Source organism: Salvia miltiorrhiza, chromosome 7 (genome assembly GCF_028751815.1).
Source record: "Salvia miltiorrhiza cultivar Shanhuang (shh) chromosome 7, IMPLAD_Smil_shh, whole genome shotgun sequence".
Lineage (NCBI taxonomy): Eukaryota > Viridiplantae > Streptophyta > Magnoliopsida > Lamiales > Lamiaceae > Salvia > Salvia miltiorrhiza.
Window position 1 is genome coordinate 21,566,194 of NC_080393.1, and position 71,833 is coordinate 21,638,026.

At 37.0% G+C, this 71,833-nt stretch overlaps 7 protein-coding genes and 3 non-coding genes across 10 annotated transcripts; 7 read left to right on the forward strand and 3 right to left on the reverse strand.

The window, feature by feature from the left end:
- Positions 1–10,719: 10,719 nt before the first annotated feature.
- Positions 10,720–13,261, reverse strand: LOC130993408 (ubiquitin-conjugating enzyme E2-17 kDa-like). The gene is made up of 5 exons (XM_057918286.1): positions 12,980–13,261; positions 12,768–12,847; positions 11,541–11,668; positions 11,267–11,371; positions 10,720–11,100 (listed from the first exon to the last, which is right to left on the reverse strand). The coding sequence occupies exons 2-5, from the start codon at positions 12,835–12,837 to the stop codon at positions 10,957–10,959; spliced, it is 447 nt and encodes a 148-aa protein (XP_057774269.1). The 5' UTR covers positions 12,838–12,847; positions 12,980–13,261; the 3' UTR covers positions 10,720–10,956.
- Positions 13,262–13,457: 196 nt separating this feature from the next.
- Positions 13,458–16,601, forward strand: LOC130993407 (uncharacterized). The gene is made up of 4 exons (XM_057918285.1): positions 13,458–14,173; positions 15,186–15,504; positions 16,095–16,153; positions 16,287–16,601. Exons 1-4 carry the CDS (start codon positions 13,918–13,920, stop codon positions 16,316–16,318), a joined length of 666 nt encoding a protein of 221 aa, XP_057774268.1. The 5' UTR covers positions 13,458–13,917; the 3' UTR covers positions 16,319–16,601.
- A 269-nt stretch (positions 16,602–16,870) lies between these two features.
- Positions 16,871–20,053, reverse strand: LOC130993404 (probable inactive receptor kinase At4g23740). The gene is made up of 3 exons (XM_057918283.1): positions 19,446–20,053; positions 17,827–19,092; positions 16,871–17,744 (listed from the first exon to the last, which is right to left on the reverse strand). The coding sequence occupies exons 2-3, from the start codon at positions 19,034–19,036 to the stop codon at positions 17,086–17,088; spliced, it is 1,869 nt and encodes a 622-aa protein (XP_057774266.1). The 5' UTR covers positions 19,037–19,092; positions 19,446–20,053; the 3' UTR covers positions 16,871–17,085.
- Positions 20,054–23,008: 2,955 nt separating this feature from the next.
- Positions 23,009–25,574, forward strand: LOC130993406 (putative pentatricopeptide repeat-containing protein At3g49142). Its single transcript, XM_057918284.1, has one exon. It carries the CDS (start codon positions 23,192–23,194, stop codon positions 25,178–25,180), a length of 1,989 nt encoding a protein of 662 aa, XP_057774267.1. The 5' UTR covers positions 23,009–23,191; the 3' UTR covers positions 25,181–25,574.
- Positions 25,575–29,315: 3,741 nt separating this feature from the next.
- Positions 29,316–30,667, forward strand: LOC130993409 (acidic endochitinase-like). Its single transcript, XM_057918288.1, has one exon. The coding sequence runs from the start codon at positions 29,346–29,348 to the stop codon at positions 30,216–30,218; it is 873 nt and encodes a 290-aa protein (XP_057774271.1). The 5' UTR covers positions 29,316–29,345; the 3' UTR covers positions 30,219–30,667.
- A 168-nt stretch (positions 30,668–30,835) lies between these two features.
- LOC130996445 (U2 spliceosomal RNA) lies at positions 30,836–31,035 on the forward strand. The gene has a single exon (XR_009092618.1). It is a non-coding gene; the product is annotated as a U2 spliceosomal RNA (small nuclear RNA).
- A 9,876-nt stretch (positions 31,036–40,911) lies between these two features.
- Positions 40,912–41,250, reverse strand: LOC130993955 (uncharacterized). Its single transcript, XM_057918995.1, has one exon. It carries the CDS (start codon positions 41,248–41,250, stop codon positions 40,912–40,914), a length of 339 nt encoding a protein of 112 aa, XP_057774978.1.
- A 4,685-nt stretch (positions 41,251–45,935) lies between these two features.
- Positions 45,936–46,042, forward strand: LOC130996478 (small nucleolar RNA R71). Its single transcript, XR_009092648.1, has one exon. It is a non-coding gene; the product is annotated as a small nucleolar RNA R71 (small nucleolar RNA).
- A 13,836-nt stretch (positions 46,043–59,878) lies between these two features.
- On the forward strand, positions 59,879–61,289 carry LOC130993410 (hevamine-A-like). Its single transcript, XM_057918289.1, has one exon. It carries the CDS (start codon positions 60,170–60,172, stop codon positions 61,118–61,120), a length of 951 nt encoding a protein of 316 aa, XP_057774272.1. The 5' UTR covers positions 59,879–60,169; the 3' UTR covers positions 61,121–61,289.
- A 7,886-nt stretch (positions 61,290–69,175) lies between these two features.
- Positions 69,176–69,282, forward strand: LOC130996307 (small nucleolar RNA R71). The gene has a single exon (XR_009092492.1). It is a non-coding gene; the product is annotated as a small nucleolar RNA R71 (small nucleolar RNA).
- The last annotated feature ends 2,551 nt before the right edge of the window (positions 69,283–71,833 follow it).

Sequence of the window (71,833 nt, forward strand, 5' to 3'; positions counted from 1 at the left end):
TTAAAGTACCTTACCTGCGCAGGATTGTACAGCCCAGGAATAAGACGAACATCCTGACCTCGGCTCCCGGCATAGGTGACTCAAGCCAAAGACCAAAGTTAATGTAATAAGGGGCTTAGGCCCAATTATCTAAAGGGTGGGCTTAAAGGCCTTAGGATTTACTCTCACCTGTAAATAGAAGCTTAGTAATGAGTTAGAAGGTTATCTTGTATTCCATTCACCACTTGTAAAATAAAAACACTCTCAAATCATAGTGAAAATACTTTAAGATCTTTCGTGAATGTAGGTCTTAATGACCGAACCACGTAAATCCTGTTGTCATTTATCGTTTTATATTTAGGCTGAAGATTTATGTTTTATCAGCATCTGTTTCTATTTGCTCCGATTTTCAACGTATCCATGAACATAATTTTATTGTCCATCACCTCATGTTTGATCCTATTCTTCTCCTTGTTGGCCTCGGCAATTGCGGCAAGATTGACTTGCGTCTCGCACATAAAGTTCAAGACCTCGGGAGAGGGTATTGAAACTTGTGATCCTTTACCCTTGCCTGTCGCCCTCGTTGTCGCTTTCGCCGCCTTGTTACCTATTGGCCGGGTAGAAGAAATTTCTTCGCCTAACGCCGATGTTATGAAATCGTCGTTCTTCGAATGTTTTGTCCTCTTTGACGAAAGAATGTCCCTCTCTAGATACAATGAGTATAACTTTCGATTTTATCAGAGAATTCTCCATGCATTCCACCACTTGAATGAAACGCCATTGTTTCTGGATGTGTACAAGGTTTGCGCCTTCTCCCGGATCATGTCGTCACTATTACCACTTGGCCACTTAGTATGAGCTTTAACTCATGTTGCCTCCCAAAGCTTCACGTCGGCGGCGACACACCCCTAATAACTCTAACTCTTCAACACCCTCGCCCAATAGGCATTGCCTTTTTGGTGGACACCATGATTGACATCGTTCGTCACCTCAATCCAAATACGGGCGAAGAGGTCGATTTCTTTGAGCATGTACGTATAACGCCCTTTTTTGGCCCCTTTCCCAACTGTTGCCTTTTTCCCCTTTCCCCTTTGCCGCCCTCACCTCCGCCGTTGATTGAGGCTCGGTCGAATTGACGCCCTCTTATGTATCCTCGCCTATATTGACTGCCTCGAGGTCCAATTGGTAATACATCCCTGATAGACTGCCGTACCAATTTGAAGAGAAAAAATGAAATTGTTAGGATCCATTTGAGAGAAATAAAGATTTTGAAAAGAAAAAAAAAATGAAAGAAATAATGATTTGAGAGTAAGAAAGAAAATGAGTGAAGTTGTGATGAAATAGTGAATGAGTGGGAGGATTTAATAAATGAAATAAGTGGGAAAAAAACAAATGAAAAAAAAAAAGCTATCATGCATATTGTTATGTTCTTTTCAGCAGGGGACCATTTCAAAAATTTCATATCTTTTTTAATTAGGCGTGTGTTCAACATGCGCCTTAAATTGTGGCTCTTACGCCCGACTCATCAGCATGCACCAGGACTCAAGCCACCCCCTCCTGGATCGGTTGGCTTTTCGCCAAGGCTGACTCAAACCGGTGGATGAGCCAGCCTGATGTGGGTGCTCTTAAATTGTGTGTCGTCTTCATAGCAATGGCAGAGCCCGAAAATATACTCAGAGGACCTAGTTTAGTACTCCATTTGTCCTTGAATATAGTCCATTTTTGTCATTTTGATATGTCCACAAAAAATAGTTCATTTCATTTATAGATACTACCCCCCAATATATTATCCTAATATATTAACTTATTTTCCTATCCTACCACGTAGGTCCCTTTCTACACTCACATATAAGTAATTAATCATTAACTCTAGTTCTAAAGTGAGATCATTTTCACTTACAATACACTCAACTATTTTTGCTAAAACTCGCGTCGTTCCCTTCAAGAACTATTTTTGATAATGAAGGGAGTACACTTTTACATAATTATAAATATATTTTTTTAAAAAAATACAAATGTAATACTTCCTCTGTCTACCAAAAAATTGTCACAATTACCTTTTCAGTTAGTCCACGAAAAAATCTCCACTTTAGTTTATAGTCGTAGGGTCCATACAACTTCATTCACATTTTATTAAAATTCTTGTCGTCCATAATGTGGCAAAGTTTTTACGGAAAATATTAATAAAGTATAATTAAACATGATTACATTATAATATATCTTTAACTTTTTTTATACTATTAAAATTTAATATAATAGTTTTATTAGCAATTATATAAGACTATAAATGTTTTGCAATCAACTCTTCATATTTGCAACTAACTTTCGTACTGAAAAAGAATTAAAACCATTTCCCTCGTATCCCTACATGTTCATATTCCATTTAATTAAATGCAATCGAACAATATAACATAATATCAAGATATTGAAACATACATCTTATATAAATAAAATAATTTAATTTGTTAACAATTATTTAAACAAGCAATCAATAATAATTACAAAATGAAAACAATTCAAGCTAAAAAGTAAATTGTTTATTTTATTTAAAGAATAAGAAAAGTTGATTCTTAATTGATTTTTTTATATACCCATTATAAATCCCGAGTGAACCTTAAATCAAAATTCAAACTTACAATAAAAAATAATTAATTAGGTACTCCTCTCGTCCATATCCCAATTTCTATAATGGAATGTCCCGTTACAAATGTTTTATTCCTTTTTTTATCAAATAATTAAGAAATTAATTAACTAATGGGCCCACCACCTACTCTCTCTTTATACCTATGTTACAAATCTTAATTTATTTCTCTATCTTTCTGCCACTTTATCTACTAATTACATATTCTTTAATGTCCCTGCCCAAAAATAATGAGACGGAGAAAGTAAAAATACTATATCGTAATAATTTTATTCTAGTTATTAAATAATATTACTAGTAAAAGAAAAAATCAGTGGGGCCATAGTCCCCCAATGTGGCTTTGAGTAGAATGGAAAAATGTAGAGACATGTGGGAGAGGAGAAGAATAATTAATTATGTTTTGTATAGAATACAAGAGACTCTCACATATATATATATAGAGAACTAGGGTTACAAGATAAATAAGGAAACAAAAGTACCAAATACTAAATATTCTACATCATTCTCCTTAAGCTAGAGCATATATATTGATCATGTCTAGCTTGGTGCAAAGTTTTGAGAAACATTTTTCGCCAACGGTTTAGTGAAAATATCTGCAATCTGGTTAGACGAAAAAGTGATAGGAATAGCAATAGTCTGACTCAAGACACACTCACGAATGAAATGACAATCAACCTCAATATGTTTAGTCATTTCATAAAACATTAGGTTGTTGGCAATGTACCCGCTTGGTTATCATAATGCATAGGTAAAGGTTCATTAAAAGTGAACCTCAATTCCTCAAGTGGATTCTTCACTCCAATCATCTCAGTAGCAATGTGATAAAACAAGAATCGACAAATTATAGAAAAACGATAAAGAACACCAAAAATTATGAGGTTCGATCATGAAGATCTACATCCAGGGGGGTTGTCGAGGTTTTTCATTATATTTGGGGCGTGGTTACATTTTACATGGGGTGAAGTGAATAGAGAATTATCTAAAAAATACTTATAAGAGCACTATTTATATGCTATGAAATAAATTTGGACCTAAAGCTCATAAACTCGAGTAATTGGGCCTAAGCCCTTATTACAATAGTCTTTATTAAATCGGACCTTAAGATATGTGCATAATATTGTCCTCATCAGCTACTTCCCATAGTCTGGTGGATAGGGCTGGTAATCGGTCCGGTTCGGTTATAACCGAACCGATTTTTTGGTTAACCAAAACCGATTAACAGCCAAAATGATAACCGAAAACCAAATCGATTTTTAGTTCGGTTAATCGATTAACCGGACCGGTTAATCAGTTAACCGAATTAAGTGATTAATTCGACTATATTCTAAATCGCTCAGAAAATAACCAAGATGGACCACCATTCCAATTCTCACTCCTGTTTTAATAATGGCTATAACAACACACCCCCCACCCCTCGCAATTATATGAGAAAATAGTACAGCAAACCTATAAACTGGACAAGCATCAATTGTTCATCTAGTGGACACGTATTGCTGTGTATTTCAACAAAATGGTCAAGTTACCTTGCAATTCTCACATTTCCTCACAAGGAGTGGCGTCGTCACAGATTGAAATAGTGCAGCAAACCTATTATTTGAAATTATGCCTATTTCTTGTAGGGGAGGCGTCGTCACAGATTGAGTGTTGACAGAGGCGTCGTAGCCCTATTTCTTTCTTCTATTTTTTGTTAATTTATGAAATAAAATCATGAAATTAAAAATTTCAATTACAAACCGGTTAATTCGGTTTAACCAGTCGGTTACCGGTTAAACCGATTTAACCGGTATATTTGAAAGTTGATAATCGATAATCGAACCGATAAAAACCGATTATCGGTTAACCGATTAACCATTTTTTCGGTTCGGTTACGGTTATAACAGATTAATCGGAACCGAATTACCAGCCCTACTGGTAGATATACGGAACATGTGATCGTATGTGTAGCGGACTAAAACTAGTCTCCGAACCTGCAAAAATGCAACTTGAAACTAAGCACCAGATTAGAAATCAATGTTCATCACTAATTCACATAAGCAATAAATCAGCACAGATAAAAAATTTAAGCCATGTAAGTCAACAAAGATAAGATTTTTTCCTTGATTTTAGAGTCATGGTCGCAAACTTGATTTTCCTTTTGATTCTTGAACATCATCAAAGCTGATCAACTTTCATTTCTTTGGATACATAAGAATATCAGCGCTTGAGAATATCCCATAATAAATGTCTTTGCAGAGGTGAGCAATATATAAATACTTTATGTTGGGCGAATAAGAAGGCCATCACAAGAAGATTCCAATATAATATGTAATCTTGTCAAGGTTGAGAGACATAATATTTTGATCACGTGAGAAGGCCCAACGTAGATATTTGTCAAGTCTGAACGATATACTCTGTTATTGGGCGCGTGAGAAGACCAATACATAGTTGTCACCGTTGGGTGATTTAGAGAATAACACAATGAGAAGTGGCTTGAAATTAACCGTAGCTGAGAAGCGATTTAGAGAATAGCACACTGAGAAGTGATCCTTAAAGTAACTGTCACCCTTGTGTGATTTAGAGAATAACACACTGAGAAATGACTTAAAGTAGTCGTCACCGTTGGGTGATTTAGAGAACAACACACTCCGAAGTAACCTGGTCATCCTCATCGCTGAAAAGCGATTCATAGTTCAGCACACTAAGGAATGTCTTGATCATCGCCATCATTGAAAAGTGATTTTGAGACTAGCATACTAAGGGGTGGCTTGATCATCGCCATCGCTGAGAAGTGATTTTGAGACCAGCATACTAAGGAGTGACTTAATGTAACCGTCGCTGATAAGCGATTTAGAGAATGGCACACTGAGAAGTGTCTTAAGAGTAGTTGTTGCTCACATTGTCCTCATCACAATGTGAGCCATAACTTTGTATATTTAGCCTCAACAGAAGATCTAGTAACAATGTGTTGTTTCTTATTTCGCCAAATTACCAAATTTTCTACCAAATAAATGCAGTATTCAGAAGTGGACTTTTTGTCAGTTTTTCATAGGATATGCTTAATGTAGATGGTACAATAAATATGTTAATTAAATTATTAAAAGTTAATCAATATTCGATTGATTGAATTGGGGTTACCGATATAAAAAAAAATGGTCGAAATCACTTCAATTTATCATTTATTTTGATAATATTAATTAATAATTTCAAATTAATCTACTATTCAATTGGAACATTTTATCAATATACTCTATTATTTAAAATAAATGCCATTTAAATCAATGGTTCATAATATTCAATGCCTCGTGAGCATGCCATGCTGACACCAACTAGCATGGCCAAGCAATCAAACCGTTACTTGTGAAAATATTAGTCTGCCACTTTCAGTCATTTGAATTAAACTACAATAGGCACCGCACCATAATGGAAACACAATTAGTGTCTTTTTTTTATAAGTAAAATTCTTTATTATGCCTTTTATTTGTCTCATTTTCTAATAATGGAATGGAATTGGGGTGTGTAAAATACTAAAATTGAATCGAAATTGAAAAATCAAAATAGTTGTTTTGTTATGTTATTATTTTATACTACTCCCTCCGTCCCAACTATCTTGATATCTTTTTTTTTAGCATGAGAATTAAGAAAATAGTATTTTTTGTGTAGGTGAAAATGTGACTAAAAGATAATATTTTATCAAATAAGAAAAGTGTCTTAAAATAGATGGAATGCCTAAAAAGGAAAATATCTTAAAATAGGTGAGACGATGGGAGTATTTTGATTTTCATTTGTTTAAAAGAGTTTTATAGCCCACGTTTGGTTGAATGTTTTTAGAGGTTAGAAAGAGAATCAAGTAATTGAATCCATTACTTGTTGTTTGGTTTGGGTAATGAGATAATCATTACCCTTACTTGAGGGTAACCCAATCACCCAATTTGTTACCCCTCAAAATAGAGGGGAAACAAAAGAAAGGAAATCCCTTACTATTGATTCATTTCCATTGTTAAACCAAACACTCAATAAAAGTAATGATTATTGTTACCATTCCACTCCTTTATTTGATTCCATTCCTTTTCCATTCCTCTATTTGAACCAAACGAGCACTTAAACCGATTAGTAGGCACACTCCAAATGAATTACTAGCAATCGACAAAAGAGCGTGATGGCTCAAAAGTTGTTGTTTCTTTTTCCAATTAATATTAGTAGTCTTAAACTGATGAGGATGCATGCTGATGCTGATAATTGTACAGGATATTCTTTCGTAAGATAAAATGTAGTAATTGAATTCGTCTACATCACTCATCATTTTTCAGTCTTTACGGCGCCGTTTTATTCTAATATATATGTTGTCGCCACAGAAGACGATTCACGTTTTTTCAAATGAACAAGACAGTAGTGGGAATCAAACGGAAAATCGTGTTCTTTGCTGGCTAACAAAGTTGATTTTCTTATCTCTTTAAAAATAAAATACCAATTCAAATTTGTGGTGTGCCCCAAAAAGCATAGAAATTAAAAAATTAAAGAAATTTGGGATGCCACTCTTATTCAATATTGCAATGCACACTCAACAATCTATGCCACTTAACTCTGCTAGTCCGCTTATACTTGATACTCACATTTTGGCACATTGTTTGACACATTTTACATTAGTATCTCGCTTTTTAATTCGTAATAAATTGGTACACAATGCATAATTATTTTTTACTAACGTCATGAGAAAAGAAAAAATCCAGTATTAGTAAATTCATGTGGCACGTCAGATCTAACATAATAATACAGGCAGGGGTGCCATGTGGATTTTCAAAGGTTGAAATTTGGATTTTGTCACATTATTGAAAAGATATTAAGACCCTGTATACCAATTTGCTGGAAATTAGAAACATGACATTCTTGAAAAGATATTAAGACCCCTAATTTTTACAAACTTTCTCTCATTTTTTAATTTTAACACCATGTTTAAACCTTTATAATAAATACCAATTCTTATAAATTTTTGCAATTAGGACTTCCCCAAATTTTTGCACCTTTTGAATTACGACATTGACGACACGAGAGAAGCAAGTGAACCTATTGTATGCGGAGATATATACTAATAAATAAATTATAATAATAATATATAACACAACTAATTACAAGAAAAAAGGAGAAGAAAAAGAAACTGTAAATTGGAATGAGAAGCCCCGATTGTAAAAACTTAAAAGAATTTGTACTTATTTGTAAATGTTTAAAAATGATGTTAAAATTGAAAAATGAGTCAAAGTTGTGACTTATTTTGCAATTTGCTCTAAATATATTCAATTTCTATTACTAGTTGTTTAATATGTATGGTTTAAGTTAGGATTATGAGGCGGTCTCCTGTACACCCAGGTTGTACCCGACCCAAATCCTAATCCAGTTGGACTATCCTGACCCATTTTTTCTTGAAATCATGACACTAACGCTAACATGATTTTAGAATGACACTAACCCTATTTTGTTTTACAAATGACACTATTTCGAAAATAACACTAACACTATTATATTTTACAAATGACACTATTTCGAAAATGACACTAACACTACATGTAAATGACACTAACACTTGACATTCAGATAGGATAGTTCAGTTGGATTAGATCCAGGTCGAGTACGATCCGAATGTACCGTACACCCGCGTGTACAGGAGATTTTCTGTTGGATTATTGCATGCCTCCACATGTTCTCAAGCCGAAATATGGAAAGCCCAGTGTATAATGGGCCTTTACAAAATTGGGCCTCCAAAATTATCAATACAACCCTTCGTTAAAAAATACAACTAGATATACATTTTTACCCCTACACCTTTAAATTTAAACTTTAATACTAATTAATCTCAAAAAATGTTATGTAAACATAACACAAAGTATACTCCCATGGCCTTTTTCACTTGCCTTGGATTTCTCTGGACGACCTTGTTTCCTTCTGCTGTTCTCCACAAGAAAAAAGAAGAAATATATTAATTGAGTTCGAAGTCAATTTATTTCTCTTAAATGTTTTTGTCTAATATGGTTTAATTATTAGTGTGCATTAATTAGGCAAAATTCAAGTCGGATGATTATGATAATATTTTCTCGGTGACGAAACCAATAGGGCTCGGCGAAGGGATTGACAGCCTCATCGCTCTAATTGTTGAAGGGATTTTAAATTCTGCGTAAGCTTGAATACTGGTTTACATGGCGTTAGTGGATCTAGTAGTAGCAATTATATATTGATAATTCAATTTTTGTCAAATATAAGAAATAAGAACTGCAATATTTCACCTTTTGAGCTCCGGCGATGCCTCCACCTATCCTTTTTGCTTATTTTTTCCCTTCAAATTTGAGAGTGATACAATATTCTTTTTGGGGAAACATGGCTATACATTTTTTATGGTAAATTACCTTTTGGCCCATCATTTGAGCATTTTATCAAAAATATCTCACTCTAAGGGTAATTACAAAACAATACTCGTCGTTCCATTATTTTTTTAATTGTGGCCCGCAAAAATAATCCGACGACTGAAAAATGAAGTGTTCCGACGAGTAGCCATGTATCAATACACGTAGAATTAAAAAAAGAAAAGAAAAGTCGCATGCACAAATTCTCATCTCCTACGGCCAACAATGACAGCATCAACTGCCATGTTCCCGTCGTAAACCTCCTCCACCGCCTTTTCTCCTCCGATCTCAATTTGGTGGTATCGATTTGGTGATTACTAACACCAATGAGCAACACCGCAGCCGCAACGCCCACACGCAGAATTCGAGCTTTCTAACGCCCGTCTTTAGATTCCGACGCCGTCGTTGATACCATCTAGTCCTTCTTCTCCATTGGCAGCGCTTCAGTCGAGGCGAGCTTCACTACGATGTAGTTTTATAGCTTGCCAGCTCCCGATTTGGTGTCAAGAAACGGTGGTAACAGCAGTTAGGATTTGAGGCTCTCGATCGCAGTGCCGGCGCACGTTCAATAAGTATCCCAATAATGCTTAGACACCTCCCCGGAGTTAAGATCAAATCAGCGAGATCGACAACTCAATTTTGCTCTTCACAAGAGTCGATCGATGACCTAAATATGTTATTGTACGACACACTGATCAAAGCCTATGCACACAACCACGTGCACATCACCTTGTACCAGGCGATGCTTAGACACCTCGAAATTTCTCCTGATAGCTTCACGTGCCCATTCGTAATTAAGTCAATCAGAGATATTCCAGATGTTTATTTGGGGAAACATATTCACGGGCACGCGCACCAAATTCAGGTTGATCGACAATAATATAGTGAAAAAATCAATCTTGGATATATATGTGAAGTGTGATGCAATGGCGAAGGTGCACAGAGTGTTCGACAAAATGTTTGAGAGAGGTGTGGTTTCTTGGAACTGCCTCATCTATAGTTATATGAGGCTGGGCCAAGTTAGGAAGTCTCGAGCCATATTTGATGAAATGTAGTGCAAGAGCATTGTCTCTTGGACTGCGATGATATCGTGCTACATAAGAAACGGGCATTTTTGGGAGGCGTTGGCGGTGTTTCGAGCAATGGAGGTGGCCGGGGTGCAGCCGAATTGGGTGAGCTTGGTCGTGTCCTTGACCGCTTGCGCGCTGGGAGAAAGATCCATTTTTACGCAGAGATGGAAGGGTTCTTGAACCATATCATGATTTGTGTGTGATGGGGCAAAAAGTAACATTTACCCTTTTTCTTATGAAATATTTTCTGAAGCGTGCATAAAATTTTAAATTTGGGAATTATAAGGATAAAAATGTATATTTATTAATATTTTATTTTTTATTTTTTAATAAGGGACTAAAAAAAAAAAAAAAAGTTTAGGGGCTATGTTTAGAATCACCCATCTTTTAATCTTTTCTTTTGTTGCACAATATCCGTTTTTTATCTTTAACTTAAATTAAAATCCATATTTCTCACGAGCGTAAATGTCCAAATATTCTTGTGGTTTTCTGGTACTCATATTTTAATCCATGCTCCTAACTATAGGGATATTTATATTTTTGTTAGTATTTGATTGTGTTTGGATTCGAGTATGAATAATATCTGAGCCTTGAAAAGGTGAAACACAACATAGCCATTTCCCCTCAATAACATTTGAACATAGTGATAGTAGGCAAGGCAAGAAGAAATTGGGACAACACCCACGAGATACTATTAGATGTAAATGTTTTTCAAGTTCAATAAATATACAACACTTTGAAAGCAACATGTGTCTTCCCTTTCTCCGACTACGTCCAAATTTAGGACTTGAAAGACCGATTAGACTATTTCACACTTACAATTATAAATTTTTTGAGAAAGGAAAAGAAAAACATAGTTAAATAAATGTAAGACCATAATGATACCAAAACAGCAGCATCATCCCATGGCGTATTTCTGGGTCCAGCTCCTTGCAGTGGTCTCATACTTGGTCCTGTCCGTTTTGTACATATGGGCAATCTCAGGCACCAACGGGTCATCAGGGTTTGGGTCCGTCAACAAAGAACAAATCGAGAGCAACACCTGGAAACACGGATTGCTTTTTAAAATAAAATTTGACTCCTTCAGCAAGTATAATTTAAAATAACAACCAACTGATGTGAGAGGATCCATTCAATCAGACGTTTTCTGGTAAAAGTTAAACTCAATACATTGCAGAGCTTAGCCATGATGACTGATGAGAACGAACCTTGGAAATGGTTAGTGCAGGGCTCCACTGCTCCTTCAATATATCTAGGCATATGCTCCCGTTGCTGTTAATATTTGGGTGGAAAACTTTTGTCCTGAAAGCTACCTGTAGAATTGGTGAAATGTGATTGCATAAAAAAAAAATATTTTGATTGACAGAAACTAAGTACGTATGGCTGCTGAAAGCACCAATATGAAGAATACACTAGTGATATTTGCATTCTTCGGAAAGAAAGAAAGAAAGTAAGAGAGAACAAATACGTTAACTCATGCACCTTAGGAGGCTTGAAAGGATAATCTGGAGGAAAATGAATGGTAACTAGGAAAACACCGCCTGCATATGGACTATCTGGAGGACCCATAATGGTAGCTTGCCAATGAAACATGTCCTCAGCAACAGGACCTGAAATATGCAGAGTATACATAAGTCATTAGGAAGACAACTCGGGATTACAGATCTGAAACGCAGAACATCCCATTGACATGATCAGAGCATAAATCAGATAGGGGGCAGGTAGCAACGTATATCCAGAACTGATAACTAAAGGTTAACTGACAAGAAAAGCATGCGCGTGGACAAGTATATACACACAGTATATAAAATTTGAATAAAGTAAATTATTATGAAGTACTCATTCAACAGAAATAAAAAAATCAGTAAGTTTAATGCGAATGTTGTTTTTAAATTCTCAAGACAATGAATTGCATTTTGAGTTTAAAGGGTGACTCAGGATTAACAAAACTGGGCATTACGCAAAATTGTGCATGATGACACTTCATTTTACCTACAAAAATAGATGCCACTGCCAGAGAAGTATAAGTCGCATTCAAGGTGGATTCATCTTCAGAGAATCATTTACTACATTTCTACATTTCCTTTCATTCTTCGGAAAGATTGCAAGAAAGGGTCTACTTCTAAGTTCTAACTATGCCAAATCAAAATTAGGCGTAATTCTAAGATAACCACTGACAAGATACAACAAAACTTGTTAAATTGCAGCAATGATATACTTGAAATTGTAGAAAGAGAATACATAAAATGCTGTAAATTAGGAGTATATTTTTAGTTAATAAACCTTTTCTATAATAAAAACTGGATGGCTATTTCTTTTCTGAATTTTTCCACCTGAAGGAACCCTCTCCCAAAACAGAAAAAGGCCAATTTCGCTGCCGTCAACGGAAGAAGACAATTAAAAAAGAAAAAAGGACTTGTAAAGCCGCAAAAGCCCAAACGAAACATCAAGCCCTGCATACAAGAATGAGCTTTCCATGCCAAAACCACCTAGGAACGACCTAAGAACTATGAACCGGCAACGAAACAACAAACTAAAATTATCTCGCAAAGATCTAGTAAAAACAAGTTATTCAAACCAATAAATTTATCAGAAAACAATGAAAGAAAACGCAGATTCCCCACCAAACAAATGGGAACTGTGCGTTTTTCTCCGTTTCTTCTGAGCTCCAAACAATATCATTTTCGTTAAAGAGAAATAGAAACATACCAGCGCTGCAAGAGGTAGGAGGATCCTTCTGAAGATCCTTGAGCTCCTTCAAGATCCTCTTGGATGCCATGAGCCTTTTACTACGATCCAACAAAACAAACTCCACAGATCACTCATGTTCAAATAAAATTACACAAATTATCTCGGAAAAATAAAAAACACAGATTAATCATAAAATAAGATTAACAGAGTCGACAAGTTGGACGTAATACCTGAGAGAAACAACGGCTTCCCCCGCCGGATTTACAAAAATTAACGCTAAGCAAAAGAAGGAGAAATGGTGATATTTTTGCAGAGGATTGTTTGTGTGACCTGAGAAAAAATGAGTTTTATATGAGGGTACCGCACTGGTTGATGGATAATTAAATTCTTTTTCCCTAAAAAGTTATTGGAGAATAATTTTCTCTTTGTTTTTTGGGGATATTCATTATGTCGACATTCACCCTCTCATTGGTTCGTGTGGGCTCCATAGTCCATACACTAATCCCACTATCGGTGAAAGCAACAAAGTTTGCTTCATTTTATGTTTAGATTTTTTTATTTGTTTAGGAACGACGATTTTTCTCTTCAGATTTTGAGTTCAAAGATAATGTTTGTTAGTAAATTTCACAAGGAAGAAAAACCACAATATATAGAAGATCCATATATAAAAATGGTGGATAATAAATCTCATGAATAGTATGTCCTTTCGGCACTTGAGATCAAATGTAGTATTGAATTTGGTATTTCAAATTCACTTGAGATAATATTAAATTAAGAATATCCTTTTCTTTTCTTTGATCAAATAAATTAAGAATATCTTAAATTCACTAAACATGAAATTAGGAATTAAGAATTGGTGGGACTTTATCGTCACAAATAATATAATTAATTTTAATTATTAACACTATTTTGATGGTGATATCCTTTCTCTGCTCGTCGTAGAATTATTTTTAAAGTATAGAGAGAGTGTATAGATTTTATTTACCACGTCTACTTTAAATTCACTAGTCAATAGTTATTATTGGAGTTGGGTTTGTTATTTGTTGTTGTTCTCCTGTCATATCGGCGTTTACGGCCACCGACAGAAGGAGGTTCAGCTCACCGCCGCCTAGTGGTTGTGCATTTCATATTTAGAATATTTTATGTTCATTCTCAGAGAATTTTGCAAATGTCGCGATTGAACTCGAGCCGTCAGATCCAAATCGATACCTCAGAGCCTCGGTACGATGACGGCGACGACGAAACCCTAGACGAAAGCAACGACGGCTTGAAATTTCAGCCGTCGAACAGCAATTTGACGGAGGATCTAGAGCCCTTTATGGGAGTCAAAGTTAGACGGAAAGCCTCTCGCCTTCGTGATTATCAGGGTGATTATATCGATGTTCAGTCCAGACCTCATCTTATGAAGATTCTCGAGAAACAAGGTTTGATTTCTCCAGTGATTTTGTGGATCTCTGTTTTGGTCGATTGTCTGATTGGTCTTTCGTGGGTGCTTGGTTTAATGTCAATTTGTTAGTTTGAGAAACTGACCATTTCGAATTCTCCATTATTAGAATTTACAAGGGTATAATTTTGCGGTTTTTCGAGGTAGGTAGATACCGGAGATTGAATCTGTTATGGTGTGAGAAGAGATTTTTCTCGACATTAATCCAGAGTTAAACTTAGTATCATAAATCAGATTATATCTGGATGCCAAAGTTACTGATTCGCGGAAATGGATATGGCTTAATGTTGATTTTGGAAGCTTTTAATGTGCAACTGTTGTGCATCTGTGAATAAGAACAATACAAAGCGTTGGTACGACTTTAGAGGCTCTTCTCGGCATGGAATGATTTTCAGTACGTAATATATGTTTAGTTGTTTATACATACATGGAACTCACATTTTTAGCAGCCTCTTGACTCAGGCATTCATTTTTTGATTTGCTTTCCCCTTATAGTGCACTCAGTTTGTTCATAGTGGACATTAGATGATGTTTTTTTTTCTTTTTCTTTTTCTTTTACTATTTACTAATTAGGTGCTTGAATCTGGGTTTTTGGTTCATATTTTCCAAGTTTGGGACAAATGTCAAGAAATGCTCTCGGCCCTAGTCATGTTCTCGGACAACTGTAGCAGTGGTAGAACACAGGGAAAAAAGGATTTCATGGATACAGATTAAGAAATTAGACGTAAACATGCTGGTGCTTGTTACAATATTGGTGCCCTTTTGAGTTGCTGCTGATTACATATAGGGCTGCTGAGTAATAGGCTTTCTTTTCATAGTTGCTAGGAGTTATGCGGCAACCAAAAGATGTGTTGTATATTAGGCTACCCAGCCAGTTAAAGCTTCATTTTTTTTCCACTTTGTTTCTGACATGTATGTAAGTGTAGATTATATGTCTATGTGCCTTGGTAGTTAAGTTTACCTCAAGTGTGCCCTATTGAATCATCTTGCAGGTGACAGAAAAGTCCTGTTTGCTGATAAAGTTATTAAGTTCACTGGCTCGGGCAAGATGAAACGCCGTATACTTCTCATAACTGATTTTGCCATCTACATTGCGGATCCGGATACTGATGCACTAAAAAGAAGGATAGCCCTTGCTGCTGTTGAGAAACTGTGCTTAAGTGAACTAAGCGACAATTTCTTTGCCATTATTATTCCCACAGAATATGACCTACTCATGGCTAGTACTAGAAAGACAGAAATAGTGACTGTCTTAGTGGATGCTACAAAGAGTGCCTCGGACTATGAACTCGAGGTTGCCTTATCTAACAGGTAAACTGATTGATTTATCTTCATTTATCTGCTCTGATTGTTCAGGTAGCTCTTTTTATGTTATCAACATAATAGAACCAGATTAGATCTCTTACACACTTGGAATAGTACTCTTGTAAGGTGTTGGAGACTCCCTACTACTTATACTCTTCTGTTTTGCTTCTCCAACACTGAGGAAAATCATCATACTTTTGACTGAGAAGTACTTGCCACTGCTCCATTTTGCTTCTTCTTTTTTGGTACTCTTGGACTTTGGTAATGAGTTGACAAACCATAACATCTGTGGGTTATGTGTGCTATGAGTTATAAACTTTGGAATATGGGTTTTCTTGTATTGCACTAGTGCCATGGAACATGAAAGCAAACTTGTATGCTCCCTAGAGTAAGACACATTGCTCGAGTTTAGTCATTGTTAGATTGAGGTTCTCTGTTATCTTTGTTTCCAGGACCGTAGAAGATTGGTTATGTGCTCTAAACCAGATATATATAAAAGTTAAACTCCCTGTGCACTATAAAATAAAGAACAAATAATAGAGCTTCTAGTGGCTCTTGATCTTCTTCTAACTGCAAGTTTATTTCAATGCCTGCAGATTTGAGTACAATGCAGCTGCAGAAGTAGTGAAGACAGTCCAATTTGAGGAAGTAGAAGGTTTGTTTAAAATTTACTTGTCTTCAATTTAATGCAGTAGACTTTATGTGGTATATGCTTTGGTTCTGCTTAGTAGTTGGTGAAACCAACCAATCTTTTCTTAGATTTTGATATTTTCCTTGCACTATCTTAGGTGGTGTTAAAACAAGAATTCTTCAGAAATGAGTTGCCCATTCGATGTGGATGTCTTATACTTGTAGGAAGTATGTTTGTTGCCGCAGAGTCGTAAAAATTGTGATCACCCAATCACGATCATTGGCCTTATTGAATTGTTTCATGTATCTTGTTTGTTTTTGACAAGCAAGAAATGCAGAACTTGTGTGGTATATAGTAGATCAACATAGAAAAGAAGATGCTCAATTTATTATTTGTTGTACCTAAAGTAAATTCGATTGATTATTGAATTTCCCCCCTTGTGTGCATTGCACACAATTTTTCTCTTTTGAAATTTGTTGTTTTGTGATTGCAAGATTACTATTTCTTAACCATATTTTGTTGATTTAACATCTGCAAGTTGAATATAAATTAAAGTGTATATTTAGCTTGTAGAACTAATCTTGAACTAAACATGGCGCAAGTAAGATGGTTTCAACTTGGTTATCAGCATAGATTAAACCAATTTCATGTTGACATTTATTGGTCAAAATAAAATTTTCATTTTCTCCCATTCCCGAGTAAAATCAAAAAGTACGAGCTGCACAGTGAGATGGCATAACATTGAAAATCAATGAACTTGTAATATATAAATGAACCTTTTGCAATTTTGCACTGAATCAGGGTTTATGAACAAGCGAATTGTCAAAGAAAATCAAGAATACGAACTAAGCCATGACCAGTAACTTAGCGCAAGAACTGGTGAAATTGTAAGTTAAGAATTAAAGAAGAATAGTAGTAAAAGAAAAAAAAGGTTAACAAAGCTTAGAAGCAAGAATCTAATCACGATTGGAAGGTGATCCCACGCCCGTGAGAGGAGGCGTCGGAGCCGGAGTTGAAGCTGGAGATCTGGTTCCAGCAGATTGACTGCTTCCTCTAATGTCCTCCAGCAACCTCACCACGTCTCCGATTTTCGGCCTCTGTGCTGCCACTCTGGCCACGCAGCTGATGGCTATTTGCAGCATCGCCACCATCTCTTCCTCTATATTAGGATACCTCAGCAGCTCCACGTCGAACACCTCACCTGTCCATTCCTCCCGAACCACAGATTGAACCCATCTGACGAGGTGGACAGCCTCCTCACCACTGGACCCAGAAACCGGAGATTTCCCAGTCAGAAGCTCGAGCAGTACAACTCCAAAGCTGTAGACATCAGACGCCTGTGACGCCTTCCTAGTGTCCGTGACCTCTGGTGCACGGTAGCCAGCACTCCGCGTCACTGGCGCTGCTGCAACCGGGCTCATCACCGTCGCTAACCCAAGATCAGACACACAGCCAAAATGCTTGGAGTTGAGAAAAATGTTGGAGGCCTTCACATTTCCATGGACAAGCTTCCCTCCACTCTGTGAGTGGATGCACACGATACCCCTCGCTGCACCCGTTGCAATCCTGAGGCGCGTATCCCAGTCTAAAGGAAGGCGGTTGCCACCTCTCTTGGCTGCACGAGCGATCATCAAGATTAATAATCCATTCACATTACCAATACCTACATATGTATATCCAAGTATATGTTTACATACCGTGTAGCAAGGAGGAGGCGCTGCCTTGATTGTAATAGTCATAAACCATAAGCTTTTCATCCTTTGAATAGTAGTAAGCTCTCAATGTAGCCACGTTCTCATGCTTGATGCTTCCGGCCACCTCCATCTGCTGCTCGAACTCCTTTCTGCCAACGCCCACCTCCTTCAACCTCTTCACCGCAACAATGGTGGCATCCTCCAATGCTGCCTTATATGTCGTCCCAAACGTGCCCTTCCCAAGCACCTCCGCAGAGGCCCTCAGCAAATCCTCGAGGTCAAATGCAAGATTACTACCTTCAAAAAATACAAGCTTGCTATTCCCATCTTTGTGCTCGGGAGCCACCGGTTTTTCTTTCTTTGCAGTGGCTAAGATCTCACCATCCTCATCCCCCTTTCTGTTTGTGACAATCAACAGAAGGGCAATCGACACAAACGCCACCACACAGCTACCAATGATGATTCCCAGGACGGCAGATTCACTGAATTTCGATGAATGCTTCATCCGTGGCTGAGGAGTCGGAGACGGAGACGGAGACGAGAAGTTGTTGCCGGAGAAACATGAGCTCGGGAATCTGGAGAGCGAATGAGGCAGGAGTCCGGTGAGATTGTTGTTGGACAAGTCGAGAAACTGGAGGCTGGGGAGATTGATATCAGGAAGGTCTCCAGAGAGAGAGTTATTGGCGAGATTCAAGAGAGTGAGATGAGTCAAATTCGCAAGTGAAGACGGAATGCTCCCATTGAAATCATTCTCCGACAAGTTGAGCGCCGTGAGATTCTTCCAGAGAGAGAAATCCGAGGGCAGCGGACCCTGAAAGCTGTTGCTCTGGAGATGAAGACCGATCAAATCGCGAAGCTGCAGAAGATCAGCAGGGAAGGAGCCAGTGAGGGCGTTGGATCTGAGGCTCAGGGTTTGAAGATGAGACAAACGGCTGAGCGTGTTGGAAGGGATGGAGCCTGCGAGTCCCACGCCGGGCAACCGGACTGCTACGACGCTTGAATTATCAGAGCTGCACGCGATGCCAGTCCACCTGCTGCACGCAGAAGTCGTCTCGTTCCAATTCAGCTTCCGTGAGTGGTGAATGTTGTCCAAGAAATCCAGCAGAGCCCGTTTATCTTCAACGGGCTCCGTTCTTGCAGGCGATAACATAACAGCACACACCAGAATTGCTGAGAAGATCAAATTCACGCCCATTCTTTCCGCCTTACACATGATGATATATATGAAAGAAGCTCAAATACTAGTGTGGATCTCATTCTCTGTCATGGCTGTAAGATTTACGATAAAAAAGAAGAAGAATTAAAGATAGAAACGGAATTGAGACACAGTAGTCATCATTCAATTTACCACATGAATGTGTTAGCCGTTATTTTGAATATTCTAAGCAACGTTAGGTCAACCAACCAAATCCAAAAGTTAGGTTTCATTAGAGACAAAAAGGCAGAGAAAAAAAGCATAGAGTGTGTGTATTTCTCTCTATTTTATCTTCAACTTCCTGGGGATCTTCTTATCTTGTTTTTCGAAATTTTAACCAATACTATCTCAAATCATGCATAGAATTGAAGAAAAGTGCAGCAGCGGCTCATAAAAGTTGAGTAGAGAGAGAAATAAACATAATTACCTGTAAGTGTAACGCAGACAGCAGAGAACTTTATTGAGATCACAGACAAACGCAACGACCAAGAATTCAGAATGTAATGAAAGCGGCCGTTGCAGTTAGTCTACAAAATAATTAAAAAAAAAAAAAACAGAGAGATGAAATGAAGATGGGAGAGAGATTAAGGATAGAAGAATGAAGAGTAGTTGGTTGAGGGTAGGAGGTGAAGAAATGATTGGAGGGGGGACCGAGCAATAAATGAAGGAAAGGAATTGTGGGTAAATTGTTTATAGAAGAGTGCAGTTGTGGTGCTGTAATGGCGCGCCAAGAGTGGGAGTGCACGTGCTGGTACTTCCACCACCACCGAAGAAGAACACACCCAAAATATTCTCGACTGCCGGAAAACTGGACATCTTCTTCGTCTTTACGCGGTGGCCGCCGGAGATGAATTATAATGATTTTTTTTTATAGAAAAAGCTGGTCAACAATATGCAAGAGTGGGTTACTCCTAAAAAGCTGCTAATCTAACAATGTGCTTAATGTTGCTCATATTCATTTCAAAATAGCCCAATTTACAAGTTAAGGGGATTTTTTTTCTCGTCTTTCGTAGGCAATACAATATCATTAATTCATTATTACTACGTGGTTTACTTTTCTACCTATTATTAATTAAAAATGGTTGTTAATATCACGTAAGATCGATAATTGTATCTGAGTATTTTGTTTGGGTGACCCAAGCACGCACATGTACACATGGACATATGTACGAAGGTGATCGAATTATGCCAAGTTGTCTCTTCTAGAAGTCTCATATCAATATTTAGTTGTATTCACTTCATTTCTTTTAAAATACTTCAATTTCTCCTTTTCAAGATTAGTACTTCAATTTCTGCTATTCATTTTTTGTTTTGTTTTTGATGTATTTATGTAAACCCACAACAACTTTCTTTTTTGAGATAACATAAACCACATGCCACAATAACTGATTTCGATACACTAGTTTGTTTTTGAAGAAGATACGCACTAGTTATTAGCTTTTACTTTCAGAACTCTTTTCATAGCTAAAACTAATCACAAACACCACCTGACGTAGCTAGAGGGGCGGCAGTGGGGGCACTGGGCCCCACTGAAAATTTTAAAAACATTAAGGATATTTTAGTAATTTTATATTTAATATTAAATAATAAATACATAAATATTAGTATTATTTTTAGTAATAATTCTAATTTCTCTCTACTCAATCGTATATGAGATACGCTATCGAATGATTGTCTAATATCTTACATCATAAATGATGAATTTGTAAATATGTACTAATGAAACGATTATGTAGCGATTTCAAAACATGAAAATTAAATAGAAGAGAAATTTTATGATGGTAGAATATTTATTTTTATTTTTGTAATATTATGGTGCAACTAATGTAGCATTATGATTTTATTGAAATTGCTATATATTCGGAGTCTTTTATAATATTATGATTATTACTTTTTTCGTCTCAGCTAAGTTGATTTTCGACAGAAAATTTAAGAACTTAGTATTTTAAGTGTCTTTGATAATAAAGTGAATAAGTGATTTTTTTTTGCTTATATATATTTATTCCATATAAGAAAATTGATCATCTTAATTCTTAATTGAGACGGTAAAAAAAAAATATTTACGAAGTTAGTTGGAACCAAGAGAGTATTTGGGCCCCCCTGACTGAAAAGTCTGGCTACGTCAACTGCTGCATGCCGTGGGACGTGGGTCCCATCACACCTTCATTAAAAATTTAAATATATTTGAAGTTGTTGAAATTTACATGAAAAACGTATTCTATCTCTCACAATAATATCTCAAATTTCATCTTTAAGCGACTTATTTATAATGTTCCGATCCAAAAAAAAAAAAAAATTATTTGTCTATTTTTTTTTATTTCTCTCCTCATTTATTTTATCCTTTTTTTTACTTTTTCTTTATTTATTTTATCTATATTTTCTCAGTTTGCATGTCTCATTTTTTTTAGATGCGATTATTAGGGCAGAAGAAATATTATATAATTAAAGGGGTTATTGCCAGAAAATACATATACTTTGTCAATTTTCTGATTTATATCATGACCTTATAATTTGGCCAGAAAATATATCAATTTTCAATTTAATAGCAATTATAACATGACTTTATAGTTTGGCCAAAAATACACCAAGTTTCAATTTATTCTCAATTATAACATGACCTTGTAATTAATTTAGTATAATAATATCAAGTTTAATACATTAAATATTTTTAATTTTCTTTTCATCTCACAATATACTATATATAAATACATATATATTTGATAAATATACATCTATATGTAAATAATATATAATATTATTAACTTTTTAACACAGTTTCTATTATATATGTACGTATTTTTTTTAATTGGTCCTAATATTTTATAATTTCACAATTTAAATAAATAAATACTTATTATATATATATATATATATAATATTAATAGAATATTAAAATCAAATATATATATATATATATATATATATATATATATATATATATATATATATATATATATAACAAGATATTATATTGATGGCTTAAAAATACATACATATATATATAGGAAGAGGTTCTAATAAAAACCTCTGTTAAAATGAGAACTAGGAACCTAATCTTGACCTTTTAAATATTAGATCTAATGGTTAGGATTTAGTCAATAAAAGAAACTGTGCATCTATTATATTTTACTGTGCACTTAAAAAATATGCAATCTATGCATTTGAAACCAACAATGCAAAATACTCAAGCAAATCGAAATTGTGCATCTATGCAATTGAAACTGCGCATCTATGCAATCGAAATTGTGCATCTGTAGTTTAATCCCAGCCCTCTATTTTATTTAAATCAATGACTTTAAATTGGTTCCTAGTTTTCATCTTAAGAGGGGTTTTTATATTAACCCTACCCTATATATTATGAAATAATTAATCATCTAACTTAATTTTTATAAAAATTAATCAATCAATTAAAAATATTTTATACATAAAAATTTAATATAAATACAATAAATATTAATACATCTATGATGAAAAATAATCTAAATAAGGTCATGTTATAATTGATAATAAATTGAAATTTTGTGTATTTTCTGACCAGACTATAAAGTCATGTTATAATTGCAATTAAATTGAAAATTGATGTATTTTCAGGCCAAATTATAAAGTCATGATATAAACAAAAAAATTGACAAAGTATATGTATTTTCTGGCAATAATCCCATAATTAAATGATAACATGTCGATTTTTTTTAAGGGAACCTTTACATACAAACAACTAACAAGTATACAAACAAGTAGGACTCTAAAAAAAGTGTACAAACAATTATGTTTGACTTTTCTGGTGATAAACTATTTTAAATGTTATTACGCCATGAAATTAATGAAGAAATTGGGATGTACGTCCATGAGTGAGTATGATCACCCTGTTTTGTGGGATAATAATATTATCCAGCACACTAATAAATAATTGTACTAATTTAAGTAATAAACTTTTTCTCGAAAAAAAGAAAGTAAAGTAGCACGTTGGGATGAATAAATTAAGATGCACTTCAAATTCAATAACCAAACCACTCCCCTTAAATGAAAAAATTATAGCTGTACAAAAAGAAACGAGAAACTCCGGGAAAATTTTCATTAGGAAGTCGGTTTTAGCGAAACAATTTGAATTACATTAATATATAGTTTGTAATTTGTATTTAAGAAGTCAGTTTTAGGAAAGCAGTTATTTGCTGAATGAAAACCGTTAAACACCGTAGCATACTTTCACGCCATGTTTTAAATAGCACTTCAAACGCAGATACTTCCATCATCCATTCACTAGACAAGTACCCAGACATCAAAACCCTACAAAAAATCCATGGTCGGATCATTTCCGACCCCAAATTGTGCTCGGACACGTCCCTGGCCATCAAGCTCATGCGAGCTTACGCTGCGTGCTGCAAACCCGATGTCACCCGCATGGTGTTCGACAGAATTCCCGAGAGAAACAGTGTCATTTGTAATGTCATGATTAGAAGTTATGTGAATAATCATTTGTATGAAGATGCGATTCTGATGTATAAGAGCATCCTTTCTTCGGGTGTTGCCCCCGATCATTACACGTTTCCTTGTGTTCTGAAAGCCTGCTCGGCCTCGGATAATATCAGGTTTGGGGTGCAGATGCATTCTCCGGCTGTAAAGAAAGGTCTTGATCTGACTCTGTTTACTGGTAATGGTCTGGTTGCGATGTACGGGAAATGTGGGAATTTGGTGGAGGCTAGGCGGGTTTTTGATGGAATGCCGTTTAGGGATAGTGTGTCTTGGAACTCTTTGGTGGCGGGCTATGCGCAGAATGGGCGGTTTGATGAAGCATTGGAGGTGTGTGAAGAAATGGAGTTGTTAGGTGTGCAGCATGATTCTGGCACAATGGCTAGCCTCTCTCCGGCTGTGACTTATACTAGTGTCGGAAATGTCATGTTTGTGAAGAAAATCTTCTCGAATATGGTGAGGAAGGAATTAGTGGCATGGAATGTAGTGATAGCAATGTATACAAATAATTCTATGCCTGCTGAAGCAGTTGGCCTCTACTTAGAGATGGGAGCTCAAGGGATAGAAGCTGATTCGATTACTGTAGCTAGTGTTCTTCCGGCTTGTGGTGATCTTTCTGCTCTATCACTAGGAAAGAGAATCCACGAGTATGTTGAGTTGAAGAGGCTGCGACCTAATTTGTCTGTGGAGAATGCCTTGATTGATATGTATGCTAAGTGTGGGTGCTTATTAGAAGCTAGGAAAGTATTTGAAGAGATGAAGATCAAGGATGTTGTTTCTTGGACTTCGATGATGTCTGCCTATGGTAGGAGTGGGAAAGGTCACGAAGCTGTTGAGTTATTCTCCCAAATGCAGGACTTAGGTATTGTCCCGGATTCTATAGCATTTGTCTCCATTCTTTCAGCTTGCAGCCACGCGGGGTTATTGGCAGAAGGGCGTGAGTATTACAGAATGATGACAGAAAGATATGAGATAGTTCCAAGAGTTGAACACTTTACTTGCATGGTTGATCTACTTGGCCGTGCTGGTCGGGTTGATGAGGCCTATGCTCATATTAAGCAGATGCCGGTGGAGCCCAATGATAGAGTGTGGGGAGCTCTGTTGAATGCTTGCCATGTGTATAATAACATGGATATCGGGGTCGTAGCAGCTGATCATCTATTTGAATTGGCTCCAAACCAATCTGGTTACTATGTTCTGTTATCGAACATCTATGCTAAGGCTGGGAGATGGAGGGATGTATCTTTGGTTCGATCAATCATGAAGGATAGAGGAATAAAGAAAATACCAGGTGTGAGCAATGTTGAGCTCCGTGATCAAGTCCACACTTTTCTTGCTGGTGATAGATCACACCAGCAATCGAAAGAGATATATGAAGAGTTGGATATCTTGGTGGGAAAAATAAAAGAAGCTGGTTACGTTCCTAAAACAGACACTGCCCTGCATGATGTGGAGGAGGAGGAAAAAGAGAACCACTTAGCAGTCCACAGTGAGAAGTTGGCCATTGTCTTTGCACTCATCAATAGCAGCCCACACACGCCAATCAGGGTTACTAAGAATCTGCGTGTCTGTGAGGATTGCCATGTTGCTATCAAGTTCATCTCCAAGATTGCTGACCGTCAGATCACAGTGAGGGATACGAACCGCTATCACCATTTTGAAAATGGCATTTGCTCATGTGGTGATTACTGGTGAATATATATCCCTTGTCCTATTATTGGGGAAGTTTTGATCACAGAAACCATGATGATCTACTGTCATTCCTGGATTTCGGGTGCATGCATCAACTTTTACTTCTTATTTCCAACTACGGATTCTTTTGGTATATAGGTTTATCCCATGGTTCTTGGGCTACCTTTCTTCGGATGTTGATTGCATTCTCTAAAAATTTAATTAAAATTTGGCAAAAAAATAAACCTTGAAGGTGCTCTCTGTTTACATATATAGTTGATCATTTACCTTTATTGACTTATTTTCTGGTAGATTCATGGTGGTTTTCCAGTTGGATATTGTCAAGCTGTGGTTGATTTTCCTGTTTCCGTGATTAAAGCAAAAGATTTAATGTGTTATGTAAATTTTTGATTGTGTATATTTTCTGGTACTAGTCCTTAGATTTTTTTCGGTATCAATGTTTATCAGCTTTTCTTATAACATTCTGTTAAGTGAGGGGTGGGAGATATGATATTTTAATCACTGAAAAATATTCAATCATTTAAAGAAATATAAGTGATGGTAGCACCGATTTTGAGATGCTTCCTCTTTCCCAATTATGTTCCTTCTCGGTTAGAAAGAGCTATCTAGGAGAGGGTGGTTTGAATGTATAAAATTACTTTTTAAATACATTGACTGTCTCATGGTGGATTTGATCTCTTACTTGAGATAACTATGTGCCTTGATGTAAGTTGACATTATTTGTATGTCCAAGTTTGTGTTATGAGCTTGTGGCCTGAGTTGAAGTCTTATATCGTAAGGTCTCATAAGATTGTTTTACTTTATTCGAGTCAATTGTAAGCTGATTGGCATGTAAGGAAAATCATATCATATGATTGTGGTGTATTTATATAAATTCATCTGGTTGAGTTTTAATTAGTTAATAGAGGATGAGACTTGCATCTCCTGTGTGTAAATGCTTTTCAATTGTTGGAGCTTGTGACGTGATACTTAGTTCTTAAATGGATGGACAGGACAAGACACAAGAGGTTTTGTCAGTGGTGATTGCTCATCACATATATAGTCTATTTACTAACACGACTATTTATGAAACTCTAATTCTGTTGGATGATACTACTAATTTCAAGTTGAAAGATGGATATTTTCCACCAAATTCATGTACCACTCTATAAGCTTGGGGGAAGAAATGAAAGAGGAGTTTCCCATAAGATGAGGAGGCCTTCAAATCAATATGTGTTTCCCTTGGCCAAGGGATTATATGTCTTCCAATCAGCAAAGCAACACAAAACCTATGTGAAAAGATGCAGCTCTGGCCTAGTGGCCTTTGCTTTGGAAATCTAAAGGTGCACTGGGGTATGTTTGGTTTTAGATAATAATAATAATAATAATAAGTGATGGTAGCACCGATTTTGAGATGCTTCCTCTTTCCCAATTATGTTCCTTGTCGGTGAGAAAGAGCTATCTAGGAGAGGGTGGTTTGAATGTATAAAATTACTTTTTAAATACATTGATTGTCTCATGGTGGATTTGATCTCTTACTTGAGATAACTATGTGTCTTGATGTAAGTTGACATTATTTGTATGTCCAAGTTTGTGTTATGAGCTTGTGGCCTGAGTTGAAGTCTTATAAGTAAGGTCTCATAAGATTGTTTTACTATATTCGAGTCAATTGTAAGCTGATTGGCATGTGAGGAAAATCATATCATATGATTGTGGTGTATTTATATAAATTCATCTGGTTGAGTTTTAATTAGTTAATAGAGGATGAGACTTGCATATCCTGTGTGTAAATGCTTTTCAATTGTTGGAGCTTGTGACGTGATACTTAGTTCTTAAATGGATGGACAGGACATGACACAAGAGGTTTTGTCAGTGGTGATTGCTCATCACATATATAGTCTATTTACTAACACGACTATTTATGAAACTCTAATTCTGTTGGATGATACTACTAATTTGAAGTTGAAAGATGGATATTTTCCACCAAATTCATGTACCACTCTATAAGCTTGGGGGAAGAAATGGAAGAGAAGTTTCCCATAAGATGAGGAGGCCTTCAAATCAATATGTGTTTCCCTTGGCCAAGGGATTATATGTCTTCCAATCAGCAAAGCAACACAAAACCTGTGTGAAAAGATGCAGCTCTGGCCTAGTGGCCTTTGCTTTGGAAATCTAAAGGTGCACTGGGGTATGTTTGGTTTTAGATAATAATAATAATAATAAGTGATGGTAGCCCCGATTTTGAGATGCTTCCTCTTTCCCAATTATGTTCCTTGTCGGTGAGAAAGAGCTATCTAGGAGAGGGTGGTTTGAATGTATAAATTACTTTTTAAATACATTGATTGTCTCATGGTGGATTTGATCTCTTACTTGAGATAACTATGTGCCTTGATGTAAGTTGACATTATTTGTATGTCCAAGTTTGTGTTACGAGCTTGTGGCCTGAGTTGAAGTCTTATATCGTAAGGTCTCATAAGATTGTTTTACTTTATTCGAGTCAAGTGGTAGGATCAGTAGACGAGTCAATTGTAAGCTGATTGGCATGTGAGGAAAATCATATCATATGATTGTGGTGTATTTATATAAATTCATATGGTTGAGTTTTAATTAGTTAATAGAGGATGAGACTTGCATCTCCTGTGTGTAAATGCTTTTCAATTGTTGGAGCTTGTGACGTGATACTTAGTTCTTAAATGGATGGACAGGACAGGACACAAGAGGTTTTGTCAGTGGTGATTGCTCATCACATATATAGTCTATTTACTAACACGACTATTTATGAAACTCTAATTCTGTTGGATGATACTACTAATTTCAAGTTGAAAGATGGATATTTTCCACCAAATTCATGTACCACTCTATAAGCTTGGGGGAAGAAATGGAAGAGGAGTTTCCCATAAGATGAGGAGGCCTTCAAATCAATATGTGTTTCCCTTGGCCAAGGGATTATATGTCTTCCAATCAGCAAAGCAACACAAAACCTGTGTGAAAAGATGCAGCTCTGGCCTAGTGGCCTTTGCTTTGGAAATCTAAAGGTGCACTGGGGAACAAGGTTCACGTTATGTTTGGTTTTACATAATAATAATAATAATAATAATAATAATAATAATAATAATAATAATAATAATAATAATAATAATAATAAATGAGGCGAGTGCATTGCATGCACGCGCCCCACATAGAAGCTCTACTCACCCGGCTCTTCCCAAAATGCTGCTTCGATCTGCTCTAGGCGCGAAGGGGGCTCATAGAACCCAGATCAATCCGACTCTAAGAGCTTCCACTGGAAGTGCACTTATAAGCTCAGCCAAATACCTTCTAAGTCGTTATTTATGCTTGTAAGATGCGTTTATATTTTAGAATTAGACTAAATAAAAAAAATAGTACATGATAATTCAATATTAAGATGGATTAAAATTTTGAAATATATATCTTAATATCGTTGATAGTATTATTTAAGTTGATTTTATTTAATTCATATCTTATATAGCATTAGATTGAAAAAATAATGGAGAAAGGAAAGGGACAAGGGCGGTCTTGCTTGGCGCGAAGGCTGCTGTTTCGGGGGTAGAGTACAGTACTAAAGGTCCTCGGACTTCCAGGCGGTTTTTCTTTTGGGCAGCTGTTCACCGTTGGATCTCGCCAATACAGCCCCCTATAGTTTTCGTTACCGAGATATCTTTTTTTTTTTCATTGTTCCCAGGGATTTTTTGGGTAATCTGCTCCCATGCTGCAAACAGTCAAATCTGAACTGAACCTTAATAATGAAAATACAAATATTTAATTGTGAATCTTAACAATTAAAAGGAGTAAATCCGAGTAAAATATGTATTTGAAGGATAAGATAACATCTCATGTTGCACTTATAAATAAATCAAGACAATGAGATTTGACAGAAATAATAAATTTTTGAATTTGATTAACACGTATCCGCATACTTTTCTTAACACCATTATTGCCGCCTATATCCTTAATTCATGACATCAAATTTCTAGTTAAATGAATAAACGAAGAAGTAATGAAGTCCACAAACAACAATTGACGGCGTCAATATTTTTGGTCTTGCGATGGCTTGACTTTACATTATTTGGCGTAAAGAGTATCTACGTATATTTTCCACAACTCCAAGCTTCGTTCCTAGCTCTATAAAAACTCAAACTAACTCTCTTCAGCAACAACTAAACTGGAAATGGCATCCTATTCCTATTCCCTCCTCCTTCTCTTTATCCTCACCACCTTCACCTCCTCCGAAGCCGCCGGAATCGCCACCTACTGGGGCCAGAACGGCAACGAGGGCACCCTCGCCGATGCATGCAACTCCGGCAACTACCAATACGTCAACATTGCATTCCTAAACGTCTTCGGCAACGGCCAAACCCCCTCCCTCAACCTCGCCGGCCACTGCAACCCCGCCGCCGGCACCTGCACTGGCATCAGCGACGACATCCGGACCTGCCAGTCCCTCGGCATCAAGGTGCTCCTCTCCCTCGGCGGCCAAATCGGCACCTACTCCCTCGCTTCCGCCGACGACGCCTCCCAGGTCGCCGATTACCTCTGGAACTCCTACCTCGGCGGCAGCTCCGGCACCAGGCCTCTTGGCGACGCCGTCCTCGACGGCATCGACTTCGACATCGAGATGGGCGCGGGGCAGCCATGGGACGAGCTGGCCCGGGCCCTCTCGGGGTACAACGCGCAGCGAAAGGTGTACCTATCGGCGGCGCCGCAGTGCCCCATCCCGGATGCTGTCTTGGACGCGGCCATCCAAACCGGGCTTTTTGATTATATCTGGGTCCAGTTTTACAACAATCAGCAGTGTGATTACAGCGGCGGCATCGACGGTGTTCTGGCCAGGTGGAACCAGTGGGCGGCGGTGCCCGGCGGCCAGGTGTTCATGGGAGTGCCGGCCTCCACGGCGGCGGCGGGCACAGGATACATCCCCCCAGATGTGCTCAACTCGCAGGTGCTGCCGGTCATCAAGGCTTCGCAAAAGTATGGAGGGGTGATGGTGTGGAATAGGTTCTTCGATCAGAGCTATAGTGCGGCCATTCTGCCCAATATCTGAAAACTTCGTTCTTACTAATTTACTCCCTCCGTCCCGCGAGTCTTGACACGTTTGGGTTCGGCACGGGAATTAAGGAGTTATAAATTAGTGTTTTAAGTGTGTAATTAATAAAGTATAAAATTGATAAAGTAGGAGAGAGAAGGTAATAAAAGTGATAAAGTAGGAAAGAGAATATAATAAAGGTGATAAAATAGGAGAGAGAAGATAATAATTATTGCCAAAAAAGGAAACGTGTCAAGATTCGTGAGACGGTTCAAAAAGAAAAACGTGTCAAGATTCGTGGGACGGAGAGAGTACTATGTTTTCGAATAATAAACATCTTTTTTTTTTAATAAACATCTTTTATGGTAGGCTGTTGAGGGTTTTACTAATACTATGTTGGAGAATCATATATATTGGCACAAAAATAAGGGATTAATAGTAATTTATCACTTCAAAGTTTGGCTATTTTTTTATTTGTTATCTCAATTTAATTTATCTTTTGAATATTTTATCCAAGTAAGGTGAGAAAAGAATGAAGCTAGGATTCGAGAAAGTTTATCCCACACCAGTCTCATTGTGTAAGACAAGAAGAAAATTAATGATGTAAACATGAGGTCCAAGGAAGCCCATTGCCCATACCTTTCTTGGCCTTTAGGCTAAGGTTAAGTGTAATATACTATATGCTCTTATCAATTTAATGTCTTATATATGGGCTATTGGCCCACACGAGATCAAATTCATATTTTTCGAGAAAGGCCCATTTATGTTAGCTTGCTAAATGGGCTTTCAAGCGTCGACTATGCGTTGCACTGTTGTAAGGCCTAGTGCATCCCCCAATTCTTAGTAGGGGCGTCCATCAGTCGGTTTATCCGACCGACCAATCAATTTTTCTCAAATTGATCGATCGATCGGTTCATTAAAAAATAAATCAATCGATTGATACTTAGATTTTGAATCGAGCGAAAATCGAACTAGCTAATTTTCGGTTTTCGATTGACTGAATCAACCCGATTGAATTCTGATTAACTACAAAGAGAAACCTAAAACTAGCAACATGCTCAACCTAGGCTATTACGAAACAAAGTTATTTCCGCTGCGTATGTTATCAGTCTGACTGATCTATCCTCTGATAGTCAGGAAGACTTGTAACATCTCTGTCTTAGCAAACTTGACTGAAGCCTTAACGTGCATCAGTTAAGTTCCAGTGACTTAACTGATAACTCCTTACTGAAGAGTATTTCAGTATCAGTCGTCAAGCATGTTTGGTCAAAACTCCTTTCTGTTAACAGGTGTCTTAGTTTGCTTGTAAAGTTTCGTTTTGATCTCTATCTTGAGATCCCTCTGTTTTAGAGGAGAAAAATAGTCCATAGGTGTATTCCCCCCCTCATACACCTATTCGAGACCATCCGGACCTAACACCTAGGCTCATTAACTTTCTACCAACTTAACACATCAAAGTTCATCACATTAGACATCTTTCTTTCTTTCTCATTCAAGTAAACATCCAAATTATTAGCCTCATCATCTCCTTCAAACATTACTTGCTTTTCATACTTATCCACCAATAAATTAGGAGTGTCATGCTCTTGATGTGAATAAGATTTATCAAATTCCATGGAATGAACACTTGAGTTGATACAAGGATTTGTAATCATCATACAAAGAATATAAATCATCATTCACACTAGTAGCCATAGCTGTGTCAATTTCATTTCCATATGGTTCTTTAAGCATAAACTTTAAAAATTTAAACTTATATCTTGTGTTGGGAACTTAATGAAATATCATAGCCCTAGTTTTGATAATACCAAAACTCTTAGGTATTCTTTTTATAGACTAGAACTTTTCGAGCTAAAGTGTTAGAGTTCATGTTCTCTAGTTAGACTGTAGTCCTGAAGACTGAAGGCCAGATGACTGAAGACTGAAGACTGAAGATCTCTCGACTGAAGACAGCATGTGAAAAGATCAAAGTCAAATGCTGATGTATTAAATGGACGAAGATCTCACTGGAGAATCAGTTATGACTGATTAGCTAATGCTGGCCACGTGGAATTAGCGGACTGATACTCAAGTCAAGTATCAGTTGACATTCTTCCTCGGACTGGAGTTCTTAAGTTAAAAGGAAGCCATGTACACACAAAGTATAGCCACATTAAATGCAGAGATATTGAAGATCGTCCTTTCCTGTAGAGCATTTCTTTTTGGTGCAAACTTTTCAGAGGCACCATGCTCCTGCACCTAGAGACGTCGTTCCTCACCAAATTAGGAACCTCGAAGATTGAAGCCTCAGCCAAATTCAAATCTCTCTCATAACGGATGAATTCTTGAAGACCATCTTGCCAACGAATCTATTCAAGACTTCGCATATAAATAGAGCTCGAGGAACATCTGCAATCGACACCGATTCAAACACTCAAGCTGAACCTCTGCCAAAATCGCAACTCGATCTTTTCACTGCCTTCAAAGTTTGAATCGAAGAACAGAATACTCAAAGCTAGGGGTGTAAAATAGGGTTGCGGGTATCGGGTATACCCTCACCCGCCCCGCATACCCGCAAATTAAATTTTCAGTTTAATAATTTTTATACTTATGAATTAATTTAATTTTACGACCTACACTACAGGAAAGGAAAATAGCCATGAATTCACAATTTCACCCCAAGACCACCTCAATATTATATATGCATTTAATAGACTGTGAGTATGGTTTCAAAAATATATATATATAGACTGTGAGTACAAAAATGTGAGAATATTTCAAACATACGTTTGGATGCATTTACTATGCATTCCAATATTTCAAACATACGTTTGGGGCTTTAATTGATTAGGTAGATTTTAATAATTAATTTCAGTTCAGTTCTTCGTACTGTCACAATTCTATATTTATCTATACTATATTAAAAATGTAACTTTTATTTTAAAATTGAGTTCAAATTGATTTGAATGGTAATTAATTTATAGAAAAATTCCTGCGGGTAAATAGGGTACCCGCACATTGCAGGACAAGAAATACCCTCCAGCGGAACAAAATACCCGCACAATTAAAACCAATTAAGAACTTGCGGGAAATTGAGGGTACCCTCATACCCGCAGCGGGTATTCGGGTACCCGCGGCATGCAGGCGGGTCGGGTGAGGGTGGGGGTTTCGGGCGATTTTGTCCCGCTGATACCCGCATTTTGCGGGTAGGGTACCCGCGGGTACCCGATTTTATACCCCTACTCAAAGCTAAAATTAGTTCACTGATTACTTACATTCTCTTATTCCTTAGGCAAATCCTTGTATTATTCAAAGTCTAAGTTCCCGATTACAGAGAGCCTGTTTGTTCTCTGTAATCTAGTTGATAATTCGAACCCTTTACAACTGAGCGAAGAGAGAGTTTAAGAGAGAGAGAGTTCGAGACAGTGGTCTGAATTCAAGAGTTCTTAGCCTCCGCAAGCAAGACAAGTGTAGTCTTTGCAACTGCGAGTTAAGAAGGAGATAAGAAGTCCAATCCAGTGTATTGACACTGAAACTTTGTTTCAGTTGAAGGTTTGTTGTGCACCCGTAAGCACAAGCCCAGAGTGATTGTCGGTGTGTTTAACTGACCGTGGACGTAGGAACTTGTTCCGACCCACGTAAAAATCATTTGTTGTTTATTTCTTTCAGTTTTATCTTCCTTATCAGTGAGCAAACATTTTACAGAACTGAAACTGATAAATCACAAAGTGAAACTTTAATTTGACAACGTGTTAATCACAAAGGCTATTTCTTAAGTTTAATTTTCCGATGCAGGTGTTATTAGTCTAACTGATAAATCTTTAGATAATTAGTAAGATTCATAACACTTCTCTGTTTTCAAAATCTAAACTGAAGCCTTACGTGGATTATCAGTTAAAGCTTTAAGCCCAACTGAAATCAAAATACTGAAATTACTTCAGTATCAGTCTACATCCTTGTTTCAACTAAAAATTTCTTTAACTGTTGACTTCAATCAAACTCTTTAGTATCAGTCGATACTTCTTCAGTCATAACAAAAGAATTTTACGAAAAATAGCCTACTGGTGTATTCCCCCCTTCCCATACACCAGTTACCATCCAGGACCCAACAATTGGTATCAGAGCAGGTTGTTCGCAAGAACAAACTGCTTTGACCTGGTTCTACCGAACTAGATCATTTTCTAAAAGAGGGTTTTAAAACCTTAAGTCTCCTACGTGCTAAGTGCGTTATATATCTGTTGTTTATTTCTCCTTTCTACCATAGATACTAACTTTAGCAGGTCTACATCACTACCGACGTTCAGTATAGAGAACTACGACATATAGAAGTTTCGGATCAAGAGCTACCTCACTGCTCAACATTGTCGAATGTGGGAAGTCATCACCAACGGCCCAATCATTATCAAAGAAACAGTCAAGAAAGTACCTCTCGACACAACTAATGATCCCTATGACAAGGTACAAATCAAAAGCAAGGCCGACTTCACCACATAAGAAAGAAAGCAAGTGAGTTGGATAATCTTACCAAAAATATCATCTCCGGAATAGTCCTTGATAAGCATGTCACCAAAATCATGAACTACAAAACTGCCAAGGAGATGTGGGACATCCTCGAAAGGCTATGCACCGGATAAGAGAAAATTAAGAAAAACAAGCTATCCATAGCTTGTCAGAAATTTGACAATTTTCTGATGCCCAAGAACGAATCAATCGAAGAGATGGAGTATAGGTTCAATCAAATACTGAACGAGGTTCAGTCCATCTCGAAAGACAAGCATACTCAACGAGAAATCAACTTAAAGATTCTACGTGCGCTTCCACGAGGCGATTGGCAGATCTATTCAGTCGCTCATCAGACCAAGCCCGGATTCAACATAATGGTGACTGATAAACTATTTTCCGACCTCAAAGCCAATGAGTTTGACATCCGAAGAAATCTGGAAACTAAGAAGGTCGGTGGATCAGATGAAGACGCTCCATCAGGATCGAAGGGAACTGCACTGAAGGTTTCATCAAAAGAAAGCAAGAAGTAGTCGAAGGAATCGACTGAACTGAAGCCAGATGAATTTTTCAGTCAATACGCACTGTTGACTGAAAGATTCAACAAGATGGAATTAAAGTTACGCAGGTACAAGAAGTTCCACAAAAGGAACTACAAAGGAAATGAGGAGCATAAGCCCAGACACTCCACAGACAAGAGTGAAGAGAAGAAAACATCCACCACTAATCTTAAGGATGTGGAATGTTTTGTATGCGGAAAGAAATGACATTACAGAACAGATTGCCTTGAACTATCACACGCAGAACACAAAGAACTTCGTGCCAAAAGGGATCGCAAGTACGCAAAGAAGAAAGCAATGGTGGCTGGAGATGCTGAAGACTCTGGATCAACAACTGTATCTTCAACTAACAACTCCACCAGCTTAGACAACGAGAGGCAAGCCCTCATGGCCAAAGATGCCGAAAGTGTGGCTGATAAATCATGCAACAGCTTCGACAACGGAATGAATGGGCTTGAGATAAACTCTCACTCTAGAACTCTTAATATTGATAACTCTTTTTTTTATTACAGGAGATAACTCAGAATCAAGAGGCACTTCAAACGACGAAGTTGATGAGTATGATCAGCTCATGACTGATCATCAAACTCTAAGATCAATGTTCGAGAATCTCCTGCAACTAGGGATGGCAGTGGATCCTGGACCCGGTCCAGATCCGATTTTACAGATCTGGATCTCAATTTTTTAGATCCGCGGATCTGGATCTCATTTTTAAAAACGGATCTGGATCTGAATCTTGAAATTTGAGATCCGGATCCGACCTGAGAACCCAATTTTATTTATTATATATTATTTATTTTTTATGTTTATTTTATTAATAATATTAGATATATTAAAAATTAAAAATAATAAAAAAATTAGAATAACTTTGAAACCCTAGTTTCCAATTCTATTTTCTCCTCTGACCTTTCTCGATTCATTTCCCGCCGCCTCCTCAGTCACTCTCATCTCCCTCTCGGCCTCTCCATTTCGCCACCCGCCACCTCACTCCCATCTCCGGTCTCCCTCTCCAGTTCGCCTGCCCGCCGCCAGCGAAGGCGGGGACATCAACAGCTGCAGCACACGGTCTTCCTCTCCAGTTTGTGCGACTCTGCGTGCTGCTCATCTCCATCTTCGGTCTCCCTCTCCAGTTCACCCGCCCGCCACCGACGAAGGTGGGGACAGTAGCAGCTGCAGCACATCGTCTCCCTCTCCAGTTCGTGTGACTCTGCATGCCCATCTGCATCTCCGGTCATCGCCTACGATTCTGCGTGCAATATCATGCTAAGAATAGCTAGGATTTCCAAAAGAAGATGTCATTCGTTTGATGAGAAATAAAAAGGAATATCGAAAATTCGAGTGGCTGAAGCTGAAGAAGCTACTTTCGAAGTAACAGAAAGAAAAGCAACAACTGGAGTGGGAGTCAGAGTCGAAAAGAGGATTCCTCACTTCTTTCTCTCATTCAAAACCGTGCATGAGATGAAACTACCCTCCCTACGCCACCGTCTGGTCGCCGCCAGACTCCACCGCCGCCGTCGTTCAACCATGTCAATGACTACCACAGGATGCTCTGAATCAAAGGTTAGAAATTAAAAAAATGTTCATTTTGATTTGATTCTGATTCCGATTCACAAAGTTTTCGATTGAATGCTCTGAAATTTAAAAAATGCTCTGAATCAATGTCTCCTTTGAATGCATGAAAAGGAAAATATGTTGCCGATTCACATTCACACAGTTTAAAAGCATGTAATATGAAATACAATTTTTAGTTATCAATTCATTTTACCAAGAAAAAGGAATTCGAATAAGATGTTCTGAATCAATAATATGTGAGCACCTTTGGTAAAAAGTGTAGAAAAAAGAAAAAGAAAAGTTGTTAGTCTTGTGAGGCAACTTGATTTTGTGAGATTGTTATGAATATTAATGATAGTTTGGGTCTTTCTAAAGAAAAAAAATGATTTTGGTTATGAATAACATAAGATATACTCCATATATAATCTTGTGGCCATGGATGAGTGGAGCCGTCTTCTTTTCCCCCAACTCATGAACTTGCTCATTTCTTTTCTCTATCTTTCATCTCTTGACACCAAAATATCAATATCGTCTATGGAAAAAAAATCTTAGATATATTGTATTCATAGAATATATAGTTCATGTTGAAATATAAAATAGAACATGCAACATAATTTCCAAATATGTGCTTAATTTAAAATTCTATTATTAAGCTTAAACTTGAGATATATGTTGATGACACTAATGTATATATATTCTTTTATTTTTGTAGGAGAATGAAAATAAGTTGGCAGAAGAAGGCTTTGTTGAACAACTTGTGAATGTGATTGTACTTGAAGATGATTCCACAAATGCTAAAGTCGTTGGGACCACGAAAGTGAAAGTAGAAGATGGTAAAACGGCCAAGAAACTTACTTCTAAAGCTTGGGATCATTTCAAGATAATAATGGTGAATGGTGTTCAAAAGGCAAAATGCAACTACTGCACGGCTACATTGTCTTACAATGGTGCATCTGGAACTTCTCATCTACTTAAGCATGTAAATCTCGTATGTTCAAAGCAGCACTTACGGCATGAATTAGGTCAAACAAAGTTGAATGTTAAGACTGAAGTTGATGGGACCACCGTATTGGAATTGAAGGATAGGGAAAAGCCTGTCAAGTTTGATCAAGAGACTTCAAGTAGGGACTTGGTTAGTATGGTGATCATACATGAGTACCCTTTATCGATAGTGGATCATGTGGGCTTTAGAAATTTTGTGAAGGGGCTTAATTCATCTTTCAAAATGATATCGAGGAATACACTTAAGAGCGATATTATGAAGATATATGATGATGCCAAGAGTTCCTTGAAAGCTCTGTTCGATTCCACGGATGGGAGAGTTACACTAACCACCGACATGTGGACTGCTTCCAATAAGAAAAAGGGATACATGGCTATCACCTCACACTTTATTGATCAACAATGGAGCTTATGTAATCGAACTTTGAGGTAATGAGCTTTACTTTTAATTACTAGTGTTGATTTACTTGCTACTTGTTGCTATGTGTTTATTTGAGTTTTAAATATTTATTAATAATTATAAATTGTGTGTTAATATAGGTTTTGTTTTGTGCCTTCTTGATCACTATTCTATTAGCAACAAATTACCGCAACTAACACGGTGTAATTGTAGCACAAATAATCAATAACCGAGTATCGTATCCACAGGGACTATTATAACGAATCACTCCAAATAATCCTAATTAAACTCTAGTAATATTCAGGCAACGAAAGTAGAGATTGATTTAAACTAAAACGCAAATAACGATAAATCTAAACACGTAGGAAATATCAAATATTAAAAGACAACTGATCCTAGGGTAGTAAATTCATTAACTAAATCTATGCAATAAATCTATTAATCCTATGTACCAGTTTAATCCAGCTATGATGAGAGATCACTTAATTAATCAATTACTCTCGCTAGAGCAGCAATGATCGTAGATTAGTAAATTATCTATCTCCACTAGGTCTCAAGAAAATCTACTAACTCCCAATAGCTCCTAAGAATAGCTCCCTATGATCCACCTATCTCCGCTAGGTCTCAAGGTTAAAATCATATCATACATTCCTGAATCCGCTAAACAGTTATCTCCGCTAGGTCTCAAACCGAATAGCTAAACATGCAAATTATTGGCCAAATAATTCACAAGAAATCAAGCACCAGGAATTATGAATCATAAACTGGAAGGCACAAAGGTATTAACAAATAAATCACATAAATTCAATCAACTATTTACAAACCCTAGAATCAGCTAAAGGAAACTAGCCAGACATGCTGAAATAAAACTTAAACATAATTAAAAAGAAAGCAATTGTAAAAACTGAATTGTATAAAAACCGAATAAAAACTGAAGTAGCGGCTTGAATCTTCAATCTTGATCCAAGCCTTAAAAACTAGAAAAGCAATAAAATTCTAAAGCTAAAAAACTGAAAATATGAATACTAGGGTTCTTCGGGGGCTCTTGAATAGGTCAAAAGAGGACCTATATATAGTTTTCAGATTTCCTTCGGATCAACATGGAAGTTGCCATGCAAAGTAGAATTCTAAAGGTAATAGAATCGTGTGAAATAAGGCAACTCTCCAGCTGGATGCGCGTTCCGGAAAATACTCCCACTCTTGCCAACTTCGTAGCTCTCGCCAGAGGAACGACTGTCTTTCGGGAAAACGGGTCACGCCAGAGGAATGACGATTTCCCTGCTATCGCCAGCGGAATGGGTGATTCCTCTGGCCTCGCCAGAGGAATGGGTCGCCAGCGGAATGATGATTTCTCTGGACTGGCATTTGATTCCTCTGCTCTGACATTCCAGAACACCTAGAAAACGCCAAATTCATCCAAAATTCTCCAAAATTGCATTCTTTCATCTCGAAAGCCTAAATCTCCTGCAAAGCATAGAATACACCATAAAACGCACCAATTTCCAGAAGATTATCTTAAAATACGCACATACAAACCCTTAAAAATAAAGTAAATTAAGCATAAATCAACTCCCCCACACTTAGCCTTTTGCTTGTCCTCAAGCAAAATCTATATGAATCCTAGGAAGAGATTGATTTCAACAATGTAAATTTCCATACACTCATTCACAAAGTCAATTCAAAACTTTACCATCAACACACATCTCTCGGTCATGCAAATAACTCAAAGTTTAAGAAGCAACAAAAGAGTAATGCAAGTAATTCGATCAGACTCAATTCTCCGCTAGAAGTGAATTCCCTAATGTGATCACCTTTATAATCAATATCACCAATTTTCACACTTTGTGTGCTTGAGATTTCGACAGTTGAGCCATAATTCATGAAATAAAATCATTTGGATGTAATCCAAAGTCTTTTCACGTGGTTTCCCATGCTCATATTTGGACTAGAGGAGCAGAGACTCAGAGCTATCACGTTTTCAAAACAAGCCAGATGTTTCAGAGCTGGCAATTTTTGAAGTTGGCAATTCGTCCAACATTTTCACAGATTAGATACGATCGTAGGCAATCACAATGACAACACTCATTCTAGCATCTACCGGACAAATCACGTTTTACTAACTTACAAAAGTGTTGCAACAAAACTCATAATTCTTTGCACAATCAAGAAACATATATTAAAAGTAAAATAAGAATGACCACCAAACAAACACAAACCCGAAATGCACATTGAAAATCATCTTCTCTTCCACAAATTCATAAAAATTAGCAAGATTCAAGTCCAGAAACTAAGCATAGAAAAATCAATTTCGCCCAATTTTAAAAAATATTAGCAACAAAACACCCCTCCCCCCCACACTTAAAGCATGCCATGTCCTCAGGGCACAAAAGAAATAAGAATAGTTGAGAAAACGTCCCTGATTATCGGCATTGAAAAATTGAAGCATCGTGAGAGGCGGTGAAAAGGTGGGTTTGCGGTCTTTTTCAGAGGGGAGAGTGGCGCGCTGGAAAGAGCAGCGAAGAAAGTGGCTGCACTGGAACATGAAAATCTCCAGAAATCTGGCAGAGAAACACCCGCCCCACACAAAACAACGAAACAAAGAGAAACAAAATGAAACAAAACAACACGAAAAGAAAGAAAAACAAAACAAAGAAAAACAATTGGGTTACCTCCCAACAAGTGCTTAATTTAACGTCTAGAGCTCGACGATACCTCAAACTCATGGGTCATTGAATTTGACAACTTCAAGACCACGATCCACGTTTGACTTGAAGTATGGTTTGAGACGATGACCATTGACAGTGAAGGTAGTGCCATCAGCGGCAAACAACTCATACGTCCCATTCCAATTGCTCTTATGCACCACATATGGCCCTGTCCATCTTGATTGCAACTTGCCAGGAAACAAACGTAATTTCGAATTGTATAATAGCACCTCATCTCCTGGCTTGATTTCCTTGGTGCGGATGCTCAAATCATGGAATTTCTTGGCCCTCTCTTTGTAAATGCGGGAACTCTCATAGGCCTCATTCCTCCATTTATCCAACTCTGTCAACATATCTCGCCTTGTATGACCGGCCTCCTTGAACTCCAAATTGATTCTCCTCGTCGCCCAATATGCCTTGTGCTCAATCTCAACAGGTAAATGACATGATTTGCCAAAAACAAGTTGATAGGGAGACATGCCAATCGGAGTTTTGTAGGCAGTGCGATACGCCCAAAGAGCATCATCTAGGTGCTTCGCCCAATCCTTCTTGTTGGCGACGCTCTTCTCCAAAATCTGCTTGATCTCTCGATTCGCTAACTCTGCTTGTCCATTGGCTTGAGGATGATATGGAGTCGTCACCTTGTGCTTTACTCCATACTTTGCCAACACGCTTGCTAGAAACTTGTTGTTGAAGTGCGACCCCCCATCACTAAGCAACGCTCTCGGTGCTCCGAACCGAGTCAAAATATTCTTTTGCAAGAATTTAATGACTACCTTGGAATCATTGGTGGTAGTTGGGATCGCCTCCACCCATCGGGACGCATACTCCACAGCAAGCAATATGTAGGAAAAACCGCAAGAAACAGGGAAAGGACCCATGAAGTCAATTCCCCACACATCAAACAGCTCCACCTCAACAATGATGTTTTGTGGCATCTCATCCCTCTTTGTAATGTTGCCCATGCGCTAGCATCGATCGCAAGCCTTCACAAAAGCATGGCAGTCTGCGAAAATTGAAGGCCAATAAAAACCGCTATGATTTATCTTCATGGCAGTGCGGTTAGCAGCAAAGTGGCCTCCACTAGGTGAGCTATGGCATTCTTCAATGATCTTTGGCCATTCATGCTCTCTAACACATCGCCGAATAAAACCATCGGCGCACCTCCGGTATAGGTAAGGATCCTCCCAATAATAGAACTTGACATCATGGAGGAACTTCTTCTTTTGATAGTGCGACAATCCCTCGGGAAGAGCTCCAATAACCAAGTAATTGCTATACTTAGCATACCAAGGATCCTTAAATAACAGAGCCCATATCTGCTCATTGGGGAAAGATTCATTGATGGCCATCTTTGGATCATCCCCTTCGATCGGATTCTCCAAACGAGACAAATGGTCGGCTACCACATTCTTACATCCCTTTCGATCTCGGATCTCCATATCAAACTCTTGCAGCAATAAAATCCAACGAATCAATCGAGGTTTGGAGTCCTTCTTCGTGAACAAGTAGCGGATGGCGGCATGATCAGTGTACACAATGGAATGAGTTCCAATCAAATAAGAACGGAACTTATCAAAGGCATACACCACAGCTAGCAGCTCCTTCTCCGTGGTAGTGTAGTTCATCTGCGCAGAATCCAAGGTTTTACTAGTGTAGTAAATTACCTTGAACAACTTATCTTTCTTTTGCCCCAACACAGCTCCCACGGCCCAATCGCTAGCATCGCACATCAATTCGAACGGAGAACTCCAATCCGGCGTGATCAAAACTGGCGTAGTGGTCAGTGCAGCTTTCAACTTCTCAAAGGAGACGAGGCACTCATCGGTGAAGACAAACTTCACATCCTTTTCTAGCAAAGCACAAAGTGGCTTGGACAGCTTGGAGAAATCTTTGATGAAGCGTCTATAAAATCCTGCATGCCCAAGAAAACTCCGCACAGACTTCACAGATGTAGGAGGAGGCAACTTCTCAATGGCCACGATCTTGGCTCGATCTACTTCCAAACCTTGGGCAGAAACTTTATGCCCTAAAACAATGCCCTCACGAACCATGAAGTGGCACTTCTCCCAATTAAGCACTAGTGCCGTCTCCTCACAACGCTGTAATACTTGAGCAAGATTGTCCAGACAATTATCAAAGGAGGATCCAAAGACAGAGAAATTGTCCATAAATACCTCCATGATGTTTTCAATCAACCCATGGAAAATCGCCATCATGCAGCGCTGGAAAGTGGCAGGAGCATTGCAAAGACCAAAAGATATCATCCTAAAAGCAAAGATGCCATAGGGACAAGTAAATGTGGTCTTATGCTGATCCTCCGGGGCTATCATAATCTGATTGTAACCCGAGTACCCATCCAAGAAACAGTAGTACTCATATCCTGCCAAACGGTCAAGCATCTGATCAATAAACGGTAAAGGAAAGTGATCCTTACGTGTGGCTGCATTCAACGCTCGGTAATCAATGCACACACGCCATCCTGTGACCAGCCTCGTAGCTATGAGCTCATCTTTTTCATCCTTAACCACAGTCATGCCTCCCTTCTTAGAGACAACTTGAGTGGGACTCACCCACTCACTATCAGAAATGGCATAAATAATGCCTGCATCCAACCACTTGAGCACCTCCTTTCTCACAACTTCTTGCATTGCCGGATTCAAACGTCGTTGCGGCTGCACCTTAGGCTTGTATTCTTGCTCCATTAAAATACGATGCATGCAAATAGAAGGACTAATTCCTTTAATGTCGGAAATAGACCATCCTATAGCAGACTTGTATTTCCTTAAAACTCGCATCAACTTTTCCAACTCCAACGGAGATAAATAGGCAGAAACAATAACAGGAAAAGTTTCATTGTCACCCAAAAATTGGTACTTCAAGTGCTCTGGAAGTTGTTTCAGCTCAATTTTGGGTGTGGCGGCAGCTCTGGATGACTCCGTTGGCCCGGCTGATTCCTCTGGCCTGGCTGACTCCGTTGGCGTAGCTGACTCCGCTGGCCCGGCTGATTCCTCTGGCCTGGTTGAATCCTCTGGCCTGGCTGACTCCGCTGGCCCGGCTGATTCCTCTGGCCTGGTTGAATCCTCTGGCCTAACTGACTCCGCTGGCCCAGGGAATTCTTTTTCCACTGACTTCCTTCCCCCATCAACAGGTTTGCGAATATCTATGTAAGGCACAGGATCGATGGGATGTTTCTCTACGGCCTCCAGCTCTGCAATATAATCTAAGATCTCATCACACCCCTCGTCTAGATTGGAATAAGGGTATAAGGACTGTGTGATGCACTTTTCCAAAGGATCCTTCACGGTTTCAGGGGAATCCACTACAGACTCGATTAAGTAACAATCCTCGATTTGTGGTTCAGTTGGCTTTTTCATTGCATCATAGATGGATAACATCATCTTTTCATCATTGATGCGGAAAGTAAGATCTCCCTCTTGCACATCTATCAACGCACGTCCCGTAGCTAGAAACGGACGTCCTAAGATCAATGGAGTATTCTTGTCCTCCGGCATGTCCAAGACTACGAAATCGGCAGGAAAGATAAACTGCTCCACCTGCACTAGAACATCCTCCACAACTCCCTTGGGATATGTGATGGAACGATCTGCCATCTGCAATGCAATAGAGGTAGGCTTGATATCTCCAATCTCCAACCGGTTGAAAATAGAGAGAGGCATCAGATTGATGCTTGCCCCTAAGTCACAAAGAACGCGGGAGAAGTTCTGCCCTCCAATCACACAAGCGATGGTAAAGCTACCGGGATCTTTTTGCTTCAATGGTAGCTTCCTTTGTAGCACTGCACTGCATTCCTCGGAGAGATTAATCGTCTCATATTTCCCCAACTTCCTCTTGTTGGAGACTGCATCCTTGAGGAACTTGGCATAGCCTGGCATATCTCTCAAAGCATCAAGTAAATGAATGTTGATGTGAAGCTTTGAAAACATCTCCATGAACTTGGCTAACTTCTGATCCATCTTCGGCTTTGCCAGGCTATTCGGGAAGGGTGCTACAGGCTTGTACTCTGGCCTGGGAATCGTAGGAGTAGGGATAGGCTCCTTAACAGCAGAAGAGCTCGAATCCTTCTTAGGGGAAGGCGTCTGTTTCACTGCAAGCTCCTCCAAGTCATCATTGTCGTCCTTCACTACCTTGCCTTTTTTCCTTGTCATTCTGCGGCTCTGCAGAGGAATGGCGATTCCTCTGCTCTGTATGATCCAGCTGCTCGGCAGAGGAATGGTGATTCCTCTGCTCTGTATGATTTTCGTATTGAGTTCCACTCCTTAGATGAATTGCATTACACTGATTTTTAGGATTAATTTCAGTATTGCTAGGAAAGTGGCCCGGCTTGTGCTGTGTAGCTGCTTGGTTAGCCATCTGACCAACTTGATTTTCTAACATCTGCACCTGCTTAGAAAGTGCTGACACATTTTGCTCCATGTTGAACATTTTGGTTCCCAAGTTTGCCGAGTTTGTCTCCATCCCGGTGACCTTCACCAATACTTGCTTCATCATTTCCTCCATTGAATCTTTCTTTGGCTCATTGATGACTCCCCCACTAGAAACAGAAAATCCAGGTGGAGGCTGCAAAGCATTGTTGGGATTTAAATAGGAAAAATTTGGATGATTCCTATTATTTGGATGATACGGTGGATTTCCGCCCTGATGTCCTTGATAGTTTGGTCTATTGAATTGGTACTGCCGCTGGACATAATTAGCATCTTCCAACTGCGACACATCAGGTAAACTCGGCTGCTGAGGAATTTTAGCTAGCAGTGCCTTTCTCTCCAACTCATACTGCTTTTGAAGAGCTTCATATTTCTCCTTAAAATCATCTCTCTCCTCATTCACAGCTGCAATTCTTCTCGTGGAATTTCTGTCATTCGGCCATTGGTAACTGTTGGAGGCCATCTCTTCTATCACACGATAAGCTTCCTTTGTATTTCTATGGAGAAGACATCCACCTGCAATGGCATCCACCATACTTTTTGTCAGACCAGTCAAACCATTATAAAAGTGAATGATTTGCTAATCCTCTGTGAAACCATGTTGTGGGCATTTCCTGAGCAGCTCACGAAATCTTTCCCAAGCATCATGAATGGTCTCATCTCCTAGCTGGGAAAAGTGAGAAATCTCTGCAATGATTTTCTGAGCTTTAGAAGCAGGAAAGTATTTTACCAGGAAAGCTCTACACAAATCCTCCCATCCAGTAATAGCACCTCTGTCCAAACTCTTGAACCACTCATTTGCTCTGTCTCTGATAGAGAATCCAAACATCTTCATTCTGATGGCATCCGGTGGCACTCCATTATGCTTAATAGTGTCGCAGATATCTAGAAACTGAGTGATGTGAACATGCGGATTTTCATCAGCCATTCCACTAAATTGTTCAGCTTGCACCATGTTTATCAATCCCGGCTTCAGCTCGAATGTGTTAGCCTGCACAGTTGGTCCCCAGCTGCCTCCTTGAAATTGATCAACCCGAGGCTGATACATGTGATTCAGTGGTGGCTCTGGTGGAGGAGTCTGGTTGCGCTCTCTCTCTTCGTCTAGCTGCCTCTGAAGGTGTGTCACGGCTCGCACAAGAGTTTCAAGGTCCATGTTATTCTGTTGCTCTGCCATTGCTTGCTTCTTCTTTTCGCGGTTGTCTCTTTTATACTGCTTGCCGATGTCCAAATTCAAAGGTACAAGATGTTCCTTTCCTTTGGATCTCGTGTTCATACACGCCTGAGACAACAAACAAAACAGAAATTTAAAAACTAAAAAAAAATAAAATATAAACTTATAACGCCTGAAATTAAACTTAAGTTTAATCAGAAATATTAAAGTCAATTCTAAACAGTCCCCGACAACGACGCCAAAAAGTTGATCACTATTCTATTAGCAACAAATTATCGCAACTAACACGGTGTAATTGTAGCACAAATAATCAGTAACCGAGTATCGTATCCACAAGGACTATTATAACGAATCACTCCAAATAATTCTAATTAAACTCTTGTAATATTCAGGCAACGAAAGTAGAGATTGATTTAAACTAAAACGCAAATAACGATAAATCTAAACACGTAGGAAATATCAAATATTAAAAGACAACTGATCCTAGGGTAGTAAATTCATTAACTAAATCTATGCAATACATCTATTAATCCTATGTACCAGTTTAATCCAGCTATGATGAGAGATCACTTAATTAATCAATTACTCTCGCTAGAGCAGCAATGATCGTAGATTAGTAAATTATCTATCTCCACTAGGTCTCAAGAAAATCTACTAACTCCCAATAGCTCCTAAGAATAGCTCCCTATGATCCACCTATCTCCGCTACGTCTCAAGGTTAAAATCATATCATACATTCCTGAATCCGCTAAACAGTTATCTCCGCTAGGTCTCAAACCGAATAGCTAAACATGCAAACTATTGGCCAAATAATTCACAAGAAATCAAGCACCAGGAATTATGAATCATAAACTGGAAGGCACAAAGGTATTAACAAATAAATCACATAAATTCAATCAACTATTTACAAACCCTAGAATCAGCTAAAGGAAACTAGCCAGACATGCTAAAATAAAACTTAAACATAATTAAAAAGAAAGCAATTGTAAAAACTGAATTGTATAAAAACCGAATAAAAACTGAAGTAGCGGCTTGAATCTTCAATCTTGATCCAAGCCTTAAAAACTAGAAAAGCAATAAAATTCTAAAGCTAAAAAACTGAAAATATGAATACTAGGGTTCTTCGGGGGCTCTTGAATAGGTCAAAAGAGGACCTATATATAGTTTTCAGATTTCCTTCGGATCAACATGGAAGTTGCCATGCAAAGTAGAATTCTAAAGGTAATAGAATCGTGTGAAATAAGGCAACTCTCCAGCTGGATGCGCGTTCCGGAAAATACTCCCACTCTTGCCAACTTCGTAGCTCTCGCCAGAGGAACGGCTGTCTCTCGGGAAAACGGGTCACGCCAGAGGAATGACGATTTCCCTGCTATCGCCAGCGGAATGGGTGATTCCTCTGGCCTCGCCAGAGGAATGGGTCGCCAGCGGAATGATGATTTCTCTGGACTGGCATTTGATTCCTCTGCTCTGACATTCCAGAACACCTAGAAAACGCTAAATTCATCCAAAATTCTCCAAAATTGCATTCTTTCATCTCGAAAGCCTAAATCTCCTGCAAAGCATAGAATACACCATAAAACGCACCAATTTCCAGAAGATTATCTTAAAATACGCACATACAAACCCTTAAAAATAAAGTAAATTAAGCATAAATCACTTCTCCACATACCGCACTCATTCTTGCAAAGATATTAATGGATTGCATATGTTATTATTCTTTGGAGAATAAAATCTCAGCGGTGGTTCTTGATAATGCGAGCACAAATGATGCAATGATGAATGTTTTGATGGAGAATTTAGAATCGAATAGTTTAATGTTGGGTGGATTGTTTTTGCATTTGAGGTGCAGTGCTCATATCTTAAATTTGGTTGTGAAAGATGGCTTGGGTGTGATTGGTAGTGCAGTTGAGAAAGTCCGAGAGTGTGAAAGATAAATCATAGCGGTTTTTATTGGCCTTCAATTTTCGCAGACTGCCATGCTTTTGAAAATTTTGAGGATGCTTGTCGGCTTTTGAATATATGTAGGCCTAAAAGGTTGGTTCATGATTGTAAAACTAGGTGGAATTCCACTTTTTTGATGCTTCAAGTTGCTTTACCTTTTAAGGATGTGTTTACAAAATTGAAACGCTTGAATAGAAAGTTGAAATTTGTTGTTCCTACTGAGCATGAATGGATGCTGGCAAGTCTTGTTTGTGAGAAGTTAGAGATTTTCTACAAGGCTACTAAAGTCTTTTCTGGTAGAAATCATCCAACTTCTAATCTGTTTCTTCGTAAAGTTTGTGAAATTAAGATTGCTTTAGGCAGTGGATACAAAGTGATGTTGATGTTATTAGAAAATGGCTAAGAATATGGTTGAGAAGTTTGACAAATATTGGGACCAAATTGGTGGGGTTTTAGCTGTTTCTTCTGTTTTAGATCCTAGAAATAAGATGGATTGTGTGGAGTTCTATTTCAAAAGGTTGTATGGGGATAGAGTTGATGGTGCTGAAAATGAACTCAAAAAAGTAAGGGAGAATCTTGATACACTTGTTATTGAATATCAAATGAGGATTGAAAGTGAAAAAAATAATGAACTTTGGAAAGGAAAAGAAGTAGGTGGTGATGAGTGTGACGATGATGAGGATACTTATGCTCAAGCTAAGAGAACAAAGAAAAGAAAGGTGCATGTGAGGGGTGAAGTTGAACACTACTTAGATGATGATCATATACCTGATAATGATGCCTTTGACGTTCTTGATTAGTGGAAAAGAGATCAAATGTATCCTACTTTGCAGAAAATTGCCAAGGATATTCTTGCTATTCCCGTATCTTCAGTGGCCTCGAAAAGTGCTTTTAGCACGGGTGGGCGAGTTGTTAGTGCTCATCGTTCTCGACTTGACTCTCGAACCGTGGAGGCATTGATGTGTTTACAAAATTGAATGATTGATGATGTCAAAGGTTATAATTTATTTTTATCTTACTTTACATTTCATTTGTCAATATTCTTATTCATAATATGTTTCTTTTTTTGGCTTAGGTGAATTGGATGACACACATGCTTGTTCCACAGTTAATGAAGATTATGATGAAGATGGAGAAGAAAAAATTGATATTATTTATATGGTAATTAATTTACATATGTTTTAAACTTCTATTATTGAAATGAGTTTGTTTTGCTCTAAATTATTTTTTCTTCATTTTTTTAGGATGTCGATGATGTTGAAAGTAGTCGTGCCATGGATGATGGAGACTTTTATTCTTAGAAAATGTAATTTGGATTTTTGAAGACTTGTTCTCGTAGACTCATGGATTGAGATTTGTTTATTTTGAATTTTTGATGACTTGATTTTCTATGTTGAGACTTTGTATTGCATGAATGTATTTTGTGCAATATTTTTCATGATGAAAATTAGATGATGTTGATTTTGTGATTTTTTTTAATTTAATTTAAAAATAGTAGATCCATGGATCTGGACCCGCAGATCTGGATCAGGATCCAAAATTTTTAGATCCGCGGATCTGGATCTGATAGATGAAAACAGATCTGGATCTGGTATTGATGAGATCCGGTCCAAATCTGGCCCGTTGCCATCCCTACTTGCAACAGAATCAAAAATTGGAGAAGGAGATCGGTGAAGATCAGTCCAAGGAGAAAACAGTCAAGCTCTATTATCCAGATGAGACTTGCCTTGATGAACTGATCAAGGAGAACAACCAACTGAAGACAAGGGTTAACACTCTTCAGTCAGAACGGAACAAACTCCAGTCTCAACTGAACGAGACTAAGACTGAGCTCAACAAATCAACAGCGGAACGCGATAAGGCATCACACGAAGTTAAGAGGCTCAACTACAAACTGGAGCAAGCAGTCAAGAACTGCATGAAGGAGTCTCCATTGATGGACAACTTTCCATCAACAGCTTTAGTGGAAAGCATAGGAGGAAAGTTGACCGCAACCGAAAAGGAGAAAAGAATCATGATCCAGGATGTAACTGAAGTTTCAGACGACGACACGGCAGACAAATCCAAGGATTATGACAAGGAAGAAGTTCAGAAGAGAAACATGATGGTAAACAAGAATGTTCCTCCTCCACAAAACTACAGAAGATCAAAGGAGACACCCAATCAATATATCATCCTAAAAAGACTGAAAATCCGATTTCAGTCAAAATATGGGGAAGAAACTTCTGGACTGAAACAACATCAACACAATGGAGCAAATAATCAGAATCTTTCTCATCAGTCCAAGGGTAGGTAGCAGAGGGAGGAGATGGGGAATCCGAATGGTGGATGTGGGCTAAGAATTTTTGAATTCTCTTATTTGACTTTTTTTCCATATTACAATTGCAACTTTTAGTATACATCTTTCATTTTTTGGTTGTCCTACATTTTAGTATTCATTTTTATTTTTAGTAAAAGTAGGTGAGACTCTTGCTTCACTTTTATTATTTTAACATTCACATAAAATATGAGACTCTGAGGGAGTAGTAAATTTTAAAATAGAACAATAAAAGATATTGTGATAAGAGTGTTTATAATCAATATATTATAAACATCGTTGTTTAAAAAAATAAAAATAAAATTCACTTAATATCATACCACCTCAGATGCACATGGGATCCTATGTCCCACTATTTTTTGTGTGCCACTCTTAATTTATTATAATTTTTTAATTATATTTTCTTCAATTTTAATTTATTATGCTTTAATATTATAAAAAGATAATTAACAAGGGTTCACTCATCCAATTAGGGTTTATAATTAGTTTTTTATATTTATTTGAATTAATAATTAATTATTTGGCTCCATTAATTCAAAGTTAGGGTATATAATTTTTTAAAATTTTAATTTTTAGTTATAAATATTAATTAGAGTTCATAATATAATAATATTTTTTTTATTTTTATAAAAAATAATTATAAAATAGATAAATTAAGAGTGGTGCACAGTGGTACACACAAAATAGTTAATGTAGTGTGTACCACCGTGTACAACTCTAAATTTCTTTATTTTATAATTATTTTTTATAAAAATAAAAATTATTATTATATTATGAAGTCTAATTAATATTTATCACTAAAAATTGAAATTTAAAAAATTATATCCTTACTTTGAATTAGTGAACCCAAATAATCTATTATTAATTCATATAAATATAAAAAAAATAATTATAAACCCTAATTGGATGAGTGAATAATTGTTAATTATTTTTATATTATATTAAAATATAATAAATTAAAATTAAATAACAAATAATTAAAAATTATAAAAAATTTAAGAATGATATACACGGTACACACTATATATTTGGGAGGGAGGATCCCATTTACCCCCTCCTCGCCTCAAAAAATGAATATCATAGCACCTCCCTCTCAAAAAGAATATCGCACTGCCTCACCTTCCCCAATTCTCTCTCTCTCTCTCTCTCCTGCCACCTCACCTCATTCTCGTTTGTGTTCTCTCTCTCACCACAGCTAGCCACTACCACCATCACCCTTTTCCCCTTTCGTCTCTGTTCTGTCTGTCACTACTACAGCCACCATCACCTTCCTCTCACTCTCTCTCACCACCATAGAAACAGCCACCAGGCCCACCACCATTTGATGGAGTTAAATTCAATAACTTAACATAATATGTCATACAATAATGATTTTGAGACACTACGTGTCTAGACACCTAGGTATTAACCGGTTTTTTTGTGGTTTTTTAATTGAGTCGATTTTTTGTCAATGGATGATTTTACTAAAGTATCCAACCTAATTTTAGTCTATTTTTTTCGGTTATTTTACAGCTTTTTCGAAATTAGTTGTTTCCTTAATTTTAGGTTTTGTTGTTAGCTTATTTATCAGTTATTTAGTTTCAAAAATTTTATAAATCATATAATAATTCGAATTTATATGAGTTTTAATTGCAGATTTTATTTATTTATTTGTTTCAATATTTTATTATTTAGTTTTCGAAATTAATTTTGTTTTTCGAAATTAATATTTATTCGTTTCAAATTTTTATTATTTATTTTTCGGATTTTTTTTCGAAATTAATATTTATTTTTATTATTTTTCGAAAATTATGTTATTTTTATTTATTTCCACTAATTTAGAGATTATCCTAAAATAATCCTAGATTTGATTCCACTAATTTAGAGATTTTAATTTATCCAAATAATAATCTCAGATTTGATTCCACTAATTTAGGGATTCTCCTAAAATAATCCTAGATTTATTTACATAGATAATTTATTTTTCGAATTTTAATACAAATTTGATTCCACTAATTTAGGGATTCCCCTAAAATAATATTAGATTTATTTCCACATTTAATTTATTTTTCAAATTTTATGTTAATTTGATTTGTTTCCATTAATTTAGGGATTCTTCTAAAATATTCCTAGATTTGTTTTCATTTATATATATTTTTTTAATATTAAAAAAAACATTTCGAAAATGATTTAAAAAACAAAGAACCAAAATAACAAGAAAAAGGTGTTTCATTTATAATTTTCTTTCGAATATTTAAAAAAAAAATCATTTTCATTTATATAATTTTTTTCGAATATTAAAAAAAATAGAAATAACAAGAAAAAGGTTCTTGGGGATTTGAACCTGAGACCTCAATAATATGTGAGTGATACTTTGCCACCTTGCCTGGTAGTAGCAACCGTATTAGTCAACCGTTAGAAATAATAATAAACTGAATCATACGAAGGGGCATTGTTCGAAAGAATAAATAACATATACTTTATTAAACGTGATATAATAATTATAAAATGAACTACTACAATGTAAGTAATGATCAGAAAATTAAAAATAATGAATCAAACAATTGGATTTTGCTTGTAAAAGTATGTAACATATACTTTGTTTGAATATATTATAATAAAGTATTGTAATTGATATGATAATAACTAAACGAACCACCATTGCGTTATTAACGAAGTTGAAATAATTGTACTCAATGAAATAAAGTTAACAAATTATTTGAAATTAATTAGTGAATTTGAAAATAAAATTAACATATAAAACTATTTAACATATACTTGAGGGAAATTCAATTTAATTATTGTAAATAATCAAACACGATATGCCAATAAGATAATGAACTGCTATAGTGTATGTAACGAAGTTGATATAACTATTTGTTATAAAATTATGAGTTGTTAATTAATTTAAGTTAAATTAGTGAATATAATATATAAATAAATAAAATAAAGTGAAATGATTCATACGATTGGATTTCGGTCGCGTCACTATTTAACATATACTTGAATGAGAAAGAATGTATTATACGATGGCATTTTGCATTGTATTGAAATTAATTAGTGAATTTGGTATAAATAAAATAAAATAAAATGAATAATACGATTAGATTTCGCTCGCAAGTCTATTTAACATATACTTTATTTGAATGTATTATATAAAGTATTAAATGCAATGTAATAATAACAAAATGAAAATAGTAATGTTTGAGTAACGAATTAATTATAGTCAATGAAATTAAGCTACAATTAATTAATTGAAATTAATTACTGAATTTGAAAAAAAAAAGATAATAAATTGAATCATACTATGATATTTTAGCCGGATAACTATACAACATATACTTTATTTGAATGTATTATAAAAGAGTATTAAACTGAAATATTTAACGAAGTCGATATGATTACTCGTTATAAAATTAATTTTTATCAATTAATTAAGTGTAGTTTAATTATTAAATATAATATAAAAATATACCTTTATATATTATATATATATATATATATATATATATATATATATATATATATATAGGAAGAGGTTCTAATAAAAACCTCTTTTAAAATGAGAACTAGGAACCACATCTTAGCCTTTAAAATTGAAGATCTAGTGGTTAGGATTAAGTTGGAAAAATATGCGCCCAAAATGGATATAATTGTTTTAGATAGCCGATTTTTTTAGTTTTTAATTAGTCAAAGGTTATATTTGTCGTTTACTATTTACTTAATTAAACCTAGATGATTAGTTAGTCGTGTGTTTCATTTTTTCGTTTTTAATCTTTTATTTTATGTTCTTAATTTTCTCTCATTCTTTTTCAAAGTCTTCTTTATTCTTCCATACTCTTAATATCCTATACTCTTAATATCAATTATTATTGAAGATAGCTGTAGCAGGTATTTATACATAATGAACACTGAAGGTATTTATTAATTTAGTTTTATTCTCAGTTTTAGTTGATTAATTTCATTGGTTTATTTTTTATTTTTTTAAAACGATTTAAATGTTGATTTGATTTTGAGGAAGTTCTTTTGCAGTGTTAATTATTATTCTTTCAATTGCTGCTCATAATTTCTATGAGTTGCATAATCAAATTATGCAGTTGCTTAATTGCATGGCAAAAAGTGTGTATTGCACAAAAGAATATATAAATTGTATAGTTAAATGGATTTGTTGCATTCATGAAAGAATTTATTGCATACGCATATTTTAACTGCATGGTTGAAATAAAGGGTTTGAATTGAAATTGTAAATGTGTATTAATTTTAATTGCATAGTTGGGATTTAAAATGCTAAGTTGTTTATTTTTTGGCTGCATAGTTAAATTAGTGTGTTGCACATTTGAATCTGAAATTACACGAGTCATTATATTTAGTTTGAAATTTGTATCTGAGTCATTTAAATTACATGAGTCATTACCCTTTGAATTTCAATTACATTTAAATTGTTAATTAAATTGTGCATCTGTATTTTAATCTCAGCCATCCATTTTTTCTAATTTTTGGAACATATAATATGTGTGGAAGCAAATCTAATTGTTTTTTAGGAGAATCCCCATATTAAAGGAAACAAATCAAAAAAATAATAATACAATTTTCGGAAAAATAAAATAAAATTACAGAAGAAAAAATAACATAAACAATTAAAATCGAATATAATACTAAAAAACGGATGAGATAATTTTGGAAAGGATATTCTAATGGAAACAAATCAAAACAATTAATACAATTTTCAGAAAAAAAAAAAAATTGGCTGAAAATCACCCTCAAATTTAAAAGAAAACATAGTCAATTCATAATTTTTTGAAAAAAATAAAATAAAATTCGAAAAACAAATGATATAAATATTTTCAGAACAATAAAAAAATAATATATGCATAAATAATCACTATAGGATTATGTTTACAACAATCCATCAATTCGTCGGAAAAAAAAAATCTCATAAATAAATAAATAAATAAATATTCGAAAAAAATAATAAAATTTTCATTTTTCAGAAAAAAAACAATTTTTGAATAAACGAAAAAATTGGGAAAAAACTAAAATACTAATTAAATAGGATAAGATTAAAAGTAGTTGAGGAATTTAAGAAATGATATTTTAATATAAAAATAACAAAATTCGAAAAAAACAATTAAAAAAATATATATTTTTCAAGAAAAAAAAATTGGCAAAAAAAAACGGCAAAAATACTGAAAAAAACAAAAATACAAAAAAAAAAATAAGATAAGATTATAAATATTTGAGAAATATAAGGAAATGATATTTTAGTAAAACCATAAATTAGCAAAAAATCGGTTCAATCAAAAATCCACATAAAAACCGGTTAAAGTCTAGGTGTCTAAAAATCACTACTCTATGTCATACTATTTGGCTGCCAAGTTGTCTTACTTATATTCTGAATGAAAGATGTCAAGATTATTGCAACAGAAACATTGATTATCCATATTTTAGATTTAACAAATAATAATCAATATATTGTTGTATAAAGTGGAAATATTAATCAATATATTGTTGAGAGAGAAGAGGATGGTAGAGATTGTTTTAGGTGCAATTGTAAGAACAAATTAAAATCAGAAATAATAAGATACTCCCTCCGTCCCGCTATTTATGGCACGTTTCTTTTCGGCACGGAGATTAAGGAGAAGAAAATTAAGGGGTTAATAGTGTGTTTAACAATTTGTTCATCACCAATTGTTCGGTAATATAGATTTGCCCAGTAGCATCTCCAATTCATTGAAATGTCATCTCCAAAACCAGAAACAAAAAATTGAAACACAATAATCTGCCCAGCTATTGAAACAAACTCAACAACAAAAGAGATCTGCCCTGTTATTGAAGACAAGAGAAAAAAAAAAATCGAAACCCAGATTATCTACCCTTTGAACAAAGAGATCTACACAAAATAAAACCCAGATATTGAAAATCCTATGAACCTACCTTCACTGCAACTAATGAAAAAAAAAAAAAATCATCAACATCTATAGCAAATCCTATTAATCTCCCAAAATAAAAACCTCAACAATGACAGCAGGACGGAATGGCGTCGAGCCGCTACTAGGGTTTACTCGGATGACCGATGGGTCTGTGGACGACGAACAGATCTGGCGCCGTATCGGTGGAGACGGTGGAGGGGAGGTTGATTGACAGCAAAAGAAGGCTAGAATGGAGGCGGAGAAAGCGGAATGACGAAACGGCGGAGGCGGTGCTACGGTTGAGGGGGGGCAGATTGACGGCAGATTCCGCATCGCTGCTACCGCGATTCCAACTTCCCCACCCTCTTCTCCCGCTGCTCCGACGTCGTTTCCAAGTCTGAGAATGTCACGACCGCACTTGCTAAGGATAGCAAATTCGGGGAAAACGCGACTAGGGGAGGGGAATTAGGAGCGGGATTAGAAAAGGGGCATGTTTAGCTTCTTGATGACTCGACTTGTATAAGGAAAACAATTGAAATTAACTAGAATTTAACGAAGGCCAAAAAGGGGACCGTACATAATATTATCCAAAAGTGGTACTCAACGAGTTTGAGTACATTGTTAAATAATACATATTGTTTTGACAGATAACATAATGTCTTAGCAAAATCAGTGTTCGCAGCGGAATAACAATTTGAGTATATGTATGAAGACATATACTCTACTCTGAGGTACTCATCCTAGATTGACAAAAGCTCTGCTTGCACACTACATCCTCGATCACAGCTCAACCTGCACATTTATAAATACATACAGGGCTAAGTACAAGAGTACTTAGTGGACACTTGCCGAAATTTACATACATGCATAATATTTTATTGTCAAGCCTTTCAACAGTAGTAAGATACGAGGGTTTTCCTTTAAAAACTCGTATTTACCAAATATAATATCATTTCTTTCATCAATAACCCGCGCAGGCATTTTATATCATTAATTACCATATCAGTAACTCGTGCCGAGAGGGAGGCCTCCCTCTACGGACACTATGATCGGCCAACCCGCTAGATGATTCACGATCACAAGGGTGTACACTAATTCCGAAGGGATTTGCAGTCCCATCCAGAATCCGAATTCGATTAACATAAGATAGGCAATTAATAATAAAACATAAAGCATTTAGGCATTGACAATATCATTTAAATTCATAAGCATAAAGTCTTAGCAATTCTAATATATAATTTTAGTTTATACATAGAAAGCCCACCTGGTAGTAGAGACTCACGACTAAGCCTTAAACTCTTGTGCTTGACCTTTAATACGAGAAAATAAGCAAGATTTTAATTCAAGGGAAATTCTCAAATAAATGCGAATGCATAAAATAACTATGCATGGCTCATATTCCTTTTTATTAAATTATTCTGAGATACTAAATCGAGAAATTTCTAATAATAATCCAACTATAGGATTAAAGCTCGTTTCATGGGGTTGGATTATAAATCTTAATAATCTACTCATCTTGAATTAGTCTAACTCACTTACCAACTAATAATTAGTAAGTATTAAAATTAATCACTAATTAAAATAATTAGGATTAATAAAGAGGGCCTAAATTAATAAGTCTCATTGGGCTTAACTAAATAAATTGTAGGAGCCCAAATAATATAAATTCGAGACCCATTATTAATAAATAATAGGAGTCCAAATAATAATTAATGTGGACTGGAAAGAATTAATCTTAGTCCAATAGACAATTTAATCGGCCCAAATGACGAATTAACAGCTGGGCTGAACTAAACAAATCTGAAACAGGCCAAATAGAATTAAATAAATTTCAGCCCAAGAACATTAAATAAATTCGGCCCAGATAGAAATAAAAAGATGGCCCAATGAATTAATCTCCGGCCCAACAAATAAAATGAACTAGACCCAATAAGAGAGCCCAAAATCGGCCCAAACCCGGCTCAAACCCGGCCCAAACTCGGCTGAAACCCGGCCCAATTGAGAAAGGCCCACTCCTCTCTTCCACTATATCTCTCACGCCTCTCTATCTCTCTCTCTCTCTACCGACATTCACTCTTCTCTCTCTCACAATATCGGTTCTCTCTCTCTCTCTATCCTCACACTATCGATTCTCTCTCTCTCTCTCTATCCTCACACTACCATCGATTCTCTCTCTCTCTCTATCCTCACACTACCATCGGCTCCCTCTCTTCCCTTCTCTATCCGCCGCCGTCGCCCCTCTTTGAAATCTGCAATCTTTGAGTCGGAGGGGAAGGTTGAGCATGCTTAAGGAATAGCACACATACACTTTTCCTTTTTTTTTTTTTTTTTAAGTGTTGGTAGATAGGTAGAAAAATTTGTAAAGTGAAGTGTAAACAGAAGCAATAATTCTTGTATTGGAATTTCTATATCTGTAATATTGTATTGCGTTTTTAAATAAAATTCAACTCCCGGGTTTTGTTAATATCGCGTGTTTATGAAACTACTCGATATCTGCTTCCTTGCTTAGCTTAAATTAAATCCGTAGATTTAATTCACGGAGTAATATCTAAATTAATATCGTAGATTTAATTCTTCACAAGCCGGAATAAATTCACGACTCAAGAAATAATAATAAAAAAAATAGAAAAATAATTCTATTGTAATTAATAATTAACATGACTTAACTAAGTCAGTTATGAATCTGAACTGAATAATTATTGGCTTACTCAATAATTCTCATCGCGGTTTTACTCACGCGAAGCTAACTGACTTAGTGATAAAATAATAACCCTGCTTCAATTAGAAAATAATCCAGTGTCATAAGCTGAATTTAAATCATAATTATTTACTGGGCTTGATTTACTGAAAGATGAAATAATAATTATCGTATTACTGGATTTAAATATAATAAAAGAGCGGGCTACTACAGAGAATCTCCTCGACGACGTCTCCGCACTGCTGAGCCTCGTGTATGATCAGTCGGTGGAGGCGGATGTGGGGAGGATTGTGAGGGAGATTGTGGAGAAGAGGCGAGAGAGATGAATCGGCCGATTTGTTTGAAGGAGTAAAAATGAATTACTTTAGGACTAGGCCCAAGTCTGAATTAGTTTAGGTAATTAAGAGGGTAATTAACACCTTAATTGACCCCTTATTTTTTCCCAAAATAGAAACGAGCCATTATGGGTGGGACAACCTGAAAAAGAATACGTGCCATGAATAGTATGACAGAGGGAGTAATAAATTAGCGGTCAATAATTATCCTCAAAAGAAAAACAAAAAAATGAGCAGTCAATTAGTGACTAGGACAATGACAATCACGTGGGCGTGGGCGTGCTTTAATTTTTCACCGCTAGGGTGGCCTTCATAGGATAGGGCCATCTCAAAATACTCAATTTTAAATCAATAATTGCTCAAATCCAAAAATCAATCTAAAAAACGTGTTTAAAATCTAGGTATACATGCATATGCATTCGGGCAACCACGGAGTTGTATAAAAGGGCGAACCCTCCACACCAAACTTACTTAAAAATGGCTTCTAATCCACAAAGAGTCCCTTTCCTTCTCCTCCTCCTTCTCCTTGCCGTGGTCGCCCCATTCTCCGACGCATGCGGCATCACAGTCTACTGGGGCCAAAACGGCTTCGAAGGCACGCTGCAAGCCGCCTGCGCCACCCACGACTACAAATACGTGGCCGTTGCGTTCCTAACCACCTTCGGCAACGGCCAAACCCCCGTCCTCAACTTGGCCGGCCACTGCAACCCTGATTACAACACCTGCACCGTCTTCGCCGATGAAATCCGCTACTGCCAGAGCCTAGGCATCAAGGTCTTTCTATCACTCGGCGGTGCCATCGGCAGCTACGGCATCTCCTCCCCCGCCGACGCCCAGCTAGTCGCCGCCTATCTGTGGACCTTCTACCTATCCGGATCCACAGGACCCCTCGGCAACGCCGCTCTCGACGGCGTGGACTTCGACATCGAATATCCGACCTCCACCCTGCACTGGGACGACCTAGCGGTAGCCATCACCGCCTACAGCACTCCGCAGAGGAAGATCTACTTATCCGCGGCGCCGCAGTGCGTCATCCCGGACCGGAATCTCGATACCGCCATTCAAACCGGCCTTTTCGACTACGTGTGGGTGCAGTTCTACAACAACCCGCCCTGCGATTACAGCGGCGGCGCCGCCAGTCTCATCGCCGCGTGGAACAGGTGGAGCTCGTTGCTGCCGTCGGGGAACCTGCTGTTCTTGGGGTTGCCGGCGGCGCCTGGGGCGGCGGGGTCGGGATACATTGACCCTGAGAAGCTCAAGACTGAGATTCTGCCGGTGATAAGAGAGTCGCCCAACTATGGAGGGGTCATGCTGTGGAACCGCTACAATGATGTTAACACTGGCAACAGTCAACAAATTGTCGGAGATGTGTGTCCGCCCGCCACCGCCGGAAAATTTCAAGACTTGCTAATCTCTCAAGTTGTTTGAATTAATGGTGGCCAAGTGCAAGCATGGTTTTCTGCTGCATTCCTGTGTAGTGTGTTGGTCAAGGAATGCATAAATAATTACTTAGTAAATGAATAAATGCGAAAGCCAAGCTTCTTGTAAAATAATTATTCCTGAATGGCGTATGATAAATTTACATTGCAATTGAAAATTTGACCTAAAATTATTGATTGATTTTAATTATTAGTACCTGGCTACCTAACCCTTACCCCACTCCTATAAAAGGGGCCAAATTAGTTGAATTTGGGATGCCAAGAAGCGTTTGGCCATGCCACGTGCGTTAGCAACAACTAAAATTCATTATCCTGTTCTGTAATTAGTTGATTTAATATTCTTGGATTTGATTCTTACTGTGTTTTCTTTTGGACCGACTTTAAGCTACTCATTTGTTTTAAGAAAAGGACATAGAATACAACAAATATATAATGGCGACAGCTATATTTATACACAATTTCCTCGGGAAAAGACTGAAAAAGAAAAACAGAGACAACTTTGAAGGGAAATTTCAGTTGAAAGTTTTTACGAGAACAAAGACTATTTATAATCCAAAGAGTCGGTCTCACCGTAAAATCGGTTCTCATCAAAAGATTATAAATAAAAATAATTCATGATTCTATAAATAAGATGTGTCAGTTTAGTGATGTGCTTCTTTGTATATCATCTCCATCTCTAATATTGTGGGTTCAATTTTCAAATAATTCTTTTTTATTTTATTTTTGATAAACTATCAATCTTCTACAAATAAAACCCCGTATCCGATCTTCTACAAATAAAATCCGCTAGTATTGCGGGTTCAATTCCCAAATATCCTTTTTCATTTTATTTTTGATAAATTATCAGATCTTCTACAAATAAAACCTGTATCTGATGATCTTCTATTAATAAAACTCATGGTGAAGGCGGTTCCAGCCAACACGAAAGATAATAGAGGAGAACTTATTGCCGTCATAGCACTTTTGGCAGTCCCCCGAATGATTCATTATGTGGGTTCCGATGGTGTAATCTTGAAAACACTCTGGTTATCTGGATTTTTTATGAGCGTTGGGAGAGGGATTTTAGTCACAACGATTACATGAGATATTTTGAATTTGAATGTATTGAGAGAGAATGAACTTCTGCACAAACATGAAGATTTTTTACGAACTTCTGCACAAACAGGAAGATTTTTTACCACTCAAAGATTGATCCCCTTACGATGTAGATTTTCTCACTATTTATAGACTGTTACAATCGAATGGTATTTTAATAAAATCAGTTCTAAGTATGGCAAGGGTAATTATGTCCTTTCAGAATCCTTTTTCTTCTTTGTCATGGGTATCTCCATCTTTTATTCTTTAGCATATTCCACGTGGACCGACAGCTAAATATTCCGTCGTCTCTAAATCTTCAGAAAGTTAAAGGGACCATCTACAAAAGGGTTACAACAACCACTCTTAGGTGCACCATTCTCCAGCTATAAAAAGGTCTTCTTGTCTTTATCTTCAGATCTACTGTTGAGAACTTAATGGAATATCCTAATCCTTATTTTGATGATACCAAAATCCATAGGTCTTAATTGTAATAGACTAGAACTGTTTGAACTCAAGTGTTAGAGTTCGTTTCTAGTTTAGTTTGCGGTTCTGAAGACTGAAGGACGAAGGACTGAAGACTGAAGACTGAAGTTACCAACTGAAGTATCAGTTGAAGAATCAGTTCAGAACTGATTACTTAATGCGTGCACGTGGATTCAGCAGACTGATACTAAAGTCAAGTATCAGTTAAACATTCTTCCTCGGACTGAACCTCCAACGTTCAAAGGAAGCCACGTACTCCAAAAGTACAGCCGCATTAAATGCAGAGATCTCAGGATCATCCCTCTTTGCAGAGGTCATTCCTATTTGGTAGCTACTTTATTAGAGACGTCACATCTCCTGCTCTTCAACATAGTCGTTCTCACCAAACAAGGAACCTCGAAGATTGAAGTCTCAGCCCAAATTCGAAAAGCTCTCCAACGGAAGAAATCTTGAAGACGTTCTCTGTCAATGGATCTATTCAAGACCTCTCCTATAAATAGCGCTCGAGGATCACTTCAATCTTCACCGATTCAACGACATAAGCTGAAACTCTGCCAAAATAGTTTCTCAACCAAAAGCTTAACCTCCCCAAAGCTTGAATCGAAGAAGAGAATTCCAAAGCTAAAAATCAGTCACTGCTGATTACACACATTCTCTTAGACCTTAGGCAAACCTCTGTTCACCCAGAAGCCTAGGTCAAACTAGCTCCAAAGAACTTGTTCTTTGAAGTTTAGTTGGCAAGATTTCAAACCTCCCTTCGAGATACTGAATCGAGTGTTTGAGTGGAAAAGGAGTTCAGGAAGGTACTCTGACTCCGTGAGATCCTAGTGCAGGTTCGTGCTAGGAGTGAAAAATCCAATGCGAGTGAAGTGTTGGTACTGAAGATTGGATCTTCGGTTGTTTCAGTTGTGTGCACCCGGCTAAGCATACGGATAGGTTTGCAGTGCACCAGTTAAGCACTTGCAGAGTGGATTGTTGGTCTGATCAACCGATCGAGGATGTAGGAAGTGTTTTCCGAACCACGTAAAATTCTCTGTGTTATTTACAGCTTTCAGTTTTACATTCATACTTGTGTTCTTACATTTGATAAACTGAATTCTGATTAACTGCAAAGAGAAACCTAAGACTAACAACGTGCTCAACCGAGGCTATTACGAAATAAAGTTATTTCCGCTGCATATGTTATCAGTCTGACTGATCTATCATCTGATAGTCAGGAAGACTTGTAACATCTATGTCTTAGCAAACTCGACTGAAGCCTTAACATGCATCAGTTAAGTTCCAGTGACTTAACTGATAACTCCTTACTGAAGAGTATTTCAGTATCAGTCGTCAACCTTGTTTTGTCAAAACTCCTTTCTGTTAACAGCTGTCTTAGTTTGCTTGTAAAGTTTCGTTTCGATCTCTATCTTGAGATCCCTCTGTTTTAGAGGAGAAAAATAGCCCATAGGTGTATTCTCCCCCCCCCATACACCTATTCGAGACCCTCCGGACCTAACATCTACAATGTTCAAGTGTCCTCCCAAACCAATTCTGACAGCATTACTCCTCAGAGAGAGTAATGAGTGACAAATCCTATTAATGGCTTTTCATCTTCAATGCTTCTTCAAAAGGTAGGTGTGGGCATTAATGGAGGTTAAGATTTTGTGTGGAGGATTGGGAAAGATGGAAAATGGGTGTGGGTGATGAATGATGTGAAGAATGGGGGGGAAAATGAGTTTTATGGCTCAAATTCGCGACTGGGGCCCATTTGGGGGGAGCCCCGCCTTTTTCCCGAGGTCACGGACCATGACCGCGGCTAGGGAACGTGGGAAAATGGTAGGGGACCCGCGGTCCCACCCCGCGGCCGCGGGTGGTGACCGCGGGGTCCTCTGGCATCGAGGGCGAGTTTGTCGCGGTCTCACCCCACGACCGCGGGCTACTGGGCTCTTTGCGCAGTCTACTCATTTTGCTCCGCTCTCCCTCGTCCGGACACGGATTTGGTCGCCGTTTGTGCTCACGGATTTCTCTCGAGACGTACTTTAATCTCATGTCTTCAAAATCCTCCAATTAGTCCTTGATTTTTCCTGAAAAAACTCTAAAAACTATACCAACCATCAAATCTCAACAAAGCATAACATTAAGGTACAAACAAGCACTCACAAACAAAACATGAAGGAAAATGACAATAATTCATACGAAAATGAGGTACGAAAACCATGTTTGTCAACCCCCCCAAACTTAAAGTGTTGTTTGTCCCTAAACGACAAAGAGAAGAGAAATAAAAGTAAACAAACATGTGAGCATGAATTGGTGTCATTTCAAGGGCTTCAACAATTTCAAAAATCTTTCAAAAGTGTATCACAAGTAGAAATGCATTCCAAGAAGTCACAAGTGATAGTGAGTTCAACATTATAGCATTCAAGCTTGAATCCTCACAAGGTGGATGTTACAATGGTGCACTCAACTCTCAAGTGTTTCAAAAGGACGTGTTTGCACTCAAATTGAAACAATACAAGCAATCTACCATAGACTTGCCATTTGTCCTAACTCTCTATGCTTCAATGTGTTACAAATAATGATAAAAAAGGACTTTCATAAGGTTGTAATGAGGGCTCTTTGGTGAGGTGAGGTGTTTTTAGGCAAATGACTCATATCCCACAATCTAACAATCACAATGAACAAGTCAAATTCACAATTTTTCTAATCAATCAAAAACCAAATTCCCCACATTTCTTCTTTTCACCCTTAGTGATACTTATCATGATTATGATTCAAAAGGTAAATCGCTCCCATTTATGCTCTTTATTCAACTTTTATTTTTCTTCTTTTTTTTTCTTTTTTTTCTTTGTTTTTCTCTTTTGGAGCTCATAGGGGACTAGTGATTTTCATTCAATCAAAGTAGATAAATATTTTCAATCTTTTCCAACCATTTTACATCAAAGTAACCCCTAGTAATCCATGTTCTACCCCTTAGCATTGGTTCATTCAAAGAAAGGTTATAAGACACAAAAGTGGGTAAACTAGGATCATATGAGAATTTGGACATGATTTGGGTTAAGTGGTTAGCAAAGATGGCCTTCAATCATCTCAACATTCATAACACATCTACTTTCATTTTTGAGAGAGGACTTGTGGCAATTTCTAGAGATTAACGGGCATGATCAACTGATTTACACTCAAGAATGAAATGAGATTGTGGTAATATGACAATCAATGGCTCAAATCTTACAAGCTCATTTCAAAGTTCTTGGAGGCAAAACATTTAACTCACTTGTCACAAGTTCAAACTTTTCATGCATAATCCACAAGTGATACACATAATTTTTCCAAGAAAGAATTTATATCATAAGCCCAATGACATTCAATCAACATCACAAAGTTTGATACAATTATCCCATCAAAACAAAAAAAAAAATAAGAAAACAAACCAACACAACAACTCTCAATCCTTCAATTATTCAAAGCAACTAGGGTCCTGGAAATCGGGTCGGGATCGGATACCCTACCCGAAAAAATCGGGTACCTGATCCCGAATAAGACCAAAATCCTATACCCGAACCCGAACCCGAAAAAAAATCGGGTACCCTAATACCCGACTCGGGTACCCGAGTCGGGTATTCGGATACCCTAAATTACCCAGTCAAACTGTGAAAATCGGATATTTCGGGTATTAGGGTACCCGAATTACCCGATTTGGCTTAATCGGGTACCCTAATACCCGAAATACCCTTTTTTTTAAAAAAAAAAAAATCTAAAATGTAGCCCATATCTTCAGCATTTCCCTATATAATTGTATATGTTTTTAATTCCATGTATTAACAAATAATATATAACATCAAATCAAAAATCAACAAGCACAAATCTCAACTCCCAAGTCTAAAATTTTAAATTAAAATTGAATTTTAATTCAAAATTTTACAGATTTTTAAATTAAATTTAATTAAATAATTTAAAATTTATTAATTAAAAAATCGAGTATTTCGGGTATACCCGATACCCGAATTTTTGACACCCTAAGTACCCGACCCCGACCCCGACCCCTAATTTTTCGGGTATAGAGTACCCGATACCCGATTTTTTCGGGTCGGGTAATCGGGTACCCTATACCCGAACCCTATCTTCCCACCCCTAAAAGCAACAAAAACCAAAACAAAACCAAAACAATAAAAACAAACAAAAAGCAAAAGTTAGACGAGACAACTAATCCATCTTTCCCCTTCTCCCAAACTTATTTCACACAAAGTGGAAATGAGTTTGGAGGAAAAGAGAAGGAGAAGTTGTCTCGGACTCACAAAAAAAAGAAAACTAACATATAAAAAAAAAGAAATAAACCACACACATATATAAATATATACATAGATTAATATATAAATACCTATGTATGTGTGTGCTTATTGAACTTGCAAAAATTAAAGGATACCTTGTTGTGGTGTCTCCCAACTAGCGCTTAGTTTAACATCGTAAGCTAGACGTCTTCATGATGGTGTCATGGCTGGGGGATGGTGCCAACGAACACTTCAACTTTTGATTTCAAGGGCAAATACGCCTTGATTCTTTCCTTCTCAACCACAAAAGTTCTTCCATCCTTCTTTCTCAATTCAGTTGCTCCATTGTTGAAGCACTTGTTGATTTTGAAAGGACCCAACCATTTTGATCTTGGATTTTCCGGAGGTAGTGAGTGACGGAAGGTGAGGAGAAGGACTTCATCATCGGGTGCAAACTCCCATTTTTGCATCATCTCATCATGGGTATTCTTCGTTTTCTCTTTGTAGACGCTCGGATTCTCAAATGCACGATACTCATCCAATTCATTGAGTTGGAGCACACGCGCTTGCCCCGTTGGATGTGCTTCCTCCTCACCAAGGAATTCATACTTCAAGTGTGTGGGGAGAAGCTTCAACTCCAAGCATTGGGCTTTCTCCTCTTTCTTTTCTTCCTTCAATTTTTCTTTCATGTTGATGATAGGTTCAATCACTTGCATCAATTTGCATTCATCCACTCTCATGCCTTCATCTTCATTTTTATGCTTGGGAGCTTTGTGGATTGAGAAAGTGACGCTTTCATCATTGACTCTTAATGTAAGATCACCATTTGCGACATCAATTAGAGCTCTCCCCGTCGCCAAGAATGGACGTCCAAGGATCAAAGGTACATCTTTGTCCTCAACCATATCCAACACCATAAAATCCACCGGAAAAATGAATTTGTCAACCCTCACCAAGACATCCTCCACTATCCCTTTTGGATATGAAACGGAACGGTCATCCATTTACAAAGCAATCGTGGTTGGCTTGATGGTTCATATTTCAAGCATGTTGAAGATTGAGAGAGGCATCAAATTTATGCTTGCTCCCAAATCACACAAGGCATTTCCAAAACGACCATTACCAACATCACATGGGATAGTAAAGCTCCTGGGATCCTTGATCTTGATAGGTAGTTGACCGTCTCAAATTCTTCTTCTTGGATAGAACCTCTTTGAGAAATTTTGCATATTTGGGCATTTGTTGCAAAGCTTCAACAAGGGGAATGTTGATATTCACCTTCCGAAATATTTCAAGGAATTTGGAGAACTCACTCTCCACATTCTTCTTGGGAAGCCTTTGAGGAAAGGGAGCAATAAGGAGGTGGAGCTTTGTACACTTCCTTCTTTTTTTCCTTATTATTTTGAATTTTTGAAGAAATGCCTCTATCATTGCTCTTCTCTATTTCAACCTTGTCCTCCTCTCCCAAGCACATCTTGAACTCTTCAAGGGTTGTCTCACCTAGTATACTAATAGCTTTGCAATGCTCTTTTGGATTCACAATTGTGATGCTTGGAAATTGCTCTTGTTGGCGTTGATTGCTTAAGGCCTCGGCAATTTATCCTACTTGCATCTCGAGCATCTTCAATTGCTTGGCTTGAGCTTCCAACTTCTCGTCCGTTCTTGTCATATGAGCTTGTGTCGTGGTCATGAACTTCATCAATATTTCCTCAAGGTTGAGCTTCTTCTCTTCCTTGATCTCTCCATTATTCACCGCAAATCCGGGTGGTTGTTGCAAAAAGTTGTTTGGATTGCCATAAGCAAGATTTGGATGACGATTTGTTTGAAATCCTTGATTGTATTGCACTTGCCCTTGGTAGCCACCTTGTTGTTGGGGCCGGAAGTTCCCATAGCTTCGGTTGATATTGTTGTTGATGTAGTTCACATCCTCAAAGCTAGTTTGTTCTTCAACCACGGGCTCTACCCTTGATATTGACATAGCATCAATCTTGCTATTCATGGCGGTCATTTGAGCCGTCAAAAGGGCTATGGGATCCGAGCTTGTAGTAGCCGCCACTTTCTTCAAGATGATCCTCTCCGTCGGGAATTGATGGCAATTGGCGGCCAAGCTCTCTATGATGTGGGCGGCCTCCTCGTGGTTTTTCTCCAACAATGCTCCATTGGCCAATGCATTCATGTATCTTTGCATCTCACCACTACACCCGGTGTAGAATGCACAAATGATTGTGTTTTGATCTAAGCCATGGTTAGGGCACTTCCTTAGCATCTCTTTGAATCTTTCCCAAGCTTCATAGAAGGATTCTCCATCAAATTGGTGAAATTGGATTATGTCCTTCTTCATCTTCATGGTTTTACCCGGAGGGTAGAACTTGTTGAGGAATTTTTTAGTCACCTTCTCCCATGTAGTGATAGAACCACGCTCTAAAGATTGATACCATGTCTTGGTCATGCCCTTCAGTGAGAAGGGAAAGAGTCGAAGTCGAACGGCATCCTCCGGGACTCCATTTATCTTGATGGTGCCGCATATCTCCAAGAAGTTTCCAAGATGTCCATTCGGGTCATCTTGAGAAAGGCCGGCGAATTGGTTTTGTTGCACCATATTTATGAGGGTCAGCTTAAGCTCAAAATTATTGGCATTGATCCTTGGAGCATGCACTCCTCCTCGTTGGGCCACGGGTTGGAATTAGGGTTGTAAACGAATCGAATAGTGTCGAATATCGTGATTTCGTATTCGTATTTGAATACTAACCGAATCAAATATTTACCGAATACGAATATCAAAATTCGAATACCGAATCGAATACGAATTATTTGATTAGTTTACAATCGCAATGAAAAAATATGACTTGTGGTGGAAGAATGACTTTAATTTAAAATTTTGATTTCATAAATTGTGAAGTTTTACTTTTTAAATTATGAATAATGACTTTAATGCATGTATATTATGATTTTTTTTTTTGCATTTTCCCTTTTTTAAAATTGTCAATTATTATATAATACCATAATTATTATATATATATATATATAATTGAATATTTGTGAATATAAAATTAAATTCATCCAAAAAAAGATGGATCTACCTTAAATTTTATAATATAAGGATGAAAATTAGTTCATTATTTATTTTAGCTCATCCACACACATATAAATATAATACTTTAATTAGGTATCTACGAATATCGAATCGAATATCATAATTTCATATTCGTATTTGAATACTAATCGAATCGAATCGAATATTCATATTCGAATTCGAATCGAATATTTTCGAATACGAATATTAAAATTTCGAATCGAATACCGAATCGAACAAAAATATTTGATTCATTTACAACCCTAGTTGGAACATCTCGCTAATGGGTGGTGGTGGTGGTGCATTCCTTTGAGCCTCTTGCTCATTGATTCGCCCTTGCATGGCCTCCAATTGTCTTTGGAGTTGGAGGATCAATTCTTGATTTTCCGCCATGTTTCCCTCCGATTCTTTCTCTCTTCTCGCTTTTGCTTTGTTGTGTCGACAAAGAGCTTCAACCTCAAGGTTTAAAGGTATAAGAGGTGCGCCCTTAGACCTTATGTTCATGCACTACCTATCAACCAACAAGAACAACAACTCAAGACACAATCTTACAATTGAAAACAAAATAAAACAAGTAAAATGTCTAAAGTAGTTAAGCACAATGAAGCAAAATATGACAAGTAATCAAACAAAACTAATCCCCGGCAACGGCGCCAAAAACTTGTTCACTATTATTTTTACTACGCCGCAAGTATACGGTGTAGTTGCAATATAGGGAAGCAATATCGTATTCCACAAGGATTAGCAGTCAAATTAGTGATTACCTTAAATCATTATGCTAGAGCTATTTAGACTAAACAATGGGGTGATTGGTTTGATTATCTAACTAAATACTTAACAAGTTTGAAGACAAATAAAATCAAATAAGCAACGTGGACTAATCAAGTGATGAAGGTGGTTTAGGGATTAGGCATCGATGGATTAGCAATGGACTTCAAATTAGCTCAAAATTAGTCTTGATATTCATGTTTATCTAGAGTGATCTCCCCACTAGTTCTAGCCCCCTCCCGGACGACTAAAACGGTAGATTACGGGTCATAGTTGCCGTCCCCGATCAACTTCTAACCTATAACTCCCAAAAGCACAATAAGATCGATAAACTCTCACCCAACTCTCAACCTCCCGGTTTATTGAGTCAATATATTTCAAGCTCCTAATCTATTATGATTATCCTCTCCCGATTCAAATCACAAATGAGAAATGCATAGAAAGTGGCCAACAATCCATACAAGAAAGAATACTAGGACTTGAAAAGATAATGACAAGGAAATAATCAAGACATATATCAAGCATAATAATTAGAGCTGGCAAAAATTGACTCGGCCCGCCCGTGTTTTGGGCTGGTTGGGCTGTACAAAAAGTAGGCCCGAAAAAACCCGGGCCTAAAAAGCCCGCCGGGCTAATCGGGCCCGGGGCTAAAAAGCCCGTGGTTTTCGGGCTAAAAAGCCCGCCCGGTTAATTTTAATATTTTATTTTTATTAATTACTATTATTCTATTTTTACTTAAGTTTTTATTTGAAAGTGGAAGAGTTTCAATATATATATAGGTGTATTACCCATTTTAGTTGGAAGAGAAAGAAAATTATCTTCTCTTTTCAATATCTCTTATTTTAATTAATGTTTAGAGTAGTTGTATAACTTGTATCATTTCATAGTAAAGAAAAAGAAAAACTTAAAATATATGTATGCAGAAATATATATGTATATGTTAGAATTGTTGGGACCAATTGTTAGGAAACATAAAATGAAAATAATAAAATAATGCAAATTGTTGGGAATAATTTCTAGTTATACAAAAGAAATGTTGTAATTAATGTGAATT

Excerpts from the sequence above, each read along its gene's own strand:
- LOC130993406 (XM_057918284.1), top strand. The coding sequence starts at position 23,192 with ATGAAAACCGTTAAACACCGTAGCATACTTTCACGCCATGTTTTAAAT.
- LOC130993410 (XM_057918289.1), top strand. The coding sequence starts at position 60,170 with ATGGCTTCTAATCCACAAAGAGTCCCTTTCCTTCTCCTCCTCCTTCTC.
- LOC130993407 (XM_057918285.1), top strand. The coding sequence starts at position 13,918 with ATGTCGCGATTGAACTCGAGCCGTCAGATCCAAATCGATACCTCAGAG. Across the intron at positions 14,174-15,185 it reads GAAGATTCTCGAGAAACAAG|GTGACAGAAAAGTCCTGTTT; the intron begins GTTTGATTTCTC and ends ATCATCTTGCAG. Across the intron at positions 16,154-16,286 it reads CCAATTTGAGGAAGTAGAAG|GTGGTGTTAAAACAAGAATT; the intron begins GTTTGTTTAAAA and ends GCACTATCTTAG.
- LOC130993408 (XM_057918286.1), bottom strand. The coding sequence starts at position 12,837 with ATGGCATCCAAGAGGATCTTGAAGGAGCTCAAGGATCTTCAGAAGGAT. Across the intron at positions 11,372-11,540 it reads ATCCTTTCAAGCCTCCTAAG|GTAGCTTTCAGGACAAAAGT; the intron begins GTGCATGAGTTA and ends CCAATTCTACAG. Across the intron at positions 11,101-11,266 it reads CTGCACTAACCATTTCCAAG|GTGTTGCTCTCGATTTGTTC; the intron begins GTTCGTTCTCAT and ends CCGTGTTTCCAG.
- LOC130993409 (XM_057918288.1), top strand. The coding sequence starts at position 29,346 with ATGGCATCCTATTCCTATTCCCTCCTCCTTCTCTTTATCCTCACCACC.
- LOC130993955 (XM_057918995.1), bottom strand. The coding sequence starts at position 41,250 with ATGTTGACAGAGTTGGATAAATGGAGGAATGAGGCCTATGAGAGTTCC.
- LOC130993404 (XM_057918283.1), bottom strand. The coding sequence starts at position 19,036 with ATGTGTAAGGCGGAAAGAATGGGCGTGAATTTGATCTTCTCAGCAATT. Across the intron at positions 17,745-17,826 it reads CGCCTCCTCCTTGCTACACG|CCAAGAGAGGTGGCAACCGC; the intron begins GTATGTAAACAT and ends TCGCTCGTGCAG.